The 71,780-nt window shown below is 33.9% G+C and overlaps 7 protein-coding genes across 9 annotated transcripts in view; 2 read left to right on the top strand and 5 right to left on the bottom strand.

The window, feature by feature from the left end:
* Positions 1–14,755: 14,755 nt before the first annotated feature.
* On the top strand, positions 14,756–15,531 carry LOC115965771. The gene has a single exon (XM_031085071.1). It carries the CDS (start codon positions 14,776–14,778, stop codon positions 15,148–15,150), a length of 375 nt encoding a protein of 124 aa, XP_030940931.1. The 5' UTR covers positions 14,756–14,775; the 3' UTR covers positions 15,151–15,531.
* A 1,564-nt stretch (positions 15,532–17,095) lies between these two features.
* Positions 17,096–18,258, bottom strand: LOC115964513. Its single transcript, XM_031083810.1, has 4 exons — positions 17,947–18,258; positions 17,590–17,848; positions 17,356–17,523; positions 17,096–17,259 (listed from the first exon to the last, which is right to left on the bottom strand). The coding sequence occupies exons 1-4, from the start codon at positions 18,256–18,258 to the stop codon at positions 17,096–17,098; spliced, it is 903 nt and encodes a 300-aa protein (XP_030939670.1).
* A 450-nt stretch (positions 18,259–18,708) lies between these two features.
* LOC115964514 lies at positions 18,709–20,084 on the bottom strand. Its single transcript, XM_031083811.1, has 3 exons — positions 19,997–20,084; positions 19,289–19,551; positions 18,709–19,125 (listed from the first exon to the last, which is right to left on the bottom strand). The coding sequence occupies exons 1-3, from the start codon at positions 20,082–20,084 to the stop codon at positions 18,709–18,711; spliced, it is 768 nt and encodes a 255-aa protein (XP_030939671.1).
* A 6,941-nt stretch (positions 20,085–27,025) lies between these two features.
* LOC115965578 (probable calcium-binding protein CML15) lies at positions 27,026–28,699 on the top strand. The gene is made up of 2 exons (XM_031084837.1): positions 27,026–27,682; positions 28,251–28,699. Exon 1 carries the CDS (start codon positions 27,187–27,189, stop codon positions 27,667–27,669), a length of 483 nt encoding a protein of 160 aa, XP_030940697.1. The 5' UTR covers positions 27,026–27,186; the 3' UTR covers positions 27,670–27,682; positions 28,251–28,699.
* Positions 28,700–30,434: 1,735 nt separating this feature from the next.
* LOC115965472 (putative phospholipid-transporting ATPase 9) lies at positions 30,435–41,964 on the bottom strand. 3 transcript variants are annotated; one of them, XR_004086065.1, is made up of 13 exons: positions 40,049–41,964; positions 37,839–39,184; positions 37,559–37,669; positions 36,859–37,135; positions 36,654–36,742; positions 36,439–36,547; positions 35,269–35,478; positions 34,765–34,890; positions 34,535–34,633; positions 33,576–33,767; positions 33,006–33,410; positions 30,751–30,875; positions 30,435–30,637 (listed from the first exon to the last, which is right to left on the bottom strand). XR_004086065.1 is itself a non-coding variant. In XM_031084702.1 (12 exons), exons 1-12 carry the CDS (start codon positions 41,308–41,310, stop codon positions 32,778–32,780), a joined length of 3,579 nt encoding a protein of 1,192 aa, XP_030940562.1. In that variant the 5' UTR covers positions 41,311–41,964; the 3' UTR covers positions 32,580–32,777. The 3 variants fall into 3 exon arrangements, 2 of the variants coding, with proteins under 2 accessions (XP_030940562.1, XP_030940561.1); XM_031084702.1 differs by lacking the exons at positions 30,435–30,637; positions 30,751–30,875 and having other exon boundaries at positions 32,580–33,410; positions 40,049–40,380; positions 41,256–41,964; XM_031084701.1 differs by lacking the exons at positions 30,435–30,637; positions 30,751–30,875 and having other exon boundaries at positions 32,581–33,410; positions 40,049–41,963.
* A 16,966-nt stretch (positions 41,965–58,930) lies between these two features.
* LOC115964515 (phospholipid-transporting ATPase 10-like) lies at positions 58,931–60,798 on the bottom strand. Its single transcript, XM_031083812.1, has 2 exons — positions 60,685–60,798; positions 58,931–59,539 (listed from the first exon to the last, which is right to left on the bottom strand). The coding sequence occupies exons 1-2, from the start codon at positions 60,796–60,798 to the stop codon at positions 58,931–58,933; spliced, it is 723 nt and encodes a 240-aa protein (XP_030939672.1).
* A 5,473-nt stretch (positions 60,799–66,271) lies between these two features.
* Positions 66,272–71,780, bottom strand: part of LOC115962899 (putative phospholipid-transporting ATPase 9) — an 8,866-nt gene continuing 3,357 nt past the window's right edge. The window contains exons 3-11 of the mRNA XM_031081780.1: positions 71,574–71,684; positions 70,817–71,093; positions 70,427–70,515; positions 70,220–70,328; positions 68,953–69,162; positions 68,540–68,665; positions 68,318–68,416; positions 67,241–67,432; positions 66,272–67,065 (exon numbers count right to left, since the gene is read on the bottom strand). Of these exons, the coding sequence (XP_030937640.1) occupies positions 66,436–67,065; positions 67,241–67,432; positions 68,318–68,416; positions 68,540–68,665; positions 68,953–69,162; positions 70,220–70,328; positions 70,427–70,515; positions 70,817–71,093; positions 71,574–71,684 (1,843 nt within the window). The 3' untranslated portion in view covers positions 66,272–66,435. The remainder of the gene's footprint in view (positions 67,066–67,240; positions 67,433–68,317; positions 68,417–68,539; positions 68,666–68,952; positions 69,163–70,219; positions 70,329–70,426; positions 70,516–70,816; positions 71,094–71,573; positions 71,685–71,780) is intronic.

Here is a 71,780-nt window from a genome sequence, read left to right on the forward strand (position 1 = left end):
ACTTTAAAAACAAACACATTGATGTAGTATACATACAGAGTTAACTCTACTCAACCCTCAATTCATTAGTAAGTTTAATGGACTAGAGGAGCAATTAATTCTCAAACAGACACAGATATTCTTACAAATGCTTTAAGTGATGCTCATGAGCATTCCCCTTTTTTCTTTCTGAACATGTTACCATAGTAAAGATCTTTGCCATGTAGAGTGGTTGATTCTGTTTGATATTTAAAGAAATAAGAAGTACTAATTTACTTTAGGCATGTAGTTTGAGGAGCTTGAAATAACTAAGGCTTTATTTGATATCTGGTAAAATGATAGGAAATGTTAATTTAGCCACAGTATGTGGTCTGAGGATCCAGAAATGACTGAAGTTCTGTTTAACATTTGATAGAATGTCATAGAGTATTAATTTACCTAGAGGATGTGGTCCGAGGAACCAGGCATGGCTAAGGTTCTTTTTAATACATAGAAAGATGTCATTAAGTATTAATTTACCCAATGTATGTGGTCCGGGGAACTAGGCATAACTAAGGTTCTATTTAATACTTAGAAAGATGTCATTAAGTATTAATTTATCCAAAGTATGTGGTTCGAGGAATCAGGCATAACTAAAGTTCTGTTTAATACTTAGAAAGATGTCATTAAGTATTAATTTACTCAAAGTATGTGATCCGAGGAACCAAGCATAACTAAGGTTCTGTTTAATACTTAGAAAGATACCAGGAAGTATTAATTTACCCAAAGCATGTGGTCTAAGGAGTCAGACATAGCTAAGGTCCTGTTTAACACTCAGAAAAATGATAAAAAATATTAATTTACCCAAAGCATGTGGTCCGAAGAGCCAGGCATAGCTAAGGTTCTATTTAATACTCAGATAGTTAACCCAAAATATCAATTTACCCAAGATATGTGGTTCGAGGAGCTAGGCATGACCAAGGTTCTGTTTAATACTTAGGAAAATAACTTAGAATATCAATTTACCCAAAGTATGTGATTTAAGGAGACCGGCATGACCGAGGTTCTATTTGATATTCAAACAAATAGTGTGGAAAGCATGGCGCACAATATAATAAACCCAAATATGGTAAAGAAAGCTTTCATTAATAATAATATATTCTCAGGTTGTTTACATTCCAGGGGTGTGGTACAACGTTTTCATCTAGATCTTCAAGAAAATATGCACCTATTCCAACCACTGACGTGATGCGATATGATCCTTCCCAATTAGGCCCTAACTTCCCCAGGCTGGGTTCTTGGCAGTACCCAAAACTTTTCTTAACACCAAGTCTCCAGGTGCTAGTGGTCTTAGTTTCACGTTGGCCTCATACCCTTGCTTGAGCTTGTGTTGATAATAGGCCAATTGGACTATATCATTTTCTCTTCGTTCTTCAATTAAGTCTAAACTCTTCCCTAACAACCAATCATTGTTGCTTGGAGTGAAAGAACTCATTCTTAGCATGGGGAATCCAATCTCTAGAGGGATTATAGCCTCGACACCATAAGTTATTGAAAATGGTGTCTCCCCTGTTGACCTGCGAGGTGTGGTCCGATATATCCAAAGGAAGTGGGACAACTCTTCCACCCATTTTCTCTTCGCATCATCCAACCTCTTCTTGAGTCCGTTCACGATGACCTTATTGATAACCTAGGCTTGTCCATTCCCTCGTGGATAAGCCGGGGTGGAATATCTATTTGTAATTCCCAGGTCATAACAGTACTTCCTGAAGGCCTTCCTATCAAATTGAAGGCTATTATTCGAGATGAGGGTGTGAAAGACCCCGAACTGAGTGACAATATTCTTCTAAACAAATCTCTTAGCATCCACATCCTTGATATTTGCCAATGGTTCAGTTTCAACCCATTTAGTAAAATAATCTATGTCGACTATCAGATATCTCTTATTCCCTGCTGCCTTAGGGAAAGGGCCTACGATGTCCAAGCCCCACTGAGCAAATGGCCAAGGGTTAGACAGAGGATTGAGGATCCTTCTGGTTGGTGAATGTTTGGGGCGAATCTTTGGCATTGGTCACACTTCTTCACATACTCTTGTGCTTCCTTCTACATATTCAGCCACCAATATCTATGAGTGAGGGTCCTGTGAGACAAAGAGCTGCCTCTTGTGTGGCATCCACAAATCCCTTCATGTAGCTCCTCTAAGAGTAGCTCTGATGTTTTTGGGTGTATGGATAGTAAGTATGGCCCAGAAAAAGAGTGTTTGTACAATTTTTGGTCCTCGGACATCCAAAACTGAGGAGCCTTTCTTCGTACCTTGTCAGCTTTTGATTTCTCCTCGGGCAAGGTATCCTTCTTAAGGAATAACATTATAAGGTCCATCCAGCTGGGCCTTACCCTAATCTGATGGATGTAGACCATCTCTCCCTTCATCCCCGTAGGCTTGCACAAGTCCTTAACAAGGATGATCCAAGGTAAGCCCTGCACCAAGGAGGTTGCAAGAGTGGTCAGAGAGTCCGTATGTGTGTTTCTGCTCCACGAGATATGTAACAAGCTGAAAGATTCAAATCCTGATTGCAAGTGCCTAGCCTGATTCAAATATTCTTGCATTCTCACATCCCTGGCCTCTAATTTCCCCTTCACCTGGCCTACGACCAATCTTGAATTTGAAAATATCTCTACTACCTTTCCACCTATTTTTTGAACCATAACCATTCCCATCAACAAAGCCTTATACTCAGCCTCGTTGTTTGTGGCCAAAAAGTCCAATCTTAAGGATTTCTCAATAGTAATATTCTCAAGAGACACCAGAACTAGCCCTACTCCCCCCTTTGGTTTGCTGCACCATCAACATATACCCTCTAGGATAAAGGCTCTTGCAGGGAGATTAAGCCAACTGATTTTCCATCCATGTCCTACTTCTCCACTCTTTCTTCTAATGGGGACTCAGCGAACTCAGCCACCAAATTAGCAAGGACCTAACCCTTGACCGAGGTGCAAGACATGTATTTGATATCAAAGCCCCTAGGATCGTTCCCCACTTGGCAATCCTCCAGTATAATTAGCACTCCTGAGTAAAGATCTGAGCGGAAGTTGGGTTAGGACAACAACTGTGTGTGATTGAAAGTAATGGGGGAGCTTACGCGTAGCATGCATCACCGACAAAATGACATTCTCTAATGGTAGGTAACAGATCTCGACCTCATGTAGTGACTTGCTCACATAGTAAACTAGCCTCTGCACACCATTATCAACCCATACCAGCACCAAACTCACTGCGTGGGAGGCCACTGCAATTTAAGCAAACAAAATCTCATCCACCTCGGGTCTGGACATGATGGGTGGCAGAGAAAGGTATTCCTTCAATTGCTGGAAAGCCCGGACAGAATCCTCGGTCCCTTCAAACCCCTTCCACCTGTTCAATAACTGAAAGAAAGGCCTACACCTGTCTACTGACCGAGAGATAAATAAGTTTAAAACAGTAGTCATTTCTGTTAGTTTTTGGACCTCCTTGGGATTCTGAGATGGTTGTAGACTGTTAATTGTCTTAATTTGATCAGGATTAACCTTAATTCCATGGTGAGTGACCATATAGTCTAAGAAATTTCCTGAACCAATATCAAAAGAGCACTTGGAAGCATTAAGGTGCAGCTTGTGTTTCCTTAGTATTTCAAAAATATCCCCGAGGTCTCCCACATGCTCGGACACCACCTTACTTTTCACCACCATGTCACCTATATAGACCTTAATATTCTTTCCCAATTGTGGCTCAAACATCCTAGTCATCATCCTCTGATAGGTGGACCCTGCATTTTTCAAACCAAAAGACATCACCTTGTAATGGTAATTTCCAATAGGAGTGACAAAAACTGTTTTTTCCTAATCACCCCAAGGCTAATGGTATTTGATGGTATCCCTAAAAGGCATCTAAAAGACTCATCCGAAGATGACCTACAGTTGCATCTACTAGTTGGTCTATCCAAGACAAGGAAAATGGTCTTCTGGACAAGCCTTATTCAAATCTATGAAATCCACACACACTCGCCACTTCCCATTTTTTTTTTTCACCACTACAGTATTGTCCAACCACTTAAGGTAAAAAACTTTCTTAATAGTCCTAGCCTACTTAAGTTTCATCACCTCGTTTTTTACAACATCATGATGATCCTTAGATGAGTGCCAAGGTGGTTGCTTCCTTGGGTGATAGATGGATTGACATTCAAATGATGGCAGATGAAGTTCGGATCCACTCCTGGAGTTTCGTAAGTACTCCATGCGAACATATCAACGTTCCTCCTAAGAAACTCTATCAGCTCTTCCTTCTCTTGAGGAGGCAACTGAGTCCCAACTTGAAAAAACTTCTTTGGATCATCACCTACAACAATTTTCTCTAAATCCTCATATTTCACCTCCTCGGCTGGCCCATTGATAGGTTACACCAGAGTCTTTGATTGCTATGAGCCCCCCTCAGTAGAGGCCGAGGACTCAACCTCAGGCTGATGCAAAATTGTAGCCACTAGGCACTGCCTAGTCATGGATTGGCTCCCAACAAGTTCTTCAATCTAGTTCCTTGAGGAATACTTCACCTTCAAGTGCAGAGTTGAAGAAACGATACCCAGGGCATGAAGCTAGGGTCTGGCCACGATGGCTGTGTAAGGAGAATAAACATCCACCATAATGAAGTCTACCTCCACTATCTTTGAACCTGCCTGTACGGGTAGTCTAATCTGACCCCTTGGAATGACAACTTTCCCATTAAAACTTACCAAAGGTGAATCATAGGCTGTCAAATCTTCGGCCCTCAAATTCAGCCCCTTGTACAAGTCAGGGTACATAATCTCTACACCACTGCCCTGGTCTACCAATATCCTCTTCACATCATACCCTCCTATCCTAAGGGTGACCACCAAAGCATCATCATGTGGCTGTATGGTTCCAACCTTATCCTCATCCGAGAAATTCAACGCCTGTTGGATCTCCACTTTAGCCCTCTTCGGCTCAGAATTAAAGTCCTTGGCAGGTAGTCAAGCTACAGACATCACCCTGGAGGGATAAGAATCAGTTTTACTAGGAGCAGCAAAGATGACATTAATGGTGCCCAAAGGGGGCCTTGAAGAAGCATTCCCTTGAGCCCTTAACCCTGCTTTGTCTTCTTGCCCATTAGGCCGATATAAAAATTGTCTTAACCTTCCATCTCTGACCGGCTACTCCAGATGATTTCACAAAGTTCTACAGTCCTCAGTGGTATATCCTCGTTCTTGGTGGTACTGGCAATGAAGGCTTTAGTTGAGTCTCATGGGGTTTCCTTCCACCTTGTTTAGCCATTTGAAGTACGGCTCGTTTTTGATCTTCTCCAAGACTTGATGTACTGGTTCTCGGAACACTGTGTTAACCATCTATGGAGCCGTAGGCCCAGACTGCCCTGCAAAATCTCTTTGGGGTTTATTATTGTTGTATCGGTCCGACCTGAAGTCCCTCCTCTCCTGAGGGACAACCTTAGCCTTCCCCTTCTCCTGTTGTTGGTCTTCCTCGACCCTCTTGTACTTATTAATTCGGTCCATGAGCTGGCGTACACTAGTAGCGGGTTTTCTAGTTAAAGACTTCCTCAAACCATGCTCGGCAGGTAAGCCGACCTTGAAAGTCCTGATAGCCACATCGTTAAATTCACCATCTATCTTGTTAAACATCTCTCAGTACCTGCCTGAGTACATTTTCAGGGTCTCCACTTCTCGCATGGCCATAGATAGTAGGGAGTCTAAAGCCTGAGGAACCCTGTTACATGTAATGAAGCGGGATCCAAAGGCCTGAGTGAGCTCCTTAAAGGAATCAATGGAACTCGCTCCCAAGCCGTCAAACCATCTCATTGCCACAGGCCCTAAACTGGTGGGAATACCTTGCACATCAGAGCCTCGTTTTTGGAATGCACTGCCATCCTCTAGTCGAAGTGGCTTACATACTCCACGGGGTTTGTTCAACCATTGTACATGGTGAACGTGGGCTGGGTGAACCGCTGAGGAAGTCTCCCTCCCTTAATTCTACGCATGAAAGGTGATCTGGAGATTTGGTTGTGCACTTTGCTCATCGCGTCATTTCCCAAGCCCTTGGAAGATGAATTCCTGTTTTTGCGCTTATGGTGGTAGTCCTCAACATACGAGAAAGACTCATTGGAAGGAGTTCTTAATCTGTGTCTATAACTTCCATCCTTTTCATCATCGGAAGAGAAGTCGAAATTCGAGGGAGTTTGCTTTCGCCGTTCGTGGCACAATTTTCTCTTCAAATGATCAATCTCCAGTTACAGAGCTCTAGTATCCTCTTCATGAGAAAGGTGGCTCCCATTTTGGGACTGGCTCCTGCTAGTATGGGTGGTATGCACACTAACCTCCCAGTCCTTTCTTTGCTCAAGGTTGACAAAAGGGTCTTCACGTTGGGATCCCATAGATTCTGCCTAATTTGGACATGAACCTATCATAGTTGGACGTCAAACTCGCTAAAACACTAGGAGTTCCCCACAGATAGTGCTAATTGTAAGGACCAGGTTCGAGTTCCTAGCCCAAAGGATGAATGAACTTAGGCCCAAAAAGCCTAATACAATGAATTTGTAGAGAGTGGGTTAGAAAACCGGGCTTTAGTGAGTTAGAAAACAAGTAAAATGGATCCAAATGACAAGAAAATGTAGGTAAATTGGTTTAAACCATAGAAAAATCGTTCTCGGCACAATCCGAGGAGATCGATTCTTGTATATTTCTCTAGTTTGATTACAAGTTCAATTCTTGATTGCTATAGTGTTTTTCTCTTTATTTCTCCATCCTTTCTTTATAGAGAATCTTTTACATTATATAGTTCTCTTTAGACGATCTTGACCCTTCACCTATTGATCATCCAAGCCACCACTTGAGTGCTTGTCCCATCGGACACCCTCTTAGGCCCTCTATGAGTTGGTGCAGCCAAGACAACACTGTTCAAGGGTCTTCTCCACATTAATACAGCCAGAAAGTTAACTGCAGAGCATTTAATGCGATGGTAGCAGTTTTCCTTTGAGATATTTCATAGCCTTCCTCTGTCCTATTCCTTTGGAATACTAATCCTCATCAGTGGAATCGTCCGAAACGTTGCTCCTGGTGTCAGACCACACCTTCTAACCTCGGCTTTGCTCAGCCAAGGAAGTATTCCTTCTCGGACAACCTTCTCGGATGGTTATGATCAGATCTCACCTCTTTACTTACCAATACAGATTCTTAGGAAGGTGTTTACCTGTCCTCGGACTACTTAATGTCCTCGGATTGGGCTCCCGGCCTAACATATTCATAGATTTATACTCCTGGGCCTATTACCCCTACAATTATTATTATTATTATTATTATTATTATTATTATTATAATAAAACGATTTCTTAAAAATCTTAATCGTGTGTCATTTATTTTGTTTTTCTTTTGCAATGGCTCTCATCTATTTTATTTCTATTTAATAATTTAATAATAATTTAATATACTAATTAAGTTAAGAATTCTTATAAAAAAAACAAATTGAAAATAAAAAATTTAATGTTATCTAAATAAAAAAAATCCAAGGAGATTATTAAATTACTTTTTCATTAATAATTCAAAATACATTCAAAAGACGTTTATCTATATTGTTTACACAATAATTTTAAAAAGTCTTGATTCATAAAAAAAATCTCTCTAATATATAGAAGAATGGTTTATCTATATTGTTTACACATTAATTAAAAAAAGTTTTGATTCATAAAAAAATCTCTCTAATATGTAGAAAAATGGTTGAGGCTCCATTGTTGTTAAATGGTGTTCCATCATATTGGTCCCCTATAAAATTGACTCCAATTAATCCAATAGTGAACGAATCATTTGATCTTTTGACGAGTCTATGGTTGGATGGGTTTTAAATCGAAGGGGATTTTTTTTTTTTTTTTTTTTCATTTTCTTTATCAGAGTGGCAGACATTTTATGATTTTATTTCTAAGTCCTTAGACATGGTCTTTTTTGTTTAATAATACATTTTTTTAGAATCATTTGGAAAAGCAAACACTGTTTGAAACTAATTTGGAGAAATAATCTCTTTTAGAATTCTTCTCTTTAAGCAGGAGCTGATCAAGGCAACACTGTTTGAACTCACAATCTTTGCTCCCGCCATCTGCCAAACATAGAATTGTTTTTGAAAATAGTTCAATTTGAATTCATTCTCAGATTGTCCACCAATACTCCCCTACTTCTCATCGTACTTGATTGTACCTCTTTAAATGAGTTTTTATACAATTATTATTATTTTTAAATTTGAAAGGGGCCAATAAGTAAAATTCAACAAAATTTTAAATTATTATTAATAAATTTAGAGCAAGGGGAAATCTATATATATATATATATATATGTATATATATATATATATATATATATATATATATATATGTATGTATAAGCAGAGATCTCATGCAAGAAAATATGAGGTTATGCCAAGTGACGTATTCTATGCAAAGAGAATTGAATATTCTCAAATGGCACATCAGAGACAAAGACAAATTAAATATTAACTTTTTGTTTCGTTTGGTTTAATGTTTCAAGACTTTTCTAATTAACAAATAAATATTCTTTGCATTTTTTGGTTCCATGTTTCAAGACTTTTCATACCTCACACATACATACAAAAATCTTTGCATTTTAATTTATCATTTTCACCTTTTGCACTTCTACCCCTTTACATATACCTACCCATTGTCCTTTATGTCATCTTATGTCAAATTTATTAAGACAAAATAATGTCATTTACTTTCAATCTTTTAACGACATTTGCTTAACTTTAACATTGTTGTCTCATCTAATTCTAACCTATATGAGTTGGCTACAACCAAGGAAGAGGGGTTTGCATTTTATATTGAATAATAATGGCAATTACGATTTTGATGTTAAGATCGGACGTTATGAGTTTGTGGGTTTTGTAAATGATGTGATTCATTGTGGGTGTTTGGGATATGTATTATGTTTTAAAATTAAGGAGAAAGAGAAAGACACATTCTATATCAACTTTTATTCTATAATATTCCTTCAAAGTTGGTTTTTTTTTTTTTTAATTTTTTAATTTTTTTAAATTTCTCATTACTTCAATTGAATAATTATAATGAATATATATGCGCACCTTATAATTTTTGCTTTTTATGATGAATTCATTTGTAATAAAGTTCTATAATAATTATGTTATAATACATATATAACATTCTCCAAAACCATCTTACGTAAAACATTACAACATTATTCGTGCATCGCATGGGTAACTTACTCTTTTTTTTTTTTTTTTTTTTTTTTTTTTTTTTTTTTAAAGCTAAAGGAGCTATGACCCCCTACCTTCTCCAATGTCATCCATTAACAAACTGAACTGGCCAGGAGAGAAGAAAAAACTGATTGATGTGGAAGCCAAATTTAGGATCAATATGTATTGAGAAAGTCAAGACTCAAGGGATACAACTTTTGTACCATAACTCTAATGTGAATGATTGTAAAAGTGATGGGTCAATATGGAAGTATTTATATATTCACCACTCATAATCAACTAAATCAAGTTGTGATAAATGATGTGTTCATAGATGACTAATCATATGTATTAGTTCAATTCGACATGCTACCATTAGTTCCTTCTTCATTTCCAAGAAAATCTGTATAATTAAGTAATTAATTAGGTTATATTGTTGTCATACAACATTTAATTTTTCTTTTGTTTGTTTCACTGGAAAACTTTCTGTAAAGATAGTTTTCCACATTTTTCAGTGTTTGGTGGCACAAAAAAAAAAAAAAAAATTAGTCAATGGAAAATTATTTTTAGTCAACGGAAAATCTTAATAAAAATAAGGCTTAATTTCTATATGTTGTTTTCCAATTTTTTTTTTTTTGGAAAACAATCTCTCTTTCACACGTCGTATCTCCTATAAATATTATCTTCGTCTATAGCTATGAGAAACATAATTTTTTGGCGCCTTCACTCTCTCGTGGTAAGCTTTCTCACTTTTTCTCTCTTCCCTTTACTTTTTCTCTCCTCACACCCTCATTGTCACTAACTTCTCCTCTTCCTATAGATCTCTCTCTCTAACTGTCTCTCTTTTTTCTTTTCTTCATGTTTCTCTTCCCCTCTGTAACACAATTTTCTGATTAGATTATTTTTCCTTCACTGATCGGTCAATCGCTCCAACTTGCAAAGGAAAACAAATTTGTAACGGTAATTATTTCATTCCTCTCTACCAAAATTCCAATTCTTTGCTTTGAATTTCATGCTTGATTTTCTTTTTTCTCTAAGAAATTTTCGGTTTGATGGATTCTAGGCAGAAGTTACTTCTTTTTCGTACATAAAGTGCAAAAAAATAAAAGAATAAGAAGAAGAAGAAGAAAGTAAAAGATGAAAATTTTAAACATAATACCTATATTGCTCTAAATTGCTTTTACATGGGACAATCTTTATCGTGGACTAATAATATTGTTACATAATGAATGATAATTGTTTAGGGGAATTGCATTTGTTGGTAGATACTTTTTTTGTTGGTAGGTACTTTATGCGGTGATGATATATTATGCAAATACATTATGTAAATACATAATTTAGAGTAATATTGAAGACTTGTAGTTGATCATAGTAGACAATTAGTATACCAACAAAAAGAGTAGACAATTAAAAGTTATTGTTATTTATACTTATTGAAAATGTATTCCCCTATCAAATTTATATATATATGTGTGTGTGTGTGTGTGCACGCATGTATATACGTATGTACGTTACTGTCCATATATAAGAGTAAGATGAGTGGTATAGATTATGAAAATTTGACAAATAATTAATTTTGATTGTATCTATTGTCAAAATTTTAGTATGAAAACCAAATTCATTTTTGGTTTTTTATTTATAATGATTACATTAGTTGGTTTACATAATACACATGTTTTAAATTATACAAGAAATATTTTTTTAAAAAAATTGCATACCAAACACCAAAAAAAATTCTCAAGCTCATTTTCAAGGTCGTTACCAAATATTGAAAAATGAGATAGTTTTCTAGAAAATGCTCTTTGGAGAATGAATTATTTTCCAGAAAATGTTAATGCTAAAACAAACAGAGTGTTAATATGTAAATAATGTTTACGTCTATTTTCTTCAAGTTGTAGTTTCTACATTCCATTATTCTACGTAGTCATAGACTCAAAGGTTAGACAAAGAATTTAAATGAGGCATTTTTTTTTTTAAATATTCAAATACCAAGTAAATAATATTTATTTAATTTCTATATTATAATTTTGTTATTTAAAAAAATATTCTTCAAAATGCAAAATAATTAATAAAATTTTTGTATATAGGTTTTTGCTAACATCAGGTTTTTTTTTTTTTTTTTAATGATAATCCCTAATTTTGCTAGTTTTTAAAAAATTTGAAGATTTTTGGTCTGCCTACTCGGTTTCTTGCATTTAAAGTGAGTCGTATATGATGTATCTAGTCCAATGAGACTAATTTTTCTTTTTGTACTATTATGGAAGAAGATTCGGGTAAAATATGTACTAGTTCCACTGGAATAAAAAAATTGACCTATTTTCATTTGGTATTTTGGCTTAAATTCTTTGACTCCTTGATACTCAATCAAATTCTCTTTTTTGAGGATTGAATGCACCCATGTAGTCCCATATTTTTTTAATGTCCATATTCTTTCTTTTATATTGAAGATCATCTCAATAAGAGAAAGAGACATTAGTTTTTTTTTCTTGTTTTGGAACTAAATGGAATGAAATGTTTTGTTACTTTTTGATACCTTAAGTTTCAATATAACACCCTTAAACTATGAGGTTTAAAATGTAATTTTTGTTTTTTTTAAGGTAAAATACAAATAATTTAGGATTTCAATTGAGTTAGATTTTTATTGATCCAATATTTTGGGAGCCTTCTTAAAATTTGGGAAAGAGTGTACAACTTAATCACTTTTATTTATTTATTTATTTTTGTTTTTATGTGAAATCAATTATTAAAGTATACTTTTGGGGTCTTGTTTGTAATTGGGCCATGAAGGGTTTAGTCCTAGGCATAGAGCCAACCCTGATAGGCTGCACTTGTTCTAGTCTTCTAGATTGTAGGCTGCACGAGTTGATTAATAATATTTCATGGTGGTGGTTTGGCTAGTTGTGACTACAATAATTGTGAAAAAATCAGGTTATACGTCATTTTATGATTTTTTAAAATAAGCTAATGATTTTATTATATCTGCTTCAGTATTTAAACATTTTTTTTTACAGAGTAATTATTTTTTAAAATTGTTAATTGAGTAATATTTTAAAATTAAATCATTATTTTTGGAAAAAAAGTCACTCTCTAGAGACATAATCAAATACAATTTCATTTAATTTAACATAATTATCTTTTAGTAAGAATTTTAGCATGATACCAAAAATTATTTCTTAGAAGAATGATTCTACCATAATTAAAAATTTATTTGCAGTTGTTTTGCCAAACGCAACCTTAATGAGTAGAATTTTTTACTCTAGCCTAAATGCATGGTTACAAATTAGAATAACTTTTTCTCTCTTAACTCCTCTAACGGGAATTAGGTTTTATCTCAAGTCTTTGATATAATATTCAGGTTTTTCACAGCTAATTGTTCCCTTAATTTCTTTTTTGTTTTTTCTATACAAAAAAAAAAAAAAAACAACTATATTTCAATAGTCTTAGGATCCGTTTGGATACAGTTGAAAACTGAAAACTGAAACTGTAGCAAAATAATTTTTAAATGTGTGAATAGTACCGTGAGACCCATTTTTAATGAAAAAGTTGCTGAAAAGTGTAGTTTGTGGAACCCATGAATAGTGCACGAGAGCACTGTTCATAGAAGAAAAGTCAAAAAGTTACGGCTGGGAAAAAAAAAAAAAAAATCTGAAACGCAAACGTACATCTGGGAAGATCAAAACGCGCTTCCCAAACACACTCTTAGTTTGAGAGCGGTTATGGTGCTAGTTACTATGGTCAAGTCTAGATAAACCACATTGGCTGCCCCCTACTAATCATTTTCTATTTACCAAAAAAAAAAAAAAAAATCATGAGTTTAAGATTGTTACAGATTAAAATCTTATACTTTGACTAATTTTGAATTGAGCCATGAACCTTTAAAATCCCATCGATTTAAATTCTAGACTATTCAAGTTTGATTTGGAATTTAAATTGATTCTATTATAAAAATAAATGCTTTGATTTGAAACTAATTGTAAGGACACAATTTTGCTCCCAAGCCCAAAGGATGGATGAACTTAGGCCCAAAGAGCCCAATACAATGAATTTGTAGAGAGTGGGTTGAAAAACGGGGTCTTAATGAGTCAGACAACAAGTTAAATGGATCCAGATAACAAGAAAATGAAGATAGACTGGTTTAATCTAAAGAAAATCGTCCTCGACACAATCCAAGGAGATCAATTCTTATATATTTCTCTTCAAGTTTGATTATAAGTTCAATTCTTAATTGCCACAGTGTTTTTATCTTAATTTCCTGATCCCCTACTCTCATTGCCTTCCTCCTATGTTATACTATCTCTTTCCCTTCATCTCTGCCTTCCACTTGTAGATTAGATTAATTGTTGGTGTTGATCCCTGTCACGTCAGCACATTCCTGAAGTCTTCGAAGAGTAGCTGTAACGCTGAAAACTATTGTTCAGGTATCACTTCTTCATTAATACGACCAGAGAGTTAGCTGTAGAGTATTCAATGTGGTGGTAGCAGCTTTCCCTTAGATATTTCTCACCTTCGAGTTGTCCTGTACGTTCATAATGTATATCGTTATCACTAGAATTTTCCGGAAGGTCATCCTAGATGACAGGACACTCTATCTGACCTCTGTTTCACTTAGTTGCCCAACATTCTCATCAGTAGCTCGCTCATGGGGTCTTGAGTCTTACATACTCATTACTGTTTATCTGTCCTCAGACCGCAAAATGTTCTCAGACAAGGCCTAAGGCCCAACATATGTTCTTGGGCCCCTTATCCCTACACTAACAAAACTTTAAGGTTTAATTTATAATAACCTTAAATTTTAAGATTTAATTTAAAACCATAATGTTTAATTTGAAAATATTCATATAATATAGGGTTTAAAATGTGATTTATTTATTTTATTTAAATAAAAAATTAGTATTTGTCTATTTGATAGGATGCCCAAAAAAAATTTAGGAATTACATTAGTTGGCTAGATGATCTTGAATTCTTGATTAAACTTTTATTTGGGAACTTATATAGGGATGTGTGCTCAGTCCCATAATTTGTTGTGTTATTAATTTTAAGATTTTTTTTTTCTCCATTTTTCGACGCAAGTTTTTTACAACAAATGTCTCAATTGCTAAATTGGTCGACCTAGAGTAGTGGGAAAAAAGTGATAGCTCCATGAGTATTATTGTGTCCATTACTCACAGTCGAACAATTCAACACTTGTGAAATTCTTTTGGGAAAAAAAGTTATTTGTGTAGCATTATTGAATTAACAAAGGAAGGATTCAGATAATCATGATCAAACTAACCACATGGGATTCACTTTAACTTTAGCAAAGGAATCTCTACCTTCTTTACGAAGGAAAAGGCCACTTTCTGCGAGGCTTGCAAAATGCAAGCATGCAAAACTAACTTCAAAGTAAAACAGAATAAAAAAAACAAAAAAAGTGTTTGCTTTAGCCCTTTCCATGTTGTATTCCACACATTCACGCACTTACGGCCGGCTAAAGAAGCAACAGTAACACTTTAATCACAACAGCTGCAAATATATATAGTTCCATTTCACAATAGAGATGTTAATTCTACTTCTTCAAGAACAGCTATGGCAACAACATCACCATCACTGCCTATGCAGCAACAGCCAGCAGGGGAAACCTTGACTTATAACCCTGTAGCTGTACCAAACAATAATGCTGCTTGGAGTTCTTCAGGGTCTATAGGTCCTTTCTTTGCAGTGATGTCTGTCCTAACTGTTCTCGCAATTCTTTCATGCTTATTGGGCAGGATGTGCACCAAAGAGGCTGTAACTCCATTAGAGAGTATCAAGGATAGCGGCTGCCTCGGATGGGTGAAGCGAAAGTGCAGGCAGAGTATGTCTTGTGATGTTAAAGTTGGAATGAAGATGATGGCTTTTGGAAAAGGAAGAAATGATTGTAACGTTAAAGATGGTGAGGTTCAACAACTTCCACAACCTTAATTGAAGGTGGGCTCATGCAAACTTGGCTAGATGCCCGGTAGTTTACCCTGGATTTGGTCTGAGCACAAGTTGTAAGTTGTAACATTGTATATTAGTATCCCTTGAGAAATGGCTTTTGAATGGAAATTGTAAGAGTCTTTCGGTTTTTGTTTTGAACCTTGCTCTTATATTTTGATCAATAATAGTGTCATAAGCAACTAAATTAATTAGATTCGTTGCTTTCCTACTCTGGTTAGCTATGTTAAATCGATTAGCCATAAAGGGGAGACAACTTGTGTTTTTCTGCAGTAGGGCTATGTTGTGTACAGAGTGGAGTGTCCTTACTTTGTAAATTTGTATATTGATTGGGTTGCGTGTGAAATATAATATTTGCTTGGAGTTGTGCAATATAAGGTTATATAATGTGCAATATAATATATATATATATATATATATATATAAAATAAAATTTTCTTTAAATCATAAAGGTGATGATCTAAAGTGGGAGGAACAAGAAGTAAGTTGTAACATAGCATATATATTATCCCTTGAGAAATGGCTTTTGAATTGGAGTTGTAAGAGACCTTTGGTTTTTTTTTTTTTTTTTTTTTTGAACCTTGACTCTTATATTTTGATCAAAATTAATTAGAGTTAAAAGCAACTAATTAAATGGATTAGTTATTGCTTCCATTCTCTGGTTAACAGCTATGTTGAATAGATTAGCCACAAAGGGGAGACAACTTGTATTTGGTGGAGGATTATGGACATGTGTCTGATTTTCAATCCAAATTCTGATTGGAATAGGCTTCTGGAATCTGAAAAACTGGAAAGAGAAGAGCCATAAAGCCATAAAATGTAAGTTGGCTTGGGGTTTTTCAATTTACCAAATTTGGCTCCAAAGAGGAAGGTGTGCTTCAAGAAGTCAAGTGGAAAGTGATAGAACTCTGTTTTGTTGTTGGGGGTATTTCAACATCTGTTCTTGGTTTGAATGTGCCCTGTTCTTTCTATGCAGTTTTGCTTGTCTTGTGAAGGGGTTAATTTTGTGGTGTTGAACTTAACTGCTTCAAAGGTTTGTCATTAGGGGCATGTAAATTTTTTTTTTTTTTTTTTGAAACATAGGGGCATGTAAATTGTGTTTGCTGTTTTCAAGATGGTTTATGTGAGATGAACAGTGTGTAGTGTCCTTACTATGTAAATTTGTGTATTGATTGTGTTGTACAATAAAATGTTTGCTTGCTTTTATATATACTAGTTTGGGTGATATGTACAAGTCACGTGATGCCCCTTAAGTGAGAAAATTAAGATATAACTTCTTTTTGAAGAAGTCTAAAACCATGTACTTAAACTTAAAGTAGCTATTTAACATATGAATTTGTTTACTGTGATAGTTTCTTAGAACCTATTTGCTAAAGGTAATATGCACTCACCAAAAAAATTCTAAGAATGATAACAAATGTCATCATCTTCCAATGATAAGTAACTGAGTTTTGCTAAAACATTATCATGAGATTTAAATTTTTACAATGAATGATGACACATGCTACAAATGAAGCTTTTCATCAAATTAAGTTTCACTATTTATTTTTAAGTTATTTAAATAAACTATTGTATTTTTTGTTTTGATAATAACTTAGTTTTACATGATGTGTTTTTGTCATATAATTATAAATATTTTCTGTTCTTTAATTTGTATTATCTAGTTTTATTTTTTTCAATTTCTTTAATTTCTTTTGATAATTCAATTTTTTTTTTTAAATTAATCTATGCATCACGCAATTATAAGTTTATACTTGTATATATATACACAACTTTGTAGCTCACTTAATGTAAAGAGCTTCTCGCATGACCAGTAGCCAAAAATGTTCATGTTTTGTTCTCACTAGATTTTGACCTTATTTGATATAAATTATGATTTTTTTTCCTCATGTATTTTTTTTTCTTTGAAGTCGGAACCAACCAATTTTCATTAATTTAAAGCATTAGCATCCAAATACAAAGCATCCACCACAGGTGGGGGATCCTCCTCCAACAAAACAATATCATCATCAATTAATCTAGCAAATCTAGCCAAAGCATGAGCGACCCCATTAGCAATGTGCCTAACACAATTAATCGAAATGGATCTAAAACCTGCAGCCAAGCACCAAATATCCTAATAAATTAATCAAAGCCGGGAAAGATTCGGTTGAGCCTAGGGAACCGTCTGCATCACCAACGCACTATCACCTTCCAAAATAATTTCCATGAAGCCTGCGTCTATTGCAAACTCGAGAGCCTTATGACATGCAAGCACTTCCACCTCTTCACTATCCCGTACAACACCGCCCTTTGCAGCCAAAGCAGCCATTACTTCACCCTTTTCATTTCTAATCACAGCACCATAGCCCGAAGCAGCTCCCTCATCAAACAAGCACCATCAAAATTCAGTTTGAAGCAATTACCCATCGGAGGCTGCCATACCTATTGCGGCGTAGACAGAATTGGAGCTGAAACACGCAACTGGTCTTGTGCCTCTGTGAACTCTCTCAAATACTCCAATGCTCGCTGAGATGATCTTGAAGGATGCTAGAATACACCCCCGTGCATGGTTGTATTGCGCTGATTCCATATTTGCCAACAAGTGACCCAAAACAGATCCCATTCCTCCCTTGAAAGTCTCAGCATTAAACTTGTAACCAGCTGCAGAAAATCGGGCTGCATAGTACTTGATTTTTGAAGTCTAGGTAAACTCCCAACCCAAACATCTTGTGTCGCCCCACATCCCTACAACACATGCAAAACCGATTCCTCTTCAAGCTGACAAGAACTACACCATACCTTCTCCACTACCCTTCTGCGTGCTAGATTTACTTGTGTGGGCAGAATGTTTAGACATGCACGCCATGAAAAAATTTTAATCTTGTTACGAACATTGGCCTGCCAGATACGTGACCAGAGTGCGCCATTCGTTCCTTGCCTCGATGACTCCCTAAGGTTGCTCTCTTCCATTCGTAGCTTCTTTGCCACATAATATCCGAACTTCATTGTATAGTTTCCCTTTTTTGAACCAGACCACACCACCACATCTTGCACCACCCGCCTGCTCAAAGGCACTTGGAGAATATCATCTGCATCAAATGGATGGAACATGGCATTGATACGTTCTTTGTCCCACTGGTGATTCGGCCAAGCAATTAAATCTGAGACCCTCCACTCCCAAATCTCCTCCTCCGGTTGAAAAAGAATTTTTTTTGTTGGTTGATTAGACAGCTAACAATCCTTTAAAACCCAGATAGAAGCTCCATTACCCACTTTCCAATAACATCCTTTCTTCAAAATTGGTTGAGCCGCTAAAAAACTCCTCCATACATAGGAACTATTTTGACAATCCTTCGCCTTAAGGAAATCACACCTCGGAAAATATTTTGTCTTGAAACAACTATACAGAGGAGAGTTTTTATCCTGCAATAACCGCCAACCCTGTTTTGCTAGTATGACTAAATTAAATGATTGTAAATCTCTGAAACCCATTCCACCCTCTTTCTTTGACAGTGTTAAAAAACTCCAATTTTTCCAGTGTATTTTCCTCTCCTCCCCAATTTATTCCCACCAAAATCTAGCACACATAGTGTCCAACTCATCACATAATTTCCCAAGTAGCTGGAAAACCCCCATTGAATACATAAGAATGGATTGAGCCACAGCTTTGATGAGAACCTCCTTGCCAACCCGAGAGAGCAACTTCCCCTTCCAACCTTGCATTTTTTTCCAAACCCGTTCCTTAATAAAAGCAAAAGTTTCATATTTTCGTCTTCCTATCAAAGTAGGCAACCCCAAATAAGCATCAAACTTCTCGACTTCCTTTACCTTTAATTTATCAATTATCCATGCTTTCTGTTCCCCGGACACATTACTATTGAAATAGGCAAAAGACTTCTCCAGATTTATGCATTGGCCTGAAACTTTAGCATATAGCTGTAAAGTATCAAAAACAACCTGCACTTCATTTTTATTAGCCTGACAAAAATCAAAGAATCATCAACAAAAAGCAGACTAGTTACAGATGGGGCACGTCTACCTACTGCCACTCCTTGCAACCTCCCTTCAGATTTGGCCTTAGCAAGGAGTGACATAAATCCTTCAACACATATCAGAAATAAGTAAGGGGACAAAGGATCACCTTGTCGTATACCCTAGTACGCACAATATTCCCATAGGCCTTGCCATTAATTCGGATTGAAAAAGAGGGTGTAGAGACACAACTCATAACACTATCCACCCAAATCTTCGAAAACCCCAATTTAATCATCATTCCTTTAAGAAATCCCCATTCCACCCTATCATAGGCCTTATGGACATCCAATTTAAGAGCTAAAGCCCCCTTCTTCCCCTTTTTCCTAATATGCATGGCATGCATAGTCTCATAGGTTACTAACACGTTATCTGTAATAAGGCATCCCGGTACAAAAGCACTTTGAGTAGGAGAAATTATCTGTGGCAATATCAACTTTAGCCTATTCGCCAAAACTTTTGAAATAATTTTATATATCACATTACATAGACTAATAGGTCTAAAATTTGCCATTTTTTCCAGTTTCTTTACTTTAGGGATCAACACAATATGAGTATAATTAATATCGGGCACTATATGACCAGTATGGAGAAACTGTAACACAGCCTTAGTCACTTCATTACCAACAATATGCCAAAATTTTTTATAAAAAAGTGCATTCATACCATCAGGTCCAGGAGCCTTTGTTGGTCCCATTTGGAACAATGCTACTTTCACTTCTTCACTACTATATGGCTTGGACATCACCTCTAGCATATCATCAGTTATTTTTTCTGTCAACTGTATTGAGGCATTCCTCCACTCTGTCACAAGTACCTGCTTTAAAGATATTCATGAAATACTCTGATTCCACCTCCGCCACTTCATCCATTTCCTCCATCCACACCCCATTAGCATTCTTCATTCCCTTAATAAAATTCCGACCCCTCCATTGGGATGCCTTGGAATGAAAAAATTTAGTGTTTCTATCCCTATATTTTAACCATGACATTGGGGACCTCTGACGCCAAAAAATCTCTTTCTTAAGCATTAAATCATCCAACTATTTACTCACATCAAGAAATTCCCTTCTGCTATCTTCGGTCATCTCCTTTGCATTTAGCACTTCCAGTTTCTTTTGTAATCTTTTAATTTCCACTATTTCAGGTTTAGTCTTTGATGAACCCCACGCATTCAAATCAACCCCACATCCTTGGATTCGGTCCATAACACCCCTCAAACCTGGACCGCCCTACCCACCTTTTGTCCACGCCTCATGCACAACTTCTTCACAATCATCCCACATCAACCAATTCTCCTCAAACCGAAAACCAGCAGCCCCCCTTCCCCTAAGCCTTTTGTTGTTCATAGTTCTCAACAAAATAGGAATATGATCAGAAGCATGGCTGAGCAAGTGAGAAACTGAACTGGCAGAGAACTTTTCAATCCAATCTTTGTCAGCAACAGCTCTATCTAATCGTTGTTTTGTGTGGGTTGATCCTGGCCTCTGGTTTGTCCAAGTAAATTTATGCCTAGTAAAACCCAAATTTGTCAATTCACAATTCTCCAAAGCAAGCTGAAAATCCTCCATCTGATTATGATAAGGTGCATGGACACTTTGTTTTTCCGATGCGTGAAGTATGGCATTGAAATCTCCAATAAAACACCATGGACCCTCAACAAAAGACTTTAAATGAGCTAAAAGTGCCCATGACTTCCGCTTTTCATTTGCCTCAGGCCATCCATAAAACCCTGTGAGATACCATACAAAACCATCCTTCTCCACCATCTTAGCCAAAATATGGTTATCAGTAAAATTAATAACATCTAAAGTCACCTCCTCCTTCCAAAGCAAAGCCAACCCTCCACCTGAATTAGGCTTTTTCACTATTAATTTATTTTTAAAAGGTACATCACCACAATACTTCTCAAAACCACTTCGATCCAACCTTGTTTCTATTAAGAAGCATACATCGGGAACTTGTTCCCTCACTAATTTGTGAAGGCTTTGAACTGTCCAAAGGTTCCCAAGCCCTTGGTAGTGTCAACTTAAAAGCCTCATTGCTCTTAGCAAGGGTGTTACAACATCCCCACCACTTTAGTCATGGATAAGTCCTCACAAACCTTCCCTTTTTTCCCAAGATTCTTGTCTGCCTCTACCTCCCCATCAACGCCCATAGTCAGGTTATTTCTTTTCCCCAAAATAGATTTAGCTCCCTCTTTTAATACTCCCACAGGCCCAACCTCCATCCGAACTAATCTGGTCCATGTAAAGAGCTTTCTAGTGTTATTCAGCCCAACCCTAGCATTACTGATTTGCACGTGCTCAGCATGAGATTTTGGCACCACCTCAGACCTTTCATGTAGTCACAGTTTCTGCCCTCTCAAAATTAAAGAATCAGAATCACCACCTCCTTTCTCCACACCTCCACTCCCTTGATTCTCGGCAATGTTTTCACTGTCAGCCCAATCTTCTCCCACACTTCTAGTAGCACCCTTCTCTCCCTCTATAACCGTTTTGGTGTGTTACCTCCCTTCCCCACCACCATTGACTCCCACCTCCACCATATTTTGTGAAACTGACTGGCCATTGCTGTCACCCTTCTTCCCCTCATACAAATCATCCTCTGTTACTTCCCTCTGTTGTGGTGATCTCATTTTGCCCCCCAATGCCTTCAACCAATCTATATAACCACATTCAACCTCAGCCCCAGGTTTTGTTTTACTGAAATACTAAGCACAAAACTAGAGTTCATGTATTCTATTTTTTAATTAATTTTTTAATAATAATTTGATAATTGAGAGATAAGAGACCTAAACTTTGGACGTTTCTTTAAAAATACAAAAAAGTTTCATTTAAAATACAAGACTCTTAATTAATAGGTGAAACTACACTATTGGTCTCTCAAATTTACCCTATGTGCACAATTAGTTCCTTAAGTTTCAACTGAGCACAATTAGTCTCTCAAGTTTTCATAATGAGCAATTTAAGTCCTTCTGTTAACTTCTGTTAGTGGTGTTGTTTACATGGCTAACGGAATAATGACCTGGCTTTTTTATTTTTATTTTTTATGATGTGGCATTTCTTTTTGTTAAAAATTACAAAATTGAATTTACACATAAGAACCATCACGAATCAAATTGGTAACCTGAATCAACCAAATCAAATTTGAATCTCCAAGTCCACAATCTAAAATGGGTAAGAGAGAGAGGAGAAGCTACCCTCCTTTCTCCTCTCCGGCCAACCACTACCCTCCACCTCCCTTCTCCTCTTCGGCCAATCAATCTTAGGTATTGCTATTTTCCTCTCTTTGTGGCTATGCAACCCATCTTAGGGATTTTAAGAAGTAATCAAATAAAACCTGAGAGAGTAATTTAGAGAGGAGAAGCTGGTCATCGATGACATCGTCTTGGACGAGGCAATTAGTACTAGAGGTTTCTTTGATTTTCCTCTCTTCAACAATTCTGTAGATTGTGATATTAATATTGAGTTCTAGCTCCACCTTTTGATTTGACTCTGTTGGAGCATTTTAATATTAAATAATTAAAATGAATAAATGTTACAACATAAATGTAAAGATATAAGAGTGAATATGGAAGATAAGGAGCTAGTGAAAATATTCAATCCCACATTGAAAATGAGAGAGACTATTTTATTCTTTTTAATTGTGGGGATTAATGGGCTAACATGAATTGTCTCAGATATTGGGCTAGATACATGTGCAAGGAGGAAGTGAAGGGTGGAGGTATCCGTTTGGGCCTTTTCGTTCTTCAGAAACTCCTTATCTCACCATTAATTGTGTAACTCCAACTCATTAGATTAATATCCAACAATTAATCTTGTAACACCTATTACATCAGAATAATGGACCTAATTATCAAATTAATTTGGGTAGTAATTTCGTGAGGCCCATTGAGCCTATAAATAGACTCATTCAGACTCAATCCAAGTTATTGAAAAAATACACTAAGAAAAAATAGAGAGGATCTTGGCAAGGAATGGTGTTTTTTTGGTGGAGCTTTGGGCTTGAACACTTTGTACAGAGGTTGTTCTAACTATACGACACTTGTTGGTGGGTTATTGTATCCTGGGGGAGACAAGTCAGAGAAGGCTTGCACCGGTTACAAAGTTTAGCCAACCAAGGGCTTAAATCTCTTTAAAGAGAGTAAGTGTCATGCCTCAGTCCAAATAGTATTGTGTAATTTTTTTCTTTACATTAATAATATTTAGAAATATTATTCAGTTTCTCGTTGTGTTATTTTCATTATTATTGTGTTTGCACCAACAGACTCCCATCATCGATGACTGAGAAATGCAACTTTGATGAGAAGAGAAACTAAAGACTACGAGGGAGAGTTCAAGAACCAAGTCAAACCTTTGATTGTGTTCCGTTGGTATTGCGTCTAAATGAAATATCAATTTTTTATTTTGAAATTATGAATGTGCCAAAATTAGTTAGGTAGCATACAAATATACAATCTCATCTTTTGCCTCTTCCTTTGGGTGGTCTTGGATGACCTTTGCTTATACTAATTATTGTAATTTTTTAATTAAAAAAATATCATGTCATTAAAAAAAAAATTATTGTTCCATTAACCACATAAGTAACACCACTAATTAACGATAGTTAATAAAAAAAAAAAACTAACATAACTTATTTTTTAAACTTGAGGGATCAATTATGTTCACTTAAAATTTAAAGGACCAATTATGCTTTCAGAGTAAACTTGAAGAACCAACGTTATAATTTTACCTAATTAGTACCAGACAACAGTATCCTTATAGTCTTCACTTTTCTATCCCACAAACTTTTTCATCCTTAGAAATTGAAAAGGTCAACAACAAGCTAACACCTTATTTTGGTGTGTTTGACTTTGATGGCGACAATTAAAGTTTGACATCTGCAAATCCCCAGTCCCTACCTTTCACTGTAGAATTAGTCATCTAACAACGGAACTCAAACGTCTTCTTCCTTTTGGTGCCAAGTCTATAAGTCCAATCTTATCTGCTAGCACTTATTTGTTGCTTGGTTCGGACACATTCATCGATTCATTAATAGCCTATTAATTGCTTGGGCGGTGCTAATTAATAAATTTTTAAACCAAAAAAAGAAAAAGAAAATGACCATAATTTTAACATTAAGTCAACTATTTAATTTTGTCGATATGACCAATTCTTACCTGCAGCGGCAATAAATTAACACTTTCCCTTTCATTATTACTTTCAATCCGCGTTCTTTGGCGCTTTGTTTGGGTATTTTAAATTTGTAAACAACATAATTATGGTCAAACTTAGGTCAAAACAATGGAGCTACAAAGAAGGCATAATTGAAGGCACAAAAATAATATACATATAAAATACTACTTGAGTATATTGTGTTCTGTGTATTATGTTTTCACTTTTCACAACTAATTTAAATTCATTATTAAAATTATTTTATTATTTATTAGTAGCAGTCTGTCACTTAAAATTTATTGTGAAAAATATTATAAAAATAACATTTTTCTATCAAAACACCAATTAGTTTTTGACTTAAGATAAGATGAATTAATTGAAATTCACTTATCTAATTTCTAACCTAGTTCATGGATCTAGAATATGCAATTATATACCAGCTTAAATCCCGTAAAATGAAATACTTGAGTGTTTGTGGGTGACCATTTTTTTATCAGTTTGGACATGTATGATGTATCTTCTTCTTTCTTATTTATTTATTTATTTTTTATTTTTTGTTTCCACCTCAAATGAGCTGTAGGGAGCGTGGTTGATATATATATATATATATATATATATATATATATATTTGTAAGAGTGTGTTAGGACTTAAGATATACCATATAGCAGTGATGGGGCCATAGACAATGCAGAGTTTGTCTCATACAAAGCTACATGAGCTTATCACCAACCTTTTCACTAAAGAATGCCATATCAAACTGATAATATTTCACCTCCCATAGTTTTGATTTAATTATTTAATATTACGGATTATTTTTTACTTTTTTTTTTTATAATATACACAACAATCACTAAATCAATATTAATTTTATCATAATCAAAGTTAAGAAAAAAAAAATACCAAGCTTGATAAAATCATGTTCAGCTATTGTAAGGGCACGATTCCTGCGCGGCCCAGTGACATTTTTGGGTTCACGCGGGAGAGATCCCTCACAATACGATTTGTAGAGAGTGGGCTTGAAAAGCTTGGGCTTGGTCACGGGGCGATGGTCCGGTCTGGATTTCAGAAAGATCCCTGTGGAAAATGGACTGGGCCTAAACGTTTAAAGCCCCGCCATGCTGCCACTTCTGAGAATGGGCTCCTCGGACTTGATCCGAGGACCCTTGTGATCCTTTCCGGCTGTCCAACGGAGGACCTTCTCTGTTCTGTGCATGGATCGTTCCGGCGATCTTATTCATGAAGTCTTTCTTTTTTCTCCCCCCCCACTGGATTCACTTACTTCTCCTTTTATACTAGCGTGCATTCGATGTCCTTCGTCCACGTGTAGGGTCAGTCTTTACAAATACTGACATTGGTCCCATCAGTCTAATCCCGGAATTGTTGGGGATGACTTGATAAAGCTGCAGAGTACGGTTCTGTCAGGCATTGGGCCTTATCCAGAAGGGTATTTAGGGTAATCGCCCCAAGGTATTTTGGATTTCCTTACGAATTTATCCCTTTATTCTGGGCGGATTATGGGCCTGCCGAGGACTAGACTGTTCTCGGCTGCCTCCCAAAATTGGTCTGTGCTCTGCGTCATGGAGCTTGGGCCACAGTTCTCCTCGGATTGGGCCCTCGGACTCTCTAAGGGCAAATGGGCCTGGTCCACGAATTGTTGGGCCCCACAGCTATTTTTCTGGAACAAATAAAAGAAATTATTTATATTTTTATACCATACACATGGAAATTTCTAGATTTATTTGATCTCTAGAGTAATTATAGAGCATATGATCTACATGTAACAGCATCATGTAATTTCTACAATGTACTGCTGTATTATATAGGATTCGATTAATGGCTCATATAATTTTTCATCTCTTGTTTGTTTGTTAATATTTTTTTAGGATAAATACTCTTACACACACAAATTTGTGTGTAAAATTTTTTTTAAACTAAAATTTTCAATTTAAAACATTTTACACTGATATTGTGACTTTAAGTTATATACGATTTCAATTTTTAAAAAATTTTGCACACAAATTTGAGTAACAAGTTGTGGGTAACAAACCTACTCTTTTTTTTTTTTTTTTAATACCCAAAAGTTTGTATCTCGTGCACATTTATTTTTCTTTGTACCCAAAATATTGTATCCAATTAGTGCACAAACTTTTCGGGCCTGTTTGGCAGTCTTATTCAAACACAAAACTACATATTTTAAACAACATAACATATATTTTCATATACTTTTTCACCTACATATATATTAAAAACACTTAAACTAACTCACCAAACATACATTTCTATTGAATTTTTTGATGGAATACACTTATCATTATACTAAGCCTAACCTCTTTTATCTCACCAAACCTCCACCAAATCCATAAACTGGTGAAAAAGTACGACAAAATCTATTGACATGGTGTGATTTTTGTAAAAGATTTTTTTTTTTTTGGTTTGGTGAAGATTTTTGTAAAAGAACTAATAAATAACTTGAAATGGGCATAAAACTTGAAAGCACACTAAAAAAAAAAAAAAAAACATAAACAAGTAAAAAACAACCCATATCCCCAAAAAAAAAAAAAAAAAAAAAAAAATCCAAGGAATCTCAGCCTTTCCATAGATGTGACAGCAATAAATCCACCGACACGCTTTCTGTTCACAAATAGTCAAATTAAAAAAGAAAAAGAAAAATTCAACCTCACAACAATAACAAACCCATAACATAACACCTCCACCCAATAAGACCAGATCCACCACCACCATTTCTACATTCTCATATACTATCACATATCATTCATTGTTATCAATCTTTTTGTTCTTTCATTCTTCTAGATTAGGTTGCTTTTTTATTTATGTTATATTACTACAAAAATGGCTGCACCTCAACTTGATCATCTTAATCAATTAAAAGCCATATTTGCAAGATTTGACATGGACTCAGATGGCAGCCTGACCATTCTAGAGCTTGCAGCACTCCTAAGGTCCCTAGGACTCAAGCCATCAGGTGACCAAATTCATGTCCTGTTAGCCAACATGGACTCCAATGGGAATGGCTCTGTGGAATTTGATGAATTGGTCAATGCCATATTGCCTGACATGAAGGAAGAAGTATTGATAAACCAAGAACAACTTATGGAGGTTTTTCGTTCCTTTGATAGGGATGGCAATGGCTACATTACTGCGGCTGAGTTAGCAGGTTCTATGGCCAAAATGGGTCAACCACTAACGTATAAGGAGCTGACAGAGATGATCAAAGAGGCTGATACTAATGGAGATGGTGTCATTAGCTTCAATGAATTCGCGGCTGTAATGGCTAAATCTGCCTCAGATTTCCTAGGCCTCTCTTTGTGGTGACTAATGTTAGGTGGTATGTTAATTGTTTTTGTTGACAACATGCTGATACATTCATTGGTGTCAAACTTATCGTTCTTTGTTCGAGTAACTGTAGATTGTTACATGGTAGATTTTGATTATTTGGTTGTAGAAATTAAATGTACATGATTGAACAATAGTCCTTTGTTAATGATTAAGAACATGGAAATGAAGCGCACGATTAAATTGTATTGCATAATTGTGTTTTACTAAGAAGATCTATATGACATGGAATTAAGGCTTCATGTAGCTATAAATCAAACTTAATCATGAAGACCATTACACGGATTAGCAAGGGTGCCTAGAAAAGAAATCAAAGCAAAACAATATGCATTTTTTTGGGGATGGTTGATAATTCGTGACTGGACGATTAGTTTAAAACTTTCAAGATCAGATTCTTCTCTCAGAAAACCCATTCGATGCAAACATTACATAAGAGCTACCTAATCTAATAACTTTGTCCCAGCTTGCACACATTTTATTATTATGTTTGGGAGCTTATAAAAGAATGGCATGGAATTAAAGGAGCATTCTCTTACAGCCTTTCTGTTCTTTCCAACTAGGCTTCCAAACAGAAGAATATATGATACATCTGCACATTTTGGGCTCCATGATAGAGCTCTCTATTGACAAAGATGTCAAAGTCAGTATGTCCAGAATCCAGATCAACCTCTCTGCATAGAGGGCTACGTTATAAGCTATGATGCAGAGAAGCTACCTAGGTGAGACAGCCAACTTAAAAATAAAGAATCGAGAATAGTTTGAGTTTCCCCACAGTACGATTTAATTTAAGGAATCTCATATTTGCAATTGCTTTAGGGATTCCCATTTACTTAATGTTCAAGCTGCTTGGCATTTCACCCTAGGAAGAATTAATTTTTTATGGTATAGTCACAGGGCCACCCATTGAACAACCTTCCATGAACTTTAGCCTTCATGGCCATTAAATGGTTGCTTTTGTAGCTGGGCTAAAAATTCTAGACTTCTAGTCATGGATAATTAGTCTCTATTTTCAATTGAAGTCAACTGGGCTAAAAATTCTAGTTTAAGGACCAAAATAGTAGTTTGGCTAAAATTAAACTGCTCTTAGTAGACAGACTTTTCAAAATAAAACATGCTTAATATTATTGCATTGCAATATAACTGCTGTACTCAATGTACAAAACACCCGCTTTTGTGAGGTTTCATAGAGGTGATTTGTAAACAGCTTTGATTTTTTTTTTTTTTTCCTTTTTTGGGAGAGACTAATTCCTAGATTTAAGACCACAATGATGAAAATTTATGCTAAAAAGATAGTTTGTGCTAAGAACCTGTCATCAGTGGCCGCTTGTCTTGCAAGAATTTGAATGTTGCCTTAAAATGGGATGTATATCTTACAGTTGAACTCGCATGCCCTAATGATCTCTGCTGCACAATATGACAGTATTCAGAGTGATCTTATTGCCCATCTGCTCTTATCCAATGTATCATCTGATGGATGGATGCATAAGTGAAATATGGGATAAGAGAAGAGATTAGCACAAACAACGTGAGGAGTCAATAAGAAGGGGCCAGTGCACAGGCTTCAATAAAGACCTAATAGGCAGTTGTTGATATGTTAGGGTCCATTGCTCCAAATGCCAAGAGGAATATATACCAGAATAAAATGGTGGTCCAGATGAAAAAGTGTAGTAGAGATGTGAAATAGTTGGAGATGTGAACTAGTTGATGGATATTAACAATTGACAGTTCACCACCCACAAAAGGCAAGTGTACATAGTGGTTCCAAGGAATTTCAAACCAACAACTTCCCCACCTTTAAGGATGGCTTAATGCTTCATTGCACTCATTCAAAAGACGAAGATCGAAGTAGCAATCAGTACCCCCATTAAATACCCAACCAAGGATTCAAAACCAGCTAAATAGGACATTTTTTACACCTTGGTGCAACAGAACTCACTGCGAGGATTAGCAACAAGATGTAATACCAATACCATTTACTTTTGGGTTTCAAATTTTGTGAAAATTTCAAATTTTCCATCAGTATATCTTAGTCTTAAATTTTTATCGAATTAGAGTGACAAAAGATAAGCATCACTACACAGGATTTTCCCTCAGACAAAGCCTGTCAGAGATATCCTGGTCAAAGACTCCTACAACTATCACAGGAAGTAATGTGAAGATGACATCATGAAGTGTCAGATACCAATCATTGTAGTCAGGTTGGCCTGAGAATGATGCATACACCTCAAAGAGGAAGAGAGTGAAGCCAAAAGCAATTCTTGTAAAAGAAATAGCATATCTGTTGATCAGCAAAAGGATGATGTGAAGTTGTAAACCATCAACTTATTTGGGTTAATTTTAGTGTTAAGAGTGCACCATTAACAATTAAGAAGAACCATAACTTCTTGACACTATCTATCAACTATATAGAACACAATAGTAACAATGTAGTCACTTGGAGCTTTTCGCTGTCATAGGGCCGATATGTAGAATATTACATTACATGTATAATTTTCATTATAGGAAAGCATGAATTTAATCACTTAACTACCATTCTAACAAAGTCACAATGTCCTTCATTTGTGGGCTCAACTCTCCCTCAATAGTTGGGTCAATATGTGGAATTTTAACTTTCAAATGGGAGGTAGAGTGATACAATGATAAACTATCATGTATTCACAAGTTTAAACTAATAAGAAATGTGGAATTTAATGACTTAATCATTATTCTTACAAATTCTATATTGGGGCAAAGTTCACTGATTTGGATTCATTGCATGAGAGAATATTTTCCAATTGAGTTATGGGTTAATATAAGAAAGCTACAATTTAGAGGTCTGTAGTCTGACATTTCCAAGATCATATGTTACCATTAATGAGATCCTTCTATAACACTAATGCCCGTGCACCAGAAGCAAACTCTCCAAATATCAGAACTGAGCAATTGCAATGTCACTTGACATGACTGCCTGGAATTTTGGAAAGAATTATTTGTCAAAAAGAGCAACTGAAAACATATGTAAGTGAGATTAATTTTCAGATGGGAGTGAAATAATATACTGAAAATCTGTTCTGCATATACCTGCATTCCCTCAACACTACTGATACCAACCCCAATATCTGCCTCTTGAAGAATCACAACATCGTTTGCTCCATCGCCAATTGCTGAATTGTGTTTCCTATTCCAACTTTGACCAGTCTTGTAACCTAGATTATCAAGTAGCACCTATTTTTAGACTAAAATATCCTCAAAATCGTTAGAAGCCTAGACTTGCTGGAATATTTTGTTGTAAACAAGATAGTGTAGTCAATTCGAGATGATCAATTTCCTGAACTTGAGAGAGGAAGTAGACTTTTTGGTTAATTTTTTGGTTAATTTTTATTAATGCATTCAACTTAGATAAATAGCCATTATCAAAAAAAAAAAAAAAAAATGTACATAAGTTTTATGTACTAAGAAGTCTTCATGGTTTATTCAATAATAATGAATAATGCGTACATTAACCCAAATTTAAGGGATTAGCTAGCAAACAATTTCACCCTTTTTTTTGAATTAAAAAAAAAAAAACAAATAAAAGTCCTAATATTTTTATTTCTCATTCACACAAATCAAATTGTCTTAGAACTGAACAAATTCTCAAATAAGCATTTTATCAAACAACTTAAGTGCAACAATAATGTGGTTAGAAAGGAAAGCCTTGCATTATATTTGATCTTATACTAGGGCCAAACCTGCCAAAATGATACTCCCAGAGTTAATCATGAAAACATGAACATAGTGCAATGGCCATTAGGCTTTTCTATCACATAACCCTCCATGTTGAAGTCAAAAAATGAACATTTTAACAAGTCTGACCTAGTAATTGTTAAGTAGATTAGTCTCCCAACTAGTTGACAGTATGATGAAAGATCTGGAATAGCTTATTAATGAAATTCAACGAGAGAAAAATTCTACTCCATTGGAAAGTTGAATGGATTTGCTCAAAAAGAAACTATATCCTTTAAGTATGTGCCTTTCAATTGCATATTTTAAAGTTTCAATGAAAAACCAACTATTATTGAATTATTGCAAAAATTTAAGATTTAGAGAACCAACTACTTCATTTATTAATTTGATCTTTTGATTATCAGGAAAAAAAAAAATTCATTTGATCTTTTCATTGTGAGAAGAATACTGCCATCTTTAATCAAGCAACCACTATGCCCAAGAAATATTTTAGATTCTCAAGGTATTTATCTTTGAATTGTTCTCCCAAGAATGTCTTGAGCTCCTTAATTTGCTCCAAATTGTTTCCTACTAAAATTATATTGTTAACATAAATGAGAACAACTGTTAAGTTGTCCTTGGATTGGACAAATAGTGAGTAATCTGCTTTGGATTGTTTGTATCTTGCATCTAGAAGTGCTGAGTAAAATTTGGGAAACCATTATCAAGATATATGGCCTAAAATAAGCTGAAGGTCATATAGAGATTGAACGAGTTAAAAACAGCCAAGGGTCTATTGAAATGGGATGGGTTTCTATGGATGGATTCAGTTGAGATATGAACACTTACCTCTAAACAATTTTGGAAAAAATGGGTTCATTCCTCTAAGGTCATCTATGGGCTTGGAAACCTCAAGAAAGAGTCTTATGGCTCTGATACCAATCAATGAAAATGATTAAACATGCGACAATGGTCTTATCTATAGAGATGAACACTTACCTCTGGGTCTTGACAAAAACCTATAGCTCCATTTGTATCTAATAAATAACATATTACCTTAATACTTACAAGTTCTAACTCAAAGAATGGAGGTCGATGCATTTACTTCAATATCAAAGGATTGACCCAAATGGGAGGAGGCAGAGAGAAAGAAGAAGTTAATATGTAACAGCTTCGGTAAAAAGCCTAACTAAGATTTCAACATCAATTGTCTGATAGTGAAAGTACATTAAGCTGCAAAGAGACCATTATTTTTACACATGGAAAAGAAAATCCAATTTAGACCATTATTCTTACACATGGAAAAGAAAATTCAATTTGAATCAAATAGTTTTTCTGTACTGTTTAATGCAAACTTGTCACAAAACTACACTATGTCTGCTAAGAACCTTCATAAACTACTACTATAAATGGAGTTCATGCATCTCTTGAAAGCGTTTGGATGTTGCCTCCAAATGGGCTGTATATCCCACTGTTGTAGGCCTTAACGATCTCTGTCTTACCATTTGACAGTATTCAGGGTCATCTGATTGCCCATCTTTACTTATCCACTGTATCATTTGATGATACATGGGGAAAAACCACTGTTGGATGGATTTGTAAGTGAAATATGGGATTAGAGAAGTGATTACCACAAACAGTGTGAGAAGCCAATAAGAAGGGGCTGGTGCACAGGCTTCAATGAAGACCTTATAGGCTGTGGTTGATATGTTGGGATTCATTGCTCCAAATGCCAAGAGAAATATGTACCACGCTATAATACTACCCCAGATGTAGCGATGATTTTTTAAAGTGAAATAGTTGGTGGATAGTGCAATTTGACAATTGACCACCCATACAGTGCAGGTGAACATGACGGTTCCAAGGATTTCCAATCCTGCAACTTCACCACCTTTACGGAAGGCAGGATGCTCCATTGCACGGGAGCAAAAGAAGAAGATCAAAATTGCATTCAATACCCCATTGAACGCCCAGCCAAGGAATTGAAACCAGCTGAATAGGACGTTTTGTACACCTTCTTGGTACAACAGAGGGAACTGTGAAGATTACAAATGAGAAGTTAGCCCAATGCTGTTTACTATTAGGATTCAAATGCTTAAATTTTTTTGAAACTTCCATTAATGTGGCTTGGTAAAAGGAATGAGTAAAATTTTTATAAATTTGAATTGACAAAAGAAAAAGAATCCCAACACATGATTTACCTTTAGACAAAGCTCTGCAGAGACATCCTGCTCAAGAATTCCTAAGGCTGCCACAGGAAGTGACGTGAAGACGACATTATAGAATGTCATATACCAATCGTTGTAGGCATTTTGGCCTGAGAAAGATGCATACGCCTCAAAGAAGAAGACAGTGAAGCCAAGTGCAATGTTCTTGTAAAAGAAGTAGCATATCTGTCAAACAACAAAGGATTATGTCATTATAAATAAACCTTTGCTTCAAAACATCGACAGTCAAGCACCCAAGTTTGTCTCTATCAAATATTGCCTCAAGGCTCATTGATTTATTATTATGCTTTTGTGCCAAAAAAAAAAATTAAGAACACAAAAGAAAAAGAAAGAGAAAAGCAAGTGACAAAGGAGGTAGGAAATCACATGCTTTTCAATATATCCATGCTTAACATTTTTTCCCCTGGTTACACATTCTTTTGTGCGTATGTGTGACTTTTGTGTGAGTGACATTAAATTAACAATCTTTGTATGGCTATCTATGGTATAGAAAACTTCTTTTTATGTTTGCCCATTCTTGTGTTTGAGTGTGTGTTTGTTTGTGGAATCTACTCTTGTGTAACATTAAATTAACAATCTTTGTCATGGCTCTCTGTGGTATAGATAGAAAATAAAAAAAAGAAAAGAAAAGAAAAAACAGTAGTTTCTAGGAGCAATAGAGTAAGAAACAGGATAAATTTTTTATATATATAATGAGTGAAAATTCAAATTTGCGGGTCTATTAAGATTCAAAGTTTATAAACATCTATATAAACTTGTTTGGATTGATGTTGGAGTTAGAGTTCGCCATTAACAATTAATAATGACCATTTTCAGGATTCTAGACATTCACACCTGATTAGTTATAATGGATAGCCATTTATATATATTATTAATTTAAAACAGGGTGTGAAATTCATATTGGTCTCTGACATTTCCAAATTGTACGTTACCATTGTTGAGATCCTTCTGTAACACCAATGTCCATGCACAAGAAGCAAGCGCTCCAAATATCGGAACTGACCAATTGCAATGTCACTGGACATAACTGCCTGCAATTTGGAAACAGATACTTGTCAAAATGGACAGCTGAAAACACAAAGTCGCAAACTGAAATAAATTTCCAGATGGCATTTAAAATAGATGCAGAATATTATCTTTGAGCAATCCTTTCGAAAAATACCTGCGTTCCCTCAACACCACTAATGCCAATTCCTATATCTGCTTCTTGTAGCATTCCAACATCATTTGCTCCATCACCAATTGCTAGAGTTGTTCTACCTGTTCTAATTTTGACCAGTCTTGTAACCTGCATTATCAAGCATCACCTATTTTCAGGCTAAAAGTTTCTTGAATTGCTAGAAATCTAAAAAGTTTGAACGATTTTGCTTATATATTTTTATTTTTAACTTGCAGAATAAGAAATAGAGTCCTTTGGACTGGATTGATACAAAAATATTTTCATTATCAACTTCAATTAATTAAAATAGGGAACAGCAAAAAATTAAGCACGTTTGACAGCCTATGACTACCCTAAGGATATTATGGGATTGAAATTATGACTCGGGATTAGATATAAAGCTTTGTGCTAAACATAAAAAAAGTTGAAAAGAAGTAAAATATGTTGATTCACACACACACCTGAACTGAAAATATAAAGAACATAGAAAAAGAAGGAAAATCTTACAAGGGCTTTTTGTTTGGGAGAACAACGACAGCAAATAACAGATGCACAGCCAAGGGCAAGCTCTAAAAACAAGCCCTTGACATCATCCTCCAAAGCACAACTGAGTGACTTCCCATCAATGATCAAAGCCAATGCCTCTGAGCTTTTTCTTAATGTGGTAAGCGATTCTTTTGCCTCCAGAATCTGTTGGAGGACATTTGCCTTAAATGCCTAAAATAAGAAAGATCTCATCAAGCTCACAAATTACAAGTCAGACCGTGATTTTAAATTCACTTACAAATGAACATGAATGCTATCAACTATGAGGACTTATCAGGAAAAAGAAAAAGTTCAACTATTTAGTTAGAATTCTTATTTATCATTTTGTGTAATACTCCATTTTCAGCATTACATGTGACGCATTGCATATCATGCATCACAGCAGCTGTTTCTAAACACTCTGTATCAATTTCATATAAGTACCAACTTAGGGGTGTCCCAGTTACATATGTTGAATGGAAAAGTTGTTGGCGTCTCTACAGCACAATTAATTCAGCTTGGAAAGATCTCTCTCATCAACTAGAAGAATAGTTTTAAAAATAGTGGAAAGAAAGAAAAGGAATGGCTCCACCAGTTGTTAGGAATAGGAACAATCTGACATTATGAAATGAGTACATACTATAAAGTGCAACTAAATTGGTTGATGAACTTGGATATAGTGCTAGGACAGTAAGCTATTTGATAAGTCAGACTTGGTAAGAAATGGAACCTAAGATCTTAAAATAACTACTGAAACTTCAAATTTTCATAATATTCCAAGTTTCATTGTGTTTCTTCAATGTTTTATTAGAATACAAAAGGATATAAATCAAAAACTAGCACTGAAATGTTGTCAACTCATTGGACCTAACTTTTTTTTTTTTTATAGTTTCTGTACATGCATTACATCAGAAAACAGTATGTTTCTGGAGATTTTATACAATAAGAACTACTTATAAGAAACAGGTTTTCTTGGAAACAAGCACCACACCTAGAAAAGCAGAGTTTACTACACTTCCACCTCTAAACTAATCTGAAGGTTGTGCTATTCTTGTGGTTGAAAATGGAAAGCAGTTACCTCTAATTAACCAAAAAAAAGTAAATAAAATAAATAAATAAAAAGGCTTAACACCATATAAAATTAGGGTTTACCACTGCTACAGCAGAATTGTCCCCTACTTTCTCCAGTGCTTTGATTTTTGGTGTCTCTGAGCTGATTACTATTTGCTTCATTCCTTGTCTAAGCAAACAACAGGCAAAGCTGAAAGATAAAAGATAAATGATAAATAAAAATTAATTAAAAGTCAGAAATCTTTGTTTATTGGGGTCAATATGTAATGATTCCTGGAGCCAACCACTAATCATACCCAATATTGATTGCTGTCTCCATTTTATCTCCAGTCAAAACCCAAATTTTGATTCCTGCCTGTGCAAGCTTGTCAATACATTCAGGAACCTATCCAGCACAAAGAAATGAATATTAGATCTAATTTCACAATTGTTTGAACGTGTCGTTCAGACTCATTTTGTTCAGCATAGAAATATTGATTAGCATTTGACTAAGCCACTTACCCCATTCTGAAGTTTGTCTTCAACTGCGGTAGCACCAAGAAGAATCAAATCCTTCTCAATCTTTTCTGCCACTTCCTCCATCATTTCCTCATGATCTGCACTCACAGAGTTCTTGGCCTCAGTAAATTCTTCATTAAAATTATTATATTCTTCCTCATCAAGTTCACGATATGCAAGCACCAAGGTCCTCAAACCAGCATTGGCATAGTCATTAATATGCTCCTGAGTCTGCTCCTCAAACTCTCTTCCATTCTTTGTAAGTCTTTCAAACATGACACTGCTCAGGAATAAATTAAAAATTATTTAAACAATTGAAGTTCAAATAAATTTGTCAACAAGGAAACAAGTGAAAAGTAAATTAGCCACACACAATGTTTAGAAATTTGTGGACTCGTGAAGTTGAAATGTGATTGCATTCCCTTATTTATGTCATGAAATGCATGTCAGAATTAGAATTCTTTTTGTTTTGAAATGGAGGGGGGGAGGGAGGGCCTTGGGGTTGGTTATAGTAAACCATCTATACTATTATCAAAAAGATAAAAAGACATTCGCTGACCAACATAAATACAAGAATCACTTCACTGACCAACCTCTTGCAGGCTACTGCAGGATTAACAACATGTTGTCACAGAGTTTGTGGGAGAATATTACTTACTGAAGTAATCTAACAAGTTTTCAAGTGATGTTTCGTTTTACAAACCTGTCAGCACCTTTACAAAGAAGTAGCAGCTTTCCCTCCATGTTTCTTACAATCACAGACATCCGCTTTCTTGAGCTACTAAACTCCAAGATATTCAAAAGTTTATAAGATCTGTAAAATGAAAATATGTCACTTCAGCCATATATCTCTCAAAAACTTACATTATTACCTTGAGCAGAAGAGCTGAAAAATATCACCATGCTATGAGTGAACTGCGAAGTACAGGATTTTTTACAGCAGAAAATGTAAAAGCAAGAGGATCTAAGTGCAAGACACTAACCTTTGAACTTTCCAGCCAGAGAGGGGATCTAATTCATCCAATAAGATGCTTGATTGAGTCCTCTCGTAAAATTCGAACCCCAGTTCTCTGGCTGCAATCACAAAAGCAGCCTCATCTGGTGATTCAGCTTCATAAGAAATTCTTCCTGTTTCTTCATCAACTTCAGGTACTGCAGTATGGCAAATGGCCAGTAACAGTAGAAATTTCTGGATTGCATCTGCATGAGGGTCATTAACCCAATTACCATGTGTGATCCTTTCATCGAAAAAGTTAAACCCTTTAATGGCTGCTTTGGTGGAATACTCAATCTGGCCCTCTCCATGTGTCACCTCTATAGCTGAAGGCAACTCTTCTCTCCTAGACAGAGCTCTCTCAACTTCTGTCACTCCACGCCCATAGGCAGTCCCTGCTATTGAACACTTAATAAATTCCATTGAGTTGCAAGTCAAAGTTCCTGTCTTATCAGAAAGTATAGTGTCAACTTGGCCCAGTTCTTCATTCAAATTTGAGGTACGGGTTCTTGCTGGCATGTCAGTTTCTTCATAATACATGTGCAGATCTTGATTTATGAAAGAACATTGAATAACCTTAACTATTTCTAGTGTAATATACAAGGAAATGGGAATAAAATAACTATACAACATAAGGAAAGTCAGAAAGTTCAAAATTGCTGCAACTGGTGCTCTGCTTGGATCATAGTATATTGTAGTGTCATCTGGTCTAAGGTACCATCTTTTCATTGTTCCATTTTCCAAGTCCTCCCTAGTTGAAATTCCAAAGAAAATTGATCCAATAAAAGATATCAACACAAGGATAAAAAACAAAAAGTAAACAATCTTATCCATTCTTCTCTCAATTTTGCTTCTCTTGGAAGGAGGAGCTGTTGAATTTTGCATAACCTTTGTGTCATGACCTGTAAATATTACCACCCCATAAATAAAATCCGTGTTTCTTAGTTTTGATTCCCTAAGCAGAAGCTGCTGAGGTGTAAGTGGGTACTGTTTTTCTTCAAGCTGCAAACTGCCTATATAAGAGTACAAATTTGCATTTGGGTCCTCACTTTTTATTATAGCGTTGAAATTTTGAAAGCCTGAGTCTTCGTGCAGCTTTGAAGTTGCATCCACTGCTTGTTTTGGTTTTAAATTGGTTTCTCCATCTAGGTTCATGGTCTCAACGTAGCAAATTGCTTCCTCATAACTTGAAGAAAGCAGGATGAGATCAGCAGGAAAAAATTCATCCTTTTCCACCCTCACTATATCTCCAACTTCCAAATTCATCCATTTAGCATTATCGAATACACCTTCACCACGGTGCACTTTTACCTTTCTATTGTTCACCTCAGTATCCTGATAATAATAATACAGACGAGATTATGGACATAGGATTCAGAGATAACTAAAAATAACATTGTGGGTAATAGGATTAAAAAAGGTGAATGCATAAATATGTATGTATAATATCAACTTTATATCCTTTAGTATAGATGAAGTTTTTAAGTTCTTTGACACCTAGTAAGATGGTGTGTGTGTGTGTGTGTGCGTGTGTGTGAATATTTATACTGCATTATCTCCATTTGTTTCTGATGGCTTACTTTAAAAACAGGAATCAAGCCAAGGGTGGGAGAATAATATCTAGTAAGAAGTGAGCTATACTCACTTTAAAAGTCCACCTTGTTTAAAATTGGAGGATCCAAAAATGAAACCAATTACTTACATATTTAAATTGGCCAACTCTAAAAAACCAAAGTTTTTCTATTGAAGATGCTGGTAGTAAATTTATTTTTAAAAATGGAATTAAATGCATTTCTCTATGACAGATCAAGTCACTGCATTTGAACACAGACAAGCTAATTGAACCTCCTTTGGCTCCAATTTTCCACTAAACCATCATGACAACTGAACCATTACTAAAGTGACAAATAAGTTGAAGCTTTTCTATGAAGAATATGCTATAGGGGAAGGGCAAAGAAAACATATTCCAACAATGCCTTTATTTGCTATAGTTAACTATGTAGATGATATCATATTTCCTGTTTACTCAATATATTCTAAAGTTATATAATTGTTTCAGTGACAAATTTTAGATAGGATTACAAAGCTCCCTTGACATTTGTACATTACCATATATAACTTATTCTGCAAGTTAAGGAAAATATTAAACTGAAAAGCAAGAAAGTAGAATTAAAGCAGTGTATATAATTACAAACTAACCTGCATTTTCCGCCTCCAATCTTCTATAGCCTCCTTGACCATTGCAGCTACGATCACCAGAGCAAGAGGAAGAACGGTACTTACTGGTGAAGAAGGAGACAATGGCGTGAAAGTCAAAATTGCGATAATAAGGAAATATATGTTGGCAGCCCGCCTGAACTGCTCATACAATGATTTGGGGAAGAACGATGCAAGTGTATATTTTGTACTTCTAACATAATTGTTGCCATAGGTTAGGACCTTTTGACTTTCTGTATTGTTGCAATATACTACCCTTGAGAAGCCAGGTCCTCCAATCAGTGAGTGTTCAGGTTGAATTGATTCTTTTCCAGGTCTGAAGGGACGGAATCTGCGTAAATGCAGCTTCTTTCTTATACCACCAGCCATTTTCTAAGCTATCAGCTCCACCCCTAATTGTTTAAATACTTCTATTCCCACACCAAAGAACAATTGTGAACCTATAGAGCAAATAATTTCTGGGAATTCACCTTTCTAAGGAAGCTTATCCACCAACAAACTTTCTAAACTCAATTCCCAATTACTAATAACAAGTCCTGCCCCCTCAAAATTTAGGCTCAAAACAATGACAAAATTTAAAAAATTAATGTAGAAATAAGGTAATGAACCAATCCAAAAAGAATGTTATATGAAGGGGTTTTTTTCTTGAGCTGAAGTGTATCTAAGTTTTTATTATAGACCTGACTACCATCCAAGCTTATGATGTTTATAGCTACAAGGAAACATACAGGTTTCCCCAGCTAAAAACTAAAATAACTATCTTTGAAAATTAAAGAAAAGTGAAATTTGAACTCTATAAACTATTCCCATTTTGGTAACGGCTCCAAGAAAAGTCTGGTCAATATAAGCTACGAGGAATAAGAGAACCCAAAACTCACGGAAAGTGGAAACAACTAAGAAAAAACGCATTGTAATTGGCTTTCACGTGCTGGGTCAGCTTCAATTTGTCATTCAAAGAACCTACACAGCAGAAACCGAGTGAAACTAAAAAATGATCCGGGAAAGGTTTATACATGAGAACAAATAAATATGAGAGGAAAAGCGTGTGACATTACATATTGGTGAATTTGCAATATATATTAGTATTAATACAGTTTTGAATGAGAAACACGCCTGACTTGGTCGGACAATGATTTAGGAAACAACGTTGCAAGCTTATATCTTGTACTTCTATCATAATTGTCCCCATAAGTGAAGGCATGGATTCTGTGGATATGAAGCTTCTTTCTTCTACCACCAACCATTTTTAAGCTATCACATCCACCCCTTATTGCTTGAATACTTCTAATCCCATTATATGGAACAGTTGTGATCGTATAGAGCAACTAAGTTCTGAGAATTCACAATCCTTAAAAGCTTTACAACTTTCAGAATTATGTTCCATGACCAACTAAAAAAAACAAAGGAATATGGAAACAACAGGGTAGCAATTCTATGAAACAGGAAAGAGAAAAGGCAGGGCAACCAATTCTGCTCTCAAGTTTCTTTTCCTTCTGATATAGAACCTATAGACCCGACTACCATATCCATGCTTAGACTTTTATAGCTAGGACTTGGAGCAACAGACACGGGTTTTCCCAGCAAAACCCAGTTCAAAATTGGAACATTTCTCTATAGCAAAAAAACTTGGCCAAGTCTTGAAGAATTTGAATAAAAGCTATAAGGAATCAGAGGATGTACACAGCTTAGAATACACATTTAAGACAATTAAGAGAGAGATGGAGGCGAATTGGAGTTACAAATCATAATTTTGAAACTAGGAACTAAGAAATGAATAGACTGCATAGAGGGAAAAGTTGAACAAGAACATTCATATGATCTTAATTATTTTCTAACAAATAATGTCTTAACTTTCTACTGGTACAGTGTTGCTTTGTTTTCCTGAAAATAAGAAAACAAATGCTGGATATTATCATAATTCACATCTCACAACCAAGCTGAAAAGTCCCAAAATTAAAAATATCCATATCCTGCTTCTCATTTTTAGGGTTTTATGGGCAGTGGGTACTATTAATGGGTGTACTAAAAACATTTGTTAATTGGATTATTCTATAAAAGTTTTAATACTCATTTTCATAGGAAATATAGAAGAGTTCGAATTTGGTAAAAGTGAGGTATAAGCAATTGCATCAGTCCGGCCAAATTTTTCCATCTATTTTACACTAGCTATCACTTTTTCAAAGTACTTACATCAAAATCATCTATTTTACAATCCCCTCTACATAAATAATATATTTTTTTTAATTTTATTTTGTCCCTATCTTTTTATCTTTTCTTCTGTACTAATATTTTTTTTTTCTTTGTCCTCATCTCATCTCTCACACCAATCTTTTGTCCCTCTTCTACTTCTTCTTCCTTCTATGGTAACTTCTCCTTCTTCCTTTCAAGGTCATGGTCAATACCTCCCTTCACAAGCATCTTCTTCTTCTTTTTCCTCTCATGGTCAAATCACTTATCCACCACAAGCACCAATCTCCACCATAAGCACCACAAGAATCAAAACCCACAAGCACAGACTTTGTCAACCCACAAGCACCGATCTTTGCCGCCAACTCTGATCCACAAGCATCAAAACCCATTCCTTTCGACCCATAAGCACTGATCTCCACCGCCAACACCGATCCACAAGCATCCAGACCTATTTCCGTCGACCCATGAACTCTGATCTAGCGCCACTAGCACCGATCCACAAGCAACCAACACCAGCACCGATCTATCTCTCTGTTGGTTTGTTTGTGTGGGTGTGTTTGTGTATCTTTGTGTTGATTTGTTTGTATGGATGTGTTTGTGTGTGGGTGTGTTTGTGTGTATCTGAGGAAGAGGGGAGGAGTCTGAGACTGAGTTCATTTTGCACAAAGAAGAGAGAAAAAAAAGGTGCAAAATGTGAAATTAATAAAATAATAGTATACATACTGTAGCAAATGTGTAAATATACACAGTTTTAGAAAGACTGATGTGGAAAATTTTTGAGGCAAAATGTGTAAAAGTTGTTGCTTTTTGTATGTTGCAAAGTTTTACATTCACTAATTCGGATGCTCTAAAACCCATATTTTACACTATCTAATAATAGATTGTCATATCAGTTTTTTGTAAAACTCAATACATCCTACCACATCTAATAATATAATATCAGTCTTTTACTTAAAACCTAAAATATGGTATTTGTTGCAATATTATAGTGACATGTCCTTATTAGAAAGTCCTTATAGAATTTAATCTCAATATAAACGGTTGTTAAAAAGGTCAGTTAATTTTTTTCTTTTTCATAAAATATTTCAAAAAATATTTCCTAAACTAATACCCTTAGTACATCTATTAATTTTTCCCATCTTCTATATTGTTGCTTCCAAATAGCGAGTAATAATACTTCTTTCTTTTGATGGAATTTGGGCTTTCAAAGTCCAAATTGTTTTCGAAAAACTAGCTTGGTTGTGTTGTTAGGTCAACCAAATATTCTCAATATTAAACATACTACAAATTTTACTTCATAAACTTTAAAAATTAATGTTCTTACCCATCACAAAAAATACAAAATATATATATATATATATATATATATATTGAAATTCATTTATTCTGTTTTTAAGATACTACAAATTTTATTACATAAATCTTACAAATTGACATGTTACCACTCACAAAATAGTAATTTAAATATCAATTTATTATATTGTTTAAGTGACAGCAATCATAGACTTGCAAAATCAGTTTGTAAGATTTTTGTAGTTGCTCTAGCATTTTCAGACTGTAAACTTGTTGAAGTAAAATTTTTAGTAGTTTTAACAATTTTCATAAATAAATGTTTGAATTACTTTTTTTTGTTATTGGTAACACATTAGTTTGTAAAAGTTACTAGCCTCATCACACGCACTTTGCATGTGCGATGAGGCTTTTATTTTATTTTATTTTATTTATAGTGTCATAATTTTTCATTCATTCTAATTTGAGGTTTACACATTTTCTCATTAATATTATGCATTTGAAACTACTAATACAACCAGGAGTATCATGAGGCTAGCTTCAAAAAATGAACAAATATTACACATTTATATTGTAGCAAAAAAAAAAAAAAAAAACCTTTGTTTTTATTTTATATATATAATTTTTATTTTGAGAATCTAATTTTATAAGTGGATAAAGCAATTTGAAAATTAACAAGAGAGTGACCCTATTTTTTAGGCAATGTTTTAGTGAGAGTTAGAGTTGTATTTTTATTAGATTGTCCTATAGTTTTGTCTCTAGGGGTGTATGGACATTTTTTAACCAAAAAAATGAAGATCCCAAACAGGGGAAGCCCCTTAAATAGTAGTATAAATATAGTAAAATTTGTAATATTCTTAACATCACTTTTGGGTAATTGATAGATATTTTTTAGACCTGGCAAACGGGTCGGATCAATCAAATTCGAGTTTGACCTGGCTAAGTTTGGGTTAGCTCAAGTCCATGTAAAAAATAGTTTGCAAAACCTATGACCCTAACTTGGACTTTTCAAGGTTGAGTCAATATCAAGTTGACCCTTAGTTTTACACATGAAAATAATAATAATATAATTAAAATGTGATCATATTTATTACCTTTATCTTGCTTTTAATATAAATAAGAGATCAAATAATAAAATATTCAAAAACAAAAGTTAAATAATACATAAAAATTCTTAAATTTACATAATTTAAAGTTCATTAATCTAAATTACAAAAGAACAAATAAAATAAAATACTAGATGCTATGAATTATATCAAGTTATCAACCTCCTTTGGTCCACTTGCTGCATGTGAACTAATAATAAATTTGAATTACCTACAAAGAAAATAAATAAACAAAGTTTAAATAAGAAACAACATTTTTTTTTTTTTTTTGATAATATGATAGTTTCAATGAAGTAGGAGAATTTGAACCCAGAATGTTTCTATTGGAAACACCGCAAGAGGCTAACAAGTTGACATAACATATTAGTTAAGGAAAAATAATTAAATATTTAATATGAATTGAAAACTAAGGAATAAAAAAATATGTGAGAACTGTTTAATATTATATAAAAGAAAACATATAAATTATTTTAATATTTAAATGAAACTATTTTTTTTTTTTTTTGAAGAAAATATTTAAATGAAACTAATTAAGTTGTGAGAACTGAGAAAGTTTTTATTTTTTTTAAGCCCTTAAGAAGGGAATAAAGAAACCAAACACGTTAACACAATGACAATATTAATTGCATGATTCACACGTGCAAAAATTCTCATTTATTTTAGCATAAATTTTTTTATTCTTTTTTATTTTACCAAACTACGTACTTTTCAAAACATTTACATAAAATTATTTATTCTAATAAAATTATTTATTCTAAACTATATTTTATTAAAAATTTTAATTTTTCTTATTTTTTTAATTACTTCTCTCTCTTGATACATCACAATTGTCATCCACTCTATTCTTTGATCCCCAGAAATGAAAAGAAATAATAATAAAAAATTGAAATGCACAACAATACTGCTTGTGTATATTTGCACAAATACTGTAGCAAAAATGCATTTTGTACAATGAATGCCTAAGTTGATGTGGGAAATTTTGGAATTGATTTAGCAAGATTTGCCCCTTATGTCATTTTACTACAGCTGATGTGAGTGCTCTAACAAAACAAAAAATAAATATATAAATAAGTAAAAAAATTCCTTTGAGTTTGGGCAGGCTAACCTATTCGGATCCAACTCATTCTTAACAAGCCAATCTTGTTTTACAATAGACATTCAGAATTGTATACCACATTCTCTAATTATACATACCAAATTGTTGTTATGCATTTTATAAACAACATCCTCCATCATATATAGATTAAATTCAAATCTATTTTTTTAAAAGGATAAAGTGACTTCAAAATTAGTGACAATTTTCTTGATATAGTGACTATACGTAAATCCTTTTGCAAAAGAAATGTCATAGTTTGTTTTTCTTTTTCTTTTGTTTTTAGTCTTAAGTTTTGTGATAGCAGATCTGCCCAATTACAATTAAATGTACAAATTCTTAACCATCACTTTAATTAAAATTAAATATAAATATCATGAGCATTTTAATTGGTTAATAAGAAATATAGAATTGATTACATTTATTCATGTTATGCAGTGAATATACCAATTCAAAAATACTATTATTCAGATTCTACGAATAACAGATAATAATATGTACATTTTGTTTGATTTGCGAGTGTATAAAAGTAACTAAAAAATAAATTTTAGATTGATCCTCTCTTGAAAACTCAATAGTTGTCACTAGTTTATATTATTATTTTTTTGTAGGTACAATTTATATTGTTACTACATAAAAAATGGAAAAATTATAATTCAATACATAAACTTTATTGATGGAATTAGCTAATCTTTTACTTATACTTTTCAATATATAGCCATAATTATTTTTTTTAATAGAAATTAATTACAATGAAAGTTAAATATATAACTAAATGTTTACCAATAAAATAAAAAGAAGGTACTCGCACATTGTGAAGGTTATAGCTAGGCTAAACATGTCAAAATTTGTGGTAAAAAATTTTACTTCACATTGTTTTATCTAATTCATCTCACTCTTGAAGTGCTTTGTTCTTTGAATGCGAGTCCCTCCTCCAGCTTTTTGAGAAAACCCACATACTCCACATCTTTCCGCAAAGGGAATCAGTGTGCGGACCTTTTGGCTAAGGAGGGATCTTTTTCTAGTAGTGATAACTTTACTTTGTATTCACAGCCTCCCCTTTTTTCAATTTGTACCATTTATTTTCAGATGCTTAGGGTACTTTGTGCCGAGACTTTGTAGCTTGAAAAATGCTAAAGTCACAAACTATTATACAAAGTGCAGATGTGGTGAGTGGTTATTAATAAGTAAAAAAGTGATGTTAGTGGTGGATCAAATAAGAACTAATAAGAATGTCACATCAATAGTTTGTAAAATAGTTTATAGTTATTGTTAAATATTAGCATTGATACACCATGTTGAATATGCTAGTATGGATGCGGAAGCGAAAGTATAAAGTATAAAACACAATAACACACGAGAGTTACGTGGTTCAGCTTAACGGCCTACATCCACAGAGGAAACCTTAAAGGGCTACATCAATAATATATTAGAGTGTAATACAAATCCTGTATTACAATGAATCATAACATGTGTATATATAATAGACTAAACCCTAGACTAATAGACTTCTAGTACAAGTAGGAGACTTGGCTTGCACACAAAGTAGAATTAGGCTTGGACCTATGCTAATGGACTAATATATCTCTAACAGTTATAAAATTACTCCGGTAACTTTTAGTATTGTTTAATTAAATTCCTCTTTACCAAAAAAAGAAAAGAAAAAAAATTAAATAATGTTTTTATATATTTTTCAAGAGATAAAGTCAATTTATGCATAATAAATATATAAAATAAAATAAAACACATGTTCCTAAAAAATAAATATGTTTTATTTACTTGTGCGTTTGGTGTAGCTTGTCATGCGAAGATGATGGACTAGCTGTTATCGTTGGCGGACTTTCCATAAGTATTTGGCTTTCCTTAACACTCCCCTTTGGTTGGAGTGTATGTTCAAAATACTCAGTTTTTTTTTTTGGTTAGAAAAATACTCATTTTTTTAAGGCAAAATTAATGGCAAACGTCAATACAGGTCTGCGAACGCAATAGAAATTAGACACCCAAGGAAAATTTTTATTAAGGAAAATACTAAAGTTACAAACTATTTTATAATTTTTTTTTTTATAAACTATTGATGTAGTGGGCGATTATTTGCAAGTAAAAAAAGCGATGTTAATGGTGGACCCAAATGAAAATTATTAAGAATTTGTTACATTTATAAAAATATTATAAAATAATTTATGTCTGTAACATTACTCATTTATCATTATCTTTTTCAACTCTATCCATCAAGTCAAATAAATAAGGAAAAAAGAAAAGTCAAGCACGTGTTTGAACTTCAAATTAATGAAAGCGAAAATACACTTTTGGTCCCTACATTTTGGATCAATTATCATTTTGGTCTCTACTTTTTTGAAGCGTCTATATTGTTCCCTGAAAATTGAAAATTGTTACCATTTTAGTCGCTGCCATCATCTCAGTAACAACAATTGCCTATGTGACAGATGGAGTGCACCACTGCACCTGCACTATTGACATGTTAAATACTGACGTGACTAATAATAATTTCATTTGGCATTTAAAAATGTCATGTTAGCATATATATATATATACATATATATATATATATATATATATATATATTTTAAAGCCACATAAAAAACAATAAAAACAAAATTCTAAACTTCTGATTTAAAAAAATTAATTAAATAAATTTTTTTCTTTTCATTATTTTTTTAGAAGAAATCATTCATGTTATTCTCAAAATAATTGGTTGGCCAAAGAAATAAAAACTCAAGATTTCCTTTTCTTTTCTTGCATTTTATTAGTGTTGAGGACTATTTTTATGCATAGTCACGTGTCATCCACTAGAGGGGTGACCTTGCTATATCGGGTTTTGTTTTGGGGAGTTGAGCCCAAAACTCAGCATTGGGCCAAAAATACCAATAGCCTCAAGTACATTTTTAAGCTTATAAAATAAATAAAACCCAAAGTCTAAGAATTATGATAATTGTTGAAATAAATAGATAGTATGTTCAGTATAATAGCTTGTTTAAGCAGTGAGTTGAAAAACATAATGATGTATGTTGAGTGATATCCAATATTAGATACTAACTAATAAATTATTATTTGTCCAACAATGGGATGGTCTAAAATAGTTAGTGACCAGTTCTAGCATAGTTAATATTCAATATAATAAGATGGGTTCAACAATGAGATGGGTTCAAAATAGTCCATGTCCAACTATGGTATAATTCATGTTTAATATAATAAGATATGTCCAACAACAATTTATATCCAAATAATATATTTCCAGCAGTGGTATATGTTCAAATAATTTGTGTCATATAGTTTATGTACAATTGTGGTTTATGTTTTAATAATATATGTCCAACAGTGGTTTATATCCAAATAATATACGTCAAATAGTTTATTTCCAGTTGTGGTTTATGTTTAAATAATATATGTCTGGTAGTGAGGGATCAATTGATTAATGTATATGTTCATTAGTGAAATACTAGTGAAATCATGTTTATTAAATAATAATATAATATTAAAGCATTTTGTATCTATTGGTACAGTAATAATGAGTTAAATGTACTCAATAACATAATTTCAAAGATAGAGAAATATTAACTTATCATATATGTTTGTGACTCCAGTCGTATACCATCAGTGAGCTAATAGCATTCCCATAGTATGATAAAATAAGTCCAACAGTGGAGTAAACTATGATGAGTCCTTTAATGATAACTTTAAGGTTGAAGGGGAAAAATTGGTGCAACCAGAGGGAGAGAAAGTATGTCTAACCATGTGTAGAGGCTGGTTAAGTTTATCCTATTTATCATACACTTAAATGAGTTTCCTTGTGATAATGCTCTTTTAATTCTTAGTGAGATATGAGTGATATTTCCTTCCATGAGAAGGGCATTTTGTGTGATAAGTGTATGCATTCCATAAGAAGGGTTTTTTAGTATTAGAAATGTATGCCTTCCATGAGAAGGGTTTTAAAATGAAATCTTTGTGCCTTTTAGGAGAATGACTTTTAGTATTCATTGTTTATATGCCTTCCATGCGAAGGACTTTTGTAATATGCTCTTATAAGAGTGTTTGGTATCTTTTGAGATGAATGGAGATGTTAAGAAATATATATTTATATATATATATATATATATATTTATATGTTTTGTGAGATACGGTATTTGTAATGTGTACGGGAAGTATATATAGATACTTTGTAGGAAATAGGTTTGTAAAATATAATATAAATTTGTTAGGTACTTTAAGAGATATGTAATTTGTAAGTTTTGGGATACATATCTTGTAATATGTATGGAAAATATATATGGGAAATATGTGTGGGTACTTAGTGAGAAATGAGATTTGTAAGATGTAAAAAAGTATGAGAGATACTTTGTGAGAGAAATGTAAGTTGTAAGAAGTATGAGAAGTATGTATAGGTACTTTGTAAGAAATGAGTGTGGGCGCAAGTGCCCGTGACGAGTTGGTGTTCTCCTTGTGGGAAGTACCCCTCGGCCTAAGGTGGACTGGGCAGAGGGTGAAAATGGAGTCGTCACTTAGATTAGGTCTAAGAACTATATAAATAGTGGTCTTGTAGAAGGACTGATTTTTACTAGAGCATGTGTCTGAGTTTAGATATGGGGATGGGAAGGTGTTAGGCACCCAACCCCACTCAACCTGTAGGTTGGCCTCCACTCATTGTAAACCAAATTCTAGTCCCACCAAAGGGTTTTCTAATAGGCTATTCTACACACACACACACACACACTAACATGCATCTAAACACACAACATGACATATCATCCCTAAACCCTAGCATTCATCTATCATGGCATTCAAACACTTTATTCAAGGGCACCAAGTATATCAAGGCATGAACATCCTCACATAACATCAAATGATTCAAAACATGGCATCATAGCTTTAAACAAGCATATTCATTATATTCATCAAGCAAACATTTTAGAAAACCAAATTAGATGCATATACATGTGATTATGCATGACTTACCTCACTGCATCACAACACCTATGCATCAATGCATGTTCATATTATTCATCAAGCATGAAACCCTAATCAAATAATCTAAGTAAAGGATATTAAGGGTCCGTTTGGATACAACTTATTTTTACTGAAACTGAAAAATGAAAACATTGTAGCAAAATAATTTTTGAATGTGTGAAAAAGTACTATTCACTCTTCTTTTTACTGTTCATATGCCTTGATGCATTGTTCATGTCCCATGAACAGTGCACCAGGCGCTGGTCTTTTAAAAAAAAAAATGCAAACGTGGGTTTGGAAACGCGGATCCAAACCCACACTAAAAGATGTTATACTACTAACCTAGGACTTAAACACATATAAAAAAGGATTAAATAGAAGCTAAAACATGCATGCAAACAAAATAAATAAATAAAAAAGAACAAACAGATTTGGGTTTCTAGGCTAAACCTGCATACACATGTAGGAGCCTGCGTATGCAAGGACATGAAGCTACATACACATGCACGAGTCTCCATATGCAACCCTGCCCAGAAACGCAACAAGCACACACCAATCAAAACCTAATCCAAACAATCCAACATGCTTTCTAAACAAACAAACAACAAACCTGAACTACACAAGAAGGTTTTAAGGCAACCAAATAGAGATAAAAGAAAACAAATAAATAGATAAAAGTAAGGACAAGTACCTCACACAAGAAGCTTTTAGAGCTTGATTTTGACCGTTCCCCTTGGTCAATCTACAAAACAAATACCCAAAAGGTTTTGGACTAAAATAAGTCATAGCCAAGAAACATTAGTTTAGGATGTTTTTCAAAGTAAAAAACCTATCTTGAATCACTTTTTTTGGAGTAGATTCTATGTTTTTTTTTTAGGAAACGGGCCACGGGGCCTTTTTATAGTGTTCAAAGAGAAGGGGTGGAGGCAATTTCAAGCAATGTGGGATCACCTCTGTCAATATTTTTAAACAAACTTGCCTTACAGAGAATCTTGAAACCCTAGCTGTGTACATAGGCTCGTGGTCACGTATGCAAGAGTTAAGGCTGCATACGTAGGCTTAAGGCTACGTACATGCCCTTAGGGGTTCTGTAAGGATTTTCTTTCTTCCAAAAGCATCCTTCGACTAAATTGTTTCCATAGCCAAGCCCTAGATCAATTGTAGTGACTCAAAAGGGGGGTTTTGCTTTCCATGGAATCCCACATCGCCTAGGGAAGCACATGGGAATATGCTTATAAGGAATGTCCTCCCTTTAATTTATAGAGGCTTTTTCCCCCACTGTTGTGTGCTTTGGGGGAGACCTCCTAGTGTTATCGTTATTGGGAACGAGGGCTCGAATTATAAGAGGTACAAAATGAGGTGTCTATAATGAGTTTAGGAGATATATGAGAGATATATGTCTATGCGTGTGTGTGTGTGTGGGCACAACGGGGAGTGACCACCTAGTTTTTGCAATGGTCTAGGAACCACATATATAACGTCCTCTTGAGGAATGACCTTTTTTGATCTTACTACCAAAGATATGGATTTGGAGTTAAGGTACAGTCTTGGGAAGGGGTTAGGCACCCAAAACAACCTAACTCTAAGGTTAGCTTCCTCTCATTGTGTTTTATGTTTTAACCCTATTAAAGGTACACTTAATATTGCATCTATACTCTCACACACACACTAGCATTCATCTAACAATCAACATGGTATCAATTATCCCAAAAGACCTAATCATACATCTATCGTGCCAATCAACTAAAGTCTAACATTCATCGATCATGACATATCCCAAACCAAACATACATGTCATATCAACCTAGCATTCATCTAGCATGGCATCTCATGTCAACTTAACATTCATCTAATCATGGCATCTCCTAACATATTATATCATCCAAGACAACAACCAAACAAGGCAAAAAGATAGGCACAACAAATAAGCATAGACCACCACATATATTCCAACTTTTAGACATGAAATCAAACATCAAACAAACATATTTCATCATTAAAATGCATGTTCATACCAATGCATGACTTACCTCACTTACCTTGTAGCAACTCAGCACCTACGACATTATGCATGAACATGTGAATGCGTGTTCATAGCATTAAAGCAAAAAAAAAAAAAAAAGACACAAGATAAACCCTAATTCTAACATGTGAAAGGAAAACGAACAATTAAACATGTGAAAAAGAAGCTTAAAAGCATGGATGTACAAAAAGGATCTAAAACAGAAATATTACATATGTAAACAAGAACAAAAATAGATAAAATAAAATTAGGGTTTCTGGGTTGGTTCATGCGCACGCATGAACAAGCTTGCGTGCGCATAATTTAGCCTATGCACGTGGGACTTTGCCTAGAAACCCTAGCAACACAACAGATATAATAGAACTTCAAAGCGATAAATCTAACACCCTAACATGTTTTTAAAACATACAACAACGTAAATCTAGACTACACAAACATATTAAAGCATATAACAAGCCAAAAAAAAAAAAAAACAAAACAAAATTAAACTAAAGGAAAAGAAAAAGAAAAGCTTAAAACCAATACCTCAAAGCAAAAGCTCTTTAAGCTTGATTTTTGACCGTTTCCCTTAATCAAATCTATTCACAATCAACAAAAAAAGTGATTAATAATCTTAAACTCAAAGATCAAGGCCAGAAAATACCCTAGTCAAAAGAAAATTGATTTAAGGATGTTTTGTGAAAAATTCTCTCTTTAATTTACTATTTCTAGTGAATCTTAGTGTTTTTCCGTTGGATTTCTCTGTGTTCTTTTTGAAAATATACCATGTTAGGCTACTTATAATGTGAAAATAGGGGTTTGGAACAACTTCTAGACAATGTGGGATTCATTCCAAACCTCAACATTAATGTAAAAAACTTGCCTTATTTATGTTTTTGGAACCCGCATACATGCGCAAGATCGTGCTTGTGTGCACATGTAGAAAGATGCACGCGCAGGCTGATTCCTACGTGCGCATACCAAGGGTTTCCTTGGTTTACTTTTCCAAAAATAGATTTATTTGCTCATTAAAAATTATTTTTTTTAATTTTAACATTTCTCAAGTCAATTAAACATATGATTGGGCCCTAAACCAACCTTGAGTCTCAGAATTTCAGCATCATTGGGGAACAGAGGCTCAAGTCGTAAGGGGTATAAAATGTGGTATCTACAATATATATGTATATATATATATATATATACACACAATTTATGAGGAATCGTTTTGTGAAATACATGAGAAATATGAGAGATATGGAAATCAAAGATAGTAAAAATATGATATTAGAGCTGCTGGACTGGTTTTTGTGTTATGTGATGGGTTGTGTCACTTTCTAAGAGGAGAGATTTTTGTAAAAGAAGTAGAGAAGTATGAAGATGTGTTTATGGGCAGCAAAATAGATGGATTTTCTAAATATGGAGAGTAAGAGTTGTGTTTAGAAGAGTTATAAAATGTAGTGTTACTTACTAAGAGAAGGGGGTTTTGTAAGAGAAGTATTTAGATGTTAAGAAGATATGGGCAACAAGATGATAAAGTTTCAAAATATGGAAGATAATATAATGTGTATAAGATGAGCAGTGTGTATAGCTTGATCATCTTTATATAAAGCCAAGTATGAAACTAAAATGAGATTTGGTTGAAGGAATAATCAGCAAATGAGGAAAGGTTTTTAGCAAAAAATTGTATTTTCTTTAGTGGGTTTCAAAGTTTAGCCAAAAAGGGAAAATTTTGAAACTTTAAGGTTGTTGTCACAGCTGTCCTGGCATAGCTATCCAGTCACAACTGTAGCTTGGGGCTGAAGTAGATGGTGTCAATTGGATGATGTCACCTATTGGAGAGAATATTCGGCATTTATTTCATGGATTTGGCTTAAATTGGTAAGATCTCTTTTATGGGATCTTTGCTTCTTTGGGTATGGCAACTAGCTGTTGGGATTGAGCATTAGTGGGTTGATGATGCCACTTTGGGACATATCTCAATTGTTGGTGTTCTACTAGACAAGTATCCCTTTTTAGGGATTTATATGTTTAGTCCATGGTTCTAATATAGTATAACTTTAGTAAGTAATAAACTAATTGGTTGATATTTAATGAAACTTTAGAGGTCTAGTTATGGTTTCTTTGTGTTGTGACCAAATCTTGGAGAGCAAGAAGTATATTTAATGCTGAAATCTAGCAACTGGAAAGGAATATTTGGGTTGACCTTGCAATTATTGTTGGATTACAACACTTGGATAAGATATTAAATATATTTATTATATTTTGGAAAATAGAGATGGCCAATTAGGTTGAGGCATGTGTTTGGGCTAGATTTTGATGAAAATAGTAGTATAATTTATGTGAAATAATATAGTTAGGTTTCCAAATTTTAATAAGAACCAAAATTTTGAATTCCATTCTAACCGAAACGGGTAGAATTTTCCGTTCCAATGCCTTTTCTGATGGAGCTAACCCTTCATTCTATTTCACCTCAAATTTTGGCCTGTGCCTACTAAATTCCAGTGTTTTGACCAAAATTCCAGTGTCCTGGTTGAAAGTAGTGTTCTGGTTCAGAATTTAACATCAGTAAGTTGCATGCCCTTTTTAGTCATTTTTTCTCTCTTAGTTGCCCTGAATTCCTCTCAATCTCTTAGTGTTTCTCTTAATCTCTTTGTGTCTCTCTATCTAGCCTCCAATCTTACTCTGCAATCACTTTCCCAGCCTCCATCTCACTCCCTCACAACCTTACCACATTGTGTCATTGATTTTGGCCTCCAAAAGGGTGAAGCTAAACCACACTACCCATTGCTTCTCTTTGGTTTAAGCTAAGTATTTTTTTTTTCTTCTTTTTATATAATTTTCCACAAGTTGATCAATTTTGGTCTTTCAAAATTTTAGTCAAAAATTGGATCTTTACCTTGTGATCTAGTTGTTTCCCATCTAGGTTTTCTAATTTTGTCTGTCTAAGTGGGAAAAAGCCCAAAAGGTCAAAATTTTAGTGCTATATGGTGATTTTCTTGGTGGGTTTTATTGGTTAAGAAAAATTGACTACTGGTTGGGTAAAGGGGGTTGTGATGGTATGTTGGGTTTGAGTGTTTAGGGTTTATTGAGAGTGAGAGAGAGAGAGAGAGAGAGAGAGAGAGAGAGAGATGGGATTGGGTGGTGAGAAGGGCAAAGTGGAGACTTGGGAAGTGGGAAAATCAAAGGGTGTAAAGAAGAAGAAGAAGAAGGAAGTCGTGGAAGCTAGAGGTGGTGTGGAAGTCTGGAAGATGAAGAAATTGGGTGTTGTGTTAGGCTAAGGTTCCTTGGGAGCTGTATTTCTTCAAAATCCAAAGTGGGTAGCTCAATTAGTGGAACCACTACTCATTATGATAACTTTTGTTTATCTTAAAGTGCAATATTTTTTATGTGTTTATGTGGTTTATATATACAATGCATCGGCGCACACCGGTACCAGAATATTCCATTCCCATGGCCAACTTAGAACGGCCTCCAGAACAGAATTCAAAACTTTGATAAGAACGGCTGGAGATTGAAGGAATAGTTACTTTGCTAGCATTTAGATGGTTGGACCTATTGAGTATTCGTTATATGATAAGTATTAAATTTTAAGTAAAGAGCATTAGGGAGTTTTATCATTTTAAATGTTATGTGATATGAGAGACCTACCAAATATTACCTATTACACACTAACTCGTCAGAGTTTAGGGACTTGGAGAAGATATGCCAAACAACATATTTCTTTTATCGACTTTAAATCACTAGAGCTTTACTGAACATATTTTTTGGCCCTCCAAATCATGACTCCCAAATTTTTCCCTAATGAGCTTCGATCATAAGCCGAAAATTGAGATAATTTGCCATGAGCTTTGATGTCGTCTTGTGTAAATATGGGCTTTTGTTGGTGAAGCTGCTTTCCATGAGTATGAGAGAGATAATATGGGTCGTGATCCTTGAATATTTGCTTGAGCCCATCCATATAATGATGTTGATGATGTCATGGGTCATAAGCCCAATGAAATAATCTCATGTGGCGTGAAAAAAAATTGTCCTTAACACTTAGTAACCAAACCCATCAAATCACAAAAACACTGAAACCCAACAAATCAAACCAAAATGAAAACCGTCAACAATACACATGTTCATCCAAATTTATTACCCAACAAAGCAAACTCAAATGAAAATCAAATAGCAAAAACCCAGCCATTTCAATTTCTCAATACAAGCCTTTGGCCCTTTACTCTTGTGGCCTTTTTTAAGCCTTTGGATTGCTTTTGTTACACGTGTCTTTCATCCATATAAAAATGGGAGAAAACAAGAGGATTCTAAATGGGAGGGCAGCCGAACCCTAATCACTCATCACATATCTCTTTAATTAAGATTTTTTGTGTGCCTCTTCTGCTACAATAGCATAAAATGAATTGCTGGAGTTTCACCACAATGTCTACTATGAATGGTTGTTACATAACAATCTCTCTTACAAAATTTGTTAAAAATGCAAATATAGCTTTCCATGAGGAGTGGCAGAGTAGATAGACACAATAGTTTTATTGCTTCAATTTTCAGTGTATAATCGATTGAACTTCAAATTCTTTCAAAAACGGCAATCTTAGAGATGTTTGATATCGTCATGGATCCAAGGGTAAAATTTCTTATCCTAATTTAATCAGAAATACCTCAACTCAATTTAGCAACAAGAAAAGTAAAAAAAAAAAAAAAAAAAAAAACCCTCAACTCATGTAAATATCATAATTCAATCGCAAAACGAACCTAACCCAACCAAAAAAAATCCATCTTAAATTGCCTAGAAGCTAGATAAGCCTTAATAATTGAGCAAATCAAATAATTATGAAAACATATAATTATATAATCGAGCAATCTTATAATAGTAAAGGTGAACTTGAGATCTCATGTTGATGGATGCGACTCTTTTCCTAGGAAGCACTTGCACCACTGCACAGATACGATATGGCAACATGACAATTTTTGAAAAAATAGAACACAAGTACAGCTTAAATACATATATCAATTAATTGTTAAATATATTTTATATATGGTTAAGTATTTATTTTTCATATAATATTAAACGTATATTAATTTAAGAGAAATAATAAATATTTTATTTCTATATATTATTAATCATTTTTTATCAAATGGTTAACTAACTACCCTAACACATCACTCAATGACGAAGAGGCCGTTTGATATGGTAGTTTAAGCAACACTTTTCAGTTTTTAAACATTACATATATTTCCATGTACTTTTTCACTTACACGTATTCTCGAAAAATATAAACAACGTTACTAGAACAATATTACCAAACAGACCCTAACTAATTGTAACTGACTTAGATATTTTGGGCAGCTATACACGTGTTAGTGCTGGGGACAGCATGTGTGGATGATAATACTCTAACAAAGCCTACAACTAGGGTTTTCTCGGATCTAATGCCAACAATTTCCAAATGAAATCACAGGAAAATCCTTAAGTTCTGTGTGAATTTTTTTTTTTTTTTAAATACTGTGTGAAACAAAGAAAATGTTCACTTATGAGAAATAAGATCAGGCTTGTACATAGCCTACGTCTGAAAGTGATCGTCTTTTCAAAAGGCTAATTTTACGGCCATAGTGTTAGTACTATGCACATGCTAGGGTGAGCAGGAGAAAAAAGTGAGGGATTAGATGAACCAATCTTTAGGCTTTTGCTGATATGGTGGTTTTGGATTTTTTTAACAAAATTTCTTGTAAAATTTTTTTGCTTTCTATCCTACTTGCCAATTACTAGTAAATTCTAGCTTTTATAGTTGGTTCTTTTTCAGATATTGACCCATATTGTTTTAATTTGTACATTTGAATAATACAATCAAACATCTAAGAGTATGAATTTACTTCAATTAACATAAAATTTGTATTTATTAAATAACATACAAGTTCTAACTCAAAGAAAGGAGGTCGATACATTTAATTCAATATCAAAGGATTGGGAAGTAGAGAGAAAGAACAAGTCAGTATGTAACAGCTTTGGTAAAAAGCCTAAGTAAGATTTCAACATCAAATGTCTGATATTGAAAGTACATTAAGATGCAAAGATATCATTATTCTTACACATGGAAAAGAAAATCCAATTTGAATCAAATAGTTTTTCTGTATTTTTTAATGCAAACTTGCCACTGTAACAAAACTACACTATTTCTACTAAGACCCTTCATAAAACTACTACTATAAATGGAGTTCATGCATCTCTAGAAAGCGTTTGGATGTTGCCTCCAAATGGCTGTATATCCCACTGTTGTAGGCCTTAACAATCTCTGTCTTACCATCTGACAGTACTGAGGATCATCTGATTGCCCATCTTTACTTATCCACTGTACCATCTGATGATACATGGGGAAAAACCACAGTTGGATGGATCTGTATGTGAAATATGGGATTAGAGAAGTGATTACCACAAACAGTGTGAGAAGCCAATAAGAAGGGGCTGGTGCACAGGCTTCAATGAAGACCTTATAGGCTGTTGTTGATATGATGGGGTTCATTGCTCCATATGCCAATAGAAATATGTACCATGATATAATGCTACCCCAGATGTAGCAATGATTTTTTAAAGTGAAATAGTTAGTGGATAGTGCAATTTGACAATTCACCACCCATACAATGCAAGTGTACATGACAGTTCCAAGGATTTCAAATTCTGCAACTTCACCACCTTTACGAAAGGCAGGATGTTCCATTGCACGGGAGCAAAAGAAGAAGATCAATATCGCATTCAATACCCCATTGAACGCCCAGCCAAGGAATTGAAACCAGCTTAATAGGACGTTTTGTACACCTTCTTGGTACAACAGAGGGAACTGTGAAGTATCAAACCATCAGATGGGGAAAATAAAAGTATCAAACCCATAAACAGGAACCCAATATCAGATAACACAACACAATCCATATACCCATGAATTTCCTAAATCAAAACGGAGAGAGATACCAATCTGTTCTTAAGTCGAATGCGTCGTCCCGAGCTCAGACGGTCGCACAGGGGAAAATTTGAAGTGCCAAATTTTGAGTTTTGAAGTTGCAATTATGAGTTATTGGGCATTTTCAAGTTACAGTTACAAGTTATTGCCTTATTGGGTGAAGAGTTTACAGTGATGAGATTGAGACTGATGACTGATGAGTAATGAGATACCCACAAACCAAACAGGCGTTTTTTTTGTTTTTTTTTTTTTAACAGTGTTGCTTTGTTTTCCTGAAAAGAGGAAAATACTAATCAATGTGCGGATGCTTTGGCAAAGTTTAGAGCACAAATCGGCTCTAATTTTGTAGTTTTTTGTAACCCACCGCCTGTGGTGGGAAGTTTGTTAGCTTTTGATAAAGCTAACATGTTTTGTAATAGACTTGTTTAATTCTTAGTTAATATTATATCATGGTTTATCGAAGAAAAAAAAAAAAAACAAAAACAAAAAACAAAACAAATGCTGGATATTAGGAAAAATTTGTTTTAGGAAAATTTTGTTAAATAGTGTACTATCAAAGTTATTTAGTTATATAGCATCTTTTTGAAACTCAAGTTTCAAATATTATGTTCGATCAAATTTTCATAATACTTCAAACTTGAGTTTCACTTGAAAGTCGAGTTTAACAAACTTAAGTTCCAAAAAGATGTCATATAACTAAATAACCTTGGCCTAGTACTTTATTCCTAAATTATTCCTAAAATTAAGTTATTTGACAAAAAAATGCACCAGATATTATCATGATTCACATCTCACAACCAAGCTGAAAAGTCCCAAAATTAAAAATATCCATATCTTTTTAAGTGTTTTATAGGTACTATTAATGGGTGCACTTAAAACATTTGTTAATTTGACTGTTTTAAAAAAGTTTTCATACCTACTTTCGTGGAGAATATAAAAGAATTCGAATTTGGTAAGAGTAAGGGTCCTACACTATCCAATAAAATATTATCATATTAGTCCTTTATTTTAAACTCAATATATCTTACCACACCTAAATTCTGGATATTATCTTGATTCACATCAGCCTTTGGGTTTGGGCAAGCTAACCTATTGGGATCCAATTCATTCCTAACAAGCCAATCTTGTTTTACAATAGACATTCAGAATTGTATACCACTTTCTCTAATTATACATACCAAATTGTTGTTATGCATTTTTATAAACAACATCCTCCATCATAGGTTAAATTCAAATCTCTTTTTTTAAAAGGATAAAAGTGACTTCAAAACTAGTGACAATTTTCTTGATATAGTGACTATACGTAAATCTTATTGCAAAAGAAATATCAGTGTGTTTTTCTTTTTCTTTTGTTTTTTCTCTTAAGTTTTTGAGATAGTAGATCTACCCAATTAGCATTTACATTGGGTCTTGTAAATGTCACATGTTGGTAATATTTAGCATCAGAGCCCCAAAACCCCCCATTACTCGGTCTTGCAAAGTCTTGCAATTGCAAAAAAAAAAATTGCAATTATGCTACAGTGCCATCCTATTTTTACGATGGCACTGTAGCAACTTGTAAAAGGTTTATATTGTATTTTATGGTGGTAGGTGGGTATTTTTAATTATTTTTTATGAAGAGGAAGAGAGAGAAAGAGAAAGAGTTGGTGAAATTAATATTTTAATGAATAGATGAGATAAATAAAGTTGGAATGTTGAATGTGTTATAAAATGATATAGTACAATTGATAAAGTAGTTTTTATGATAGTAAAATAGAATAATTCCAAGAAAGCGGATGTGAATGCTCAATGTACGAATTCTTAACCATTACTTTAATTAAAATTAATTTTAAATATCATGAGCATTTTAATTGGTTAATAAGAAATATAGAATTGATTAAATTTATTCATGTTATGCAGTGAATATAATAATTCAAAAATACTATTATTCAGATTCTTTGAATAACAGGTAATAATATGTACATTTAGTTTGATTTGCAAGTGTATAAAGTTAACTAAAAAATAAAATTTAGATTGAGCCTCCCTTGAAAACTCAATAGTTGTCACTAGTTTATATTATTATTTTTTAGTAGGTACAATTTATATTGTTACTACATAAAAATTGGAAAAATTATAATTCAATATACAAACTTTATTGATAGAATTAGCTAATCTTTTACTTATACTTTTCAATATATAGCCATAATTAATTATTTAATTTATTTATAGAAATTAATTACAATGAAAGTCAAATATATAACTAAATGTTTACCAATAATTATTAAAAAAAAAAAAAAAAGGAGGTACTCGCACATAGTGTAGGTTATATATAACTAGGCTAAACATGTCAAAAGTTGTGGTCACACATTTCACGTCACTTGATGTTTTATCTGAGTCATCTCACCATTGAAATGCTTTGATCTTTGATTGCAGGTTTCTCCTCCGGCTTTTTGAGAAAACCCACGCACACCACATCTTCTGCAAAGGGTATCGATGTGTGGACCTTTTGGCTAAGGAAAGATTCTTTCTAGTAGTTATAACTTTACTTATTTCTCAAAAAAAAAAAAAAAAAAAAAAACTTTACTTTATATTCACACCATCCCCTTTTTCATTTTGTACCATTTACTTTCAGATGCTTACAGTACTTCATGCCCGAGACTTTGTAACCTAAAAAATATTAAAGTCACAAACTATTATATGAAATGTTGATGTGATGAGTGGTTATTGATAAGTAAAAAAAAATGATTTTTATGGTTAACCTAGATGAAAACCAGTAAGAATTTGTCACATCAATAGTTCTTATATATTTTTATAAAAACATCAAAAAAATTCCTCTTTACCCAAAAAAAAAAAAAAATTTAATTAAATGATGTTTTTATATATATTTCAAAAAATAAAATCAATTTATGCATAATAAATATATAAAATAAATAAAACACGTGTACATACAACCACAATGAATATACATGTGCAACCCATAAATTATCGACAAATTTTTTTTTTAAATTTGAAAAGTGTTAATTACTCTTATAATTGAATATATTTATTCATTCTTAATGAGTGTCTTTTACGTACTCCGTTGAGGGGATTGGTTGAAAATTTTATTCCAAATTTATGTTGAATTCAAGTAATCTTTTTTGTGCTAAATCCAAACTTTTTTTTTTTTTTTTTGTGTTACACTTAAGATGTTTTATTTACATCAATGAATATAATAGTTACTTGTCGTTTGATGAATATAATAGTTACCCTACTTGACCGTTTGGTGTAGCTTGTCATGCGAAGATGATGGAGCTGTTATCGTTAATGGACTTTCCGTAAGTATTTGGCTTTCCTTAACACTCCCCTTAAGGTTGGAGTGTATGTTCAATATACTCAATTTTTTAAGGTGAAGGCAAGCTTATAATGCCAAACGTCAATACAGCTGATGCAAACGCAATAGAAATTAAACACCTAATGGAAAATGCTATAGTTACAAATTATTTTACAATTTTTCTTACAAACTGTTGATGTGGTGGGTGATTATTGGTAAGTAAAAATGTGATGTTAGTGGTAGACTCAGATGAGAACTATTAAGAATTGATGACATTTGTAAAAATATTGTAAAATAGTTTGTACCTATAGTATTACTCATTTATCACTATCTTTCTCAACACTATCGGTCAAGTCAAATAAATAAGGAAAAAATAAAAGTCAAGCGTGTGTTTGAATCTCAAATTAATAAGGCAAAAATATATTTTTGTTCTCTACATTACATTTTAGATCAATTCTCATTTTCGTCCCTACTTTTTTGGAGTGTCTATATTGGTCCCTGAAAATTGAAAATCATTACCATTTAATTAGCCGCTACCATCATTTCAATAACGGAAATTGCTTATATAGCAAACGGTTGCACTGTTGACATGTTAGATACTGACATGGCTAATAAAATAATAATAATAATAAAATTTATTTTGCATTTAAAAATGCTGCATCAGCATTTTATTTATAAAAAAAACCACATAAAAAACAATAAAAACAAACTTCTAAACTTTTGATTTAAAAATATTAAATTAAATAATTTTTTTTCTTTTTATTATTGTTTTTGAAGAACATGTGTAGACATCAAAATTTTATGATGTATTCACAACCGTCCGATTGTTCATAATAAAATATTTGTGATCAAATTAATCTCCAATTGATGAGGTGGACGATCAACAAATGAAATCAAGCCATATAACAACATCAATAAGAAAGCCATGTGATAATGTCAAAAGAAAAGACCTATATGGAAAGTTCTTATTAAATGGAAGACCAAATTAAATTCATAATTAACTCTCAATAAATGCTGAGAGAAAATTCTAAATTAAATACAATTGAGTTACTTATAAATAGAGGCTTCTCATATGAGAAAATGGAGAAACTTAGAGAGAAAAACCCTACTGACACTCTGCCAAAATAGAGAGTCATCTCTAAGTCCAAAAAAGCACCCTTGCTCCCTCAAAATCAAGGCTCATTTCTACTTCTTCAAATCAAAGTAGAGATTTTTCTTCAATTAAGTTTGAGATCAAGCCAACGGCCCTCAACTTCAAATCAAAACTCAAGTACATCCAATCACACATCCAACTTGGAGACATCAAAGTACGATTCAAGATCACGCTCCATAGCCATTCGGATCGTAAAGTTACTTAGAGATCGAATCAAAAGAGTTTTGTTGTATTCTTTCATTGTAAAGAGTCATACAGAGGACCGTACTCACATATATATAAATCAATACAATTGATAATTTGTTACACTATTTCGTGATCGTGTGATTCTTCTTTTACGAAAATTGTGTGTACAACATGTTCTTCATGTTAAGGGATGCTTTTACACATAGTCACATGTCATCTGCTAGAGGGGTGACCTTGCTAGACCTGTGTTTGTTTTGGGGAATTGAGCCTAAAACTTGACATTGGGCCCAAAAATACTAGTGACTTTTAGTGCATTTTTAAGCCTACAAAATAAATAAAGCTCAAAATCTAAGAATCATGATGATTGTTGAAATAAATAGATAATATGTTTAGTATAATAGCTTTGATTAAGTGGTGAGTTGAAGATCATAATAATGAATGTTGAGTGATATCCAATATTAGATAATAATTAATAAATTATTATTTGCACAACAATGGGATGGTCTGAAGTAGTTCATGTCCATTGTGGCATAGTTCATGTTCAATATAATAAGATATGTCCAACCAATGAGATGGGCTCAAAATAGTCCATGTCTAGCTACGGTATAATTCATGTTCAATATAATAAGATATTTCTAGCAATTGTTTATATCCAAATAATATATGTCCAGCGGTGATTTATGTCCAAATAATATATATCAAATAATTTACGTACATATGTGGTTTATGTTTAAATAATATATGTCTAGTAGTGGTTTATATCCAAAAAATATATATCAAATAGTTTATGTCCAACTGTGATTTATGTTCAAATAATGAGAAATGATATGTCTACAACATTTTTACAAAAAATCTTAAGTGGCAAGTTGTTACTGGTTGTTATTGATGGATTAAAAAAGTAATTTCAATGCTAAATTCAAATTTGAACCAATAACAACTAACCACCCATGATTTGTTGTAAAAATGTTGTGGACGTAGTACTTCTCTTAAATAATATATGTCCAGCAATGGGGATCAATTAATTAATGTATATGCTCATTAGTGAAATATTAGTGAAATTATGTTTATTAAATAGTAATATAATATTAAAGCAATTTGTATCCAGGGATATAGTAATAATGAGTTAATACATACTCAATAACGTAATTTCAGAGACAGAGAAATAATGACTTATCTTGTATGTTTATGACTCTAGCCGTATAGCATCAATGGGTTGATAACATTCTAGCAACATGATAAAAAAATGAGTCTAGAGGTGGAGTATGTTATGATGAGTCCTTTAATAATGACTTCAAGGTTTAAGGGGAAAAATGGGTGCAACTAGAGGGAGATAGAGAGAGAGTATATCTAGTCATATGCAGAGACTGGTTAAGATTATACACTTAAATTCATAATGCTCTTTTAATTCTTTGTGAGATATGAGTGGTATTGCCTTCCATGAGTTTTTTGGTATTAGATATTTGTGCCTTCTAGGAGAAGGGTTTTTTGTATGATAAGTTTATGCATTCCATAAGAATGGCTTTTAGTATTAGAAATGTATGCCTTCCATGAGAAGAGCTTTAAAATGAAATATTTGTGCCTTTTAGGAGAAAGGTTCTTACTGATATGGTGGTTTTGGATTTTTTTTTTTTTTTTTTAACAAAATTTCTTGTAGAAATTTTTTTGTTTTCTATCCTTCTTGCTAAGTACTAGTAAATTCTAGCTTTTGTAGTTGGTTCTTTTTCAGATATTGATCCATATGGTTTTAATTTGTACATTTGAATAATACAACAAACATCTAAGAGTATAATTTTACTTCAATTAACATACAATTTGTATTTATTAAATAACATACCACTTTAATTCTTACAAGTTCTAACTCAAAGAATGGAGGTCGATGCATTTATTTCAATATTAAAGGATTGGGAGGAAGAGAAAGAGAATCAAGTCAATATGTAACAGCTTTGGTAAAAAGCCTAACTAAGATTTCAACATCAAGTGTCTGATAGTGAAAAAACTTTAAGATGCAAAAATACCATTATTCTTTTCAAGTGGAAAAGAAAATCCGATTTGAATCAAATAGTTTTTCTGTATTGTGATATGTAATGCAAACTTGTCTCTGAAAGAAAACTACACTATTTCTGCTAAGATCCTTCAAAAAAACTACTACTATCAATGTACTTCATTCGTCTCTTGAGAGCGTTTGGATGTTGCCCTCAAATGGGCTGTATATCCCACTGTCGCGGGCCTTAACGATCTCTGTCTTACCATCTGACTGTATTGAGGGTCATCTAATTGACCATCTTTACTTACCCACTGTATCATCTGATGATACATGGGGAAAAACCACAATTGGATGGATGTGTGAGTGAAATATGGGATTAGACAAGTGATTACCACAAACAGTGTGAGAAGCCAATAAGAAGGGGCTGGTGCACAGGCTTCAATGAAGACCTTATATGCTGTTGTTGATATGTTGGGGTTCACTGCTCCATATGCCAAGAGGAATATGTACCATGCTATAATGCTACCCCAGATGAAGATATGATTTTTAAGAGTATAATAGTTGACGAATAGTGCAATTTGACAATTTACGACCCATACAATGCAAGTGTACATGAGTGTTCCAAGGACATCCAATCCTGCAACTTCACCACCTTTACGGAAGGCAGGCTGCTCTATTGCATGGGAGCAAAAGAAGAAGATCAAAGTAGCGCTCAATACGCCATTGAACGCCCAGCAAAGGAATCGAAACCAACTAAATAGGAGGTTTTGTACACCTTCTTGGTACAACAGAGGGAACTGCAAAGATTAGAATTGAGAAGTTAGCCCAATGTCATTTACTATTAGGATTGGAATGCTGAAACTTCCATTTTTTTTTTTTTTTTTTTTTTTTTTTGAGCTTGGTAAAAGGAAAGAATAAACTTTTTATAAATCTGTAATGACAAAAGAAAAAGCATCCCTACTCAGGATTTACCTTGAGACAAAGATCTGCAGAGACATCCTGCTCAAGCACTCCTAAGGCTATCACAGGAAGTGACGTGAAGAAGACATTATAGAGTGACAAATACCAATCATTGTAGGGAGCTTGGCCTGAGAATGATGCATACACCTCAAAGAAGAAGAGAGTGAAGCCAAAGGCAATGTTCTTGTAAAAGAAGTAGCATATCTGTCAGGCAGCAAAGGATTATGTCATTATATATAATCCTTGGCTTCAAAACATTGCCAGTCAAGCTGCCAAGTTTGTCTTTATTAAATATTGCCTCAAGGCTCATTGATTTATTATTATGCTGTTGCGCCAAAGAACATCAGAAACACAAAAGAAAAAGAAAAAGAAAAGCAAGTGACAAAGGAGGTAGAAATTCACATGCTTTTCAATAAATCCATGCTTAACTTTTTTTCTTTTTTTCCTGTTTACACATTCTTGTGTTTGTATGTGTGGAATCTAACTTTTGTGTGAGTGACATTAAATTAACATTTTTTGTCATGGCTATCTATAGAATAGAAAACTTCTTTTTTTTGCCCATTCTTGTGTTTGAGTATGCGTTTGTTCGTGGAATCTACTTTTGTGTGAGTAACATTAAATTAACAATCTTTGTCATGGCTCTCTGTGGTATAGAAAGAAAATAAAAAAGAAAAGAAAAGAAAAAACAGTAGTTTTTACTTTTTAGGAGCAATATAGAGTAAGAAATAGAATATTTTATATATATATAATGAGTAAAAATTCAAATTTGCGGGCCTCTTAAGATTCAAAGTTTAGAAACATAATTTGATATAAACTTTTTTGGATTGATGTTGGTGTTAGAGTTCACCATTAACAATTAATAATGATGATTATCAGGATTCTCGACATTCACTCCTCATTACCTATAATGAATAAACAGGAAAAAGACTCTTAGTTCTGACTCAAGGCATCTGCAAATTTTAAATAATTTCCAACAAAAATTGCTTGAGAACAAAATCTTCTATATTTTTGGCATTTATTTACGTTTTTAATTTAAAATAGGGTGTGAAATTCATATTGATCTCTGACATTTCCAGGGTGATATGTTACCATTCTTGAGATCCTTCTGTAACACCAATGTCCATGCACAAGAAGCAAGCGCTGCAAATATCGGAACTGAGCAATTGCAATGTCACTTGACATAACTGCCTGCAATTTGGAAACAGATATTTGTCAAAATGGACAACTGAAAATGCAAATTGAAATAAATTTCCAGATGGAATTTAAAATAGATGCAGAATATAATCTTTGAGCAATCCTTTCAGAAAATACCTGCATTCCCTCAACACCACTAATGCCAATTCCTATATCTGCTTCTTGTAGCATTCCAACATCATTTGCTCCATCACCAATTGCTAGAGTTGTCCTACCTGTTTTAATTTTGACCAGTCTTGTAACCTGCGTTATCAAGTAACACCTATTTTCAGCCTAAATTTTCTTGAATTGCTATTAACCTAAAACGTTTGGAAGATTTTGCATATTATAAACTTCAATTAATTAAAATAGGGAACTCCAAAAAATTAAGCATGTTTGGCAGCCTATGACTGCCCTAAGGATATTATGGGAATGAAATTATGACTCAGGATCAGATATAAAGCTTTGTGCTAAACATAAAAAGTTAAAAAGAAGTAAAATACATTGATTCACACACACACACCTGAACAGAAAAGGAAGGAAAAACTTACAAGGGCTTTTTGTTTGGGAGAACAACGACAGCAAATAACTGATGCACAGCCAAGGGCAAGCTCTAAAAACAGGCCCTTGACATCATCCTCCAAAGCACAAGTGAGTGACTTCCCATCAATGATCAAAGCCAATGCCTCTGAGCTTTTGCTTAATGTGGTAAGTGATTCTTTTGCCTCCCTAATCTGCTGGAGGACATTTGCCTTAAATGCCTAAAATAAGAAAGATCCCATCAAGCTCACAAATTACAAGTGTATTAAATTCACTTACAAATGAACATTAATTTTCTATGACTGTAAACTATAACAACTTATCAGGAAAAAGAAAAAGTTCAACTATTTAGGCAGAATCCTTTTTTATCATTGGTTGTGTAATACTCCATTTTCAGCATTACACAATTGGCATTGCATATTATGCATCACAACATCTGTTTTTAAACATTCTGTATAATTTCATATAAGTACCAATTAAGGGGTGTCCCAGTTACATACGTTGCAAATGGAAAAGTTGTTGGTGTCTCTACCACACAAATTAATTCAGCTCGGCACAATCTCTCTCATAAACTAGAAGACAAGTTTGAACATGAGTGGAAAGATAAAAAGGAGTGGCTATGGGAGCTTCGGGTCATTGATTGCAAAATTTAGAAAATGTTTTAAATAGACCATATGGTTAAAATTGGTAAGCAATATGAGTACATACTAGGAAATTCAACTGAATTGGCAGATGAACATGTATATAGAGCATCAAAAAAGATTATGAGTATCCTCTTTTTCTTTTTCTTTTTCTTTTTTTTTCTTTTTGACAGTGCTAGGACATTAAGTAAGCTATTTGATTCTTCAGACTTGGTAAGAAAAGGAACTTAAGATCTTACAATAACTACTCAAATTTCAAATTATCATAATATTCCAAGTTTCATTGTGTTTCTTCAATGTTTTATTAGAATTCAAAAGGATATCAATCAAAAACTAGCACTGAAATGTTGTCAAGTCGTTGGACCTACCTTTGTTTTATAATTTCTGTACATACTTAGCATCAGAAAACATTATGTTTCTGGAGAATTTATACAATAAGAACTACTCATAAGAAACAGGTATTCTTAGAAACAAGCACCGCACCTAGAATAGTGGAGTTTACCACACATCCTCCTCAAAACTAATCTGTAGGTTGTGACTATTCTTGTAGTTGAAAATGAAAAGCACTTACCTCTAATTAACACATAAAAGTAATAAAAAATAAAAAGAGATAACACTGTAAAAAATTAGGGTTTACCACTGCTACAGCAGAATTGTCCCCTACTTTCTCCAGTGCTTTAATTATTGGGGTCTCTGAGCTGATTACAATTTGCTCCATTCCTTGTCTAAGCAAACAACAGGCAAAGCTGAAAGATAAAAGATAAATAACAATTAATTAAATTCAGAAATCTTTGTTTATTGGGGTCAATATCTAATGATTCCTGGAGCCAACCACTAATCATACCCAATATTGATTGCTGTCTCCAATTTATCTCCAGTCAAAACCCATATTTTGATTCCTGCCTGTGCAAGCTTGTCAATACATTCAGGAACCTATCCAGCACAAAGAAATGTATATTAGATCTAATTTCACAATCATTTGAACATGTCATTCAGACTAATTTTGTTCAGAATAGAAATATTGATAAGTATTTGACACAATTATATGTTAAAGAATGAATTTGGTAACTTTTGGAGGGGGAAAAATGGTCCACCTCAAGCAAACCCAACTAAGCCTTAGTTTCAAGATTTTCCATAATTACATCACAAAGAATTTCCTAAAAAATGCCATAAATTTTGTAATTTCATTTTGATCAGTTATAAAAGTCTCTTTGCTTTACTGCATTAAACTTACCCCATTCTGAAGTTTGTCTTCTACTGCAGTAGCACCAAGAAGAATCAAATCATTCTCAATCTTTTCTGCCACTTCCTCCATCATTTCGTCACGATCTGCACTCACAGAGTTCTTGGCCATAGTAAATTCTTCATTAAACTTATTATATTCTTCCTCATCCAGTTCACGATATGCAAACAGCAAGGTCCTCAAACCAGCATTGGCATACTCATTAGCATGCTCCTGAGTCTGCGCTTCAAACTCCCTTCCATTCTTCGCAAGTCTTTCAAATATGACACTGCTCAGGAATAAATTAGAGTAATATTAATAATTAGAGTAATATTAATAATTAGAGTTCAAATAAATTTGTAAACTGGGAAACAAGTGAAAAAGGAAATCAGCCTCACACAATGTTCAGATTATTTAAGAGCAGGAATTATAGTACTCAACTGTGTATACACGTGAAGCGGAAATGTGATTGCATTCCCTTATTTATATCGGGAAATGCATGTCAGTCTTTGAATTCTTTTTGTTTTGAAAGGGAAAAGGGGTGGGGGGGGGGGGGGGGGTTGATTATAGTGAACCATCTATGCCATTATCAAAAAGATAAAAAGACATTCTGCAAGTTAGAATGGCACAACATGCATACAAGAAGCACTGTGTTGACCAACCTCTTGCAAACTAGTGCAGGATTAACATGTTATCTCGGAGTTTGTAAGAAATAATTACTTACTAAAGTAATCTAAATATTTTTCAAGTGATGTTTCTTTTTACAAACCTGTCAGCACCTTTACAAAGTAGTAGCAGCTTTCCCTCCATGTTTCTTACAATCACAGACATCCGTTTTCTTGAGTTACTGAACTCCAAGATATTCAAAAGTTTATAAGATCTGAAAAATGAAAATATGTCACTTAAGCCATATATCTCTCAAAAGTTACATTATTACCTTGAGAAGAAGAGCACAAAAAATTTCACCATGGTATGA

Source organism: Quercus lobata, chromosome 10, assembly GCF_001633185.2.
Source record: "Quercus lobata isolate SW786 chromosome 10, ValleyOak3.0 Primary Assembly, whole genome shotgun sequence".
Taxonomy (NCBI): domain Eukaryota; kingdom Viridiplantae; phylum Streptophyta; class Magnoliopsida; order Fagales; family Fagaceae; genus Quercus; species Quercus lobata.

Bases quoted from the DNA above. Each gene is read 5' to 3' on its own strand.
- LOC115965771 (XM_031085071.1), top strand. From the start codon at position 14,776: ATGGCAACAACATCACCATCACTGCCTATGCAGCAACAGCCAGCAGGG.
- LOC115965472 (XM_031084702.1), bottom strand. From the start codon at position 41,310: ATGGTTGGTGGTAGAAGAAAGAAGCTTCATATCCACAGAATCCATGCC. The intron at 39,185-40,048 runs GTTAGTTTGTAA...TATTATTATCAG, and splicing joins ATTGGAGGCGGAAAATGCAG to GATACTGAGGTGAACAATAG. The intron at 33,768-34,534 runs GTAACGTACAAT...GTTGTTTGACAG, and splicing joins ACAGAAGGATCTCAACAATG to ATATGCTACTTCTTTTACAA.
- LOC115965578 (XM_031084837.1), top strand. From the start codon at position 27,187: ATGGCTGCACCTCAACTTGATCATCTTAATCAATTAAAAGCCATATTT.
- LOC115964514 (XM_031083811.1), bottom strand. From the start codon at position 20,084: ATGAAGAATGCTAATGGGGTGTGGATGGAGGAAATGGATGAAGTGGCG. The intron at 19,552-19,996 runs GTACTTGTGACA...GCCTTATTACAG, and splicing joins CATGAATATCTTTAAAGCAG to ATAACGTGTTAGTAACCTAT. The intron at 19,126-19,288 runs GTGATCCTTTGT...GATTTTTGTCAG, and splicing joins GTACTAGGGTATACGACAAG to GCTAATAAAAATGAAGTGCA.
- LOC115964513 (XM_031083810.1), bottom strand. From the start codon at position 18,258: ATGTTCCATCCATTTGATGCAGATGATATTCTCCAAGTGCCTTTGAGC. The intron at 17,849-17,946 runs GTATGGTGTAGT...GAGTTTACCTAG, and splicing joins GCAGAAGGGTAGTGGAGAAG to ACTTCAAAAATCAAGTACTA. The intron at 17,524-17,589 runs GTATGGCAGCCT...TTGATGAGGGAG, and splicing joins TTCTGTCTACGCCGCAATAG to CTGCTTCGGGCTATGGTGCT.
- LOC115964515 (XM_031083812.1), bottom strand. From the start codon at position 60,798: ATGTCTATTGTAAAACAAGATTGGCTTGTTAGGAATGAATTGGATCCC. The intron at 59,540-60,684 runs GTAAGATATATT...GATACTTCACAG, and splicing joins ATATCCAGAATTTAGGTGTG to TTCCCTCTGTTGTACCAAGA.